A 72089-nucleotide genomic window follows, 5' to 3' on the forward strand; every position below is an offset into this window, starting at 1 on the left:
GTTCGAGAACGATGTAGACATGACCGAGACGCTTCTTCGGTCAATAACCAATAGTGGGACCTGGATGCTCATATTGGTTCCTACATATTCTACGAAGATCTTCATCGGTCGAACCTTTATGAGAACATACGTAATTCCCTTTGTCCGTCGATATGTTACTTGCCTGAGATTTGATCGTCGGTATCTCCATACCTAGTTCAATATCGTCACCTACAAGTCTCTTTTCTCGTTCCGTAATACATCATCTTGCAACTAACTCCTTAGTCACTTTGCTTGCAAGCTTCTTGTGATGTGTGTTACTGAGAGGGCCCAGAGATACCTTTCCGTCATACGGAGTGACAAATCCCAATCTCGATTCATGCCAACTCAACAGACACCTTCGGAGATACCTGTAGAGCATCTTTATGATCATCCAGTTACGTTGTGATGCTTGATAGCACACAAGGTATTCCTCCGGTATCCGGAAGTTGCATGATCTCATGGTCGAAGAAATATGTATTTGACATTAAGAAAGCAGTAGCAATAAACTGAACAATCATATTCTATGATAACGGATGGGTCTTGTCCATCACATCATTCTCCTAATGATGTGATCTCGTTATCAAGTGACAACACATGTCTATGGTTAGGAAACCTTAACCATCTCTTGATCAACAAGCTAGTCTGGTAGAGGCTCACTAGGGACATGGTATTTGTTTATGTATCCACACATGTATTTAAGTTTCCGGTCAATACAATTCTAGCATGAATAATAAACCTTTATCATGATTAAGGAAATATAATAATAACCACTTTATTATTGCTTCTAGGGCATATTTCCAACACTATCATGCTCTTTTTTTACTTAAAATAAAAAAGAAGAGGGGGAAGGCATGTACGATGCATGCATGCAACAATTGAGTGATACGGTGCTGCTTCTACCTCTAGATAGATGTAGACTTCTCTAGCAATTTAACACTCTCTCTCCCTGTCGTGTTGTTATACAACCATAGTCACATGCATTTACATTAATAGTATGCCTACCTCTAGTCGTATGAAAGTTCTGGAGCTTTGGTCAGAGTGTTGGTACACCCCACGAATCCATGAACTTTTGACCATGTGATTGAGATATCCAACGGGATGTGTGGTGCCACGGTTTCTTCAGTTTTGAAAAAACCGATGAGAGCCCTTGGATGGTAGAGAACCAACGGTTCATATGATGTGTTACTCATACACTATATAGTGGTATAGATATAGTGGGCCGGCGCGATTGTTGTTCATGCTTCAGCGAGAGCAAGCTATCATCTCGCTTAAATTGAGAAATAGCTCTCGCGGCCTTCAACGTCGGTTATGTGTTACAGTGCACACGGGGCGCACGGGCATGTGTCGCCCCATGAATCGCCAAGTCCGTCCCTCACTCACATGACCCGCAACTGTGTGTCGTCCGCACAACGGCACAACTTGTCTTTTTTGCTTGTTATGTAGAAATCTATTGCTCCAGGGAGAAAAAGGGGTACAATTTTTCTAGTATTCAAAAATTTGTGAATCAAAAAATGTTCTCGGGTTTGAAAAAGCTCACGAATTAGAAAATGGTTTATGAATTTGCAAAAAGTACATGATTTAGGAAACGTTCATGAATTTATAAAAGTTCAACAATTCGAAAAAATAATTGATTTTGAAAAATGAGTTCAAAGATACTGAAAAGAAGTTGAGAAAAATCGAAAAAGTTCACTGATTTTGAAAAAAAAAATCATCAATTTTTGAAAAAAGTTCAAAGATTTCGTAAAACAGTTCATTGGTTTTAATAAAAAGTTGATCAAATTTGGAGAAAATTAACCTATTTGAAAATTAGTTCATCAAATTTTAAAAAACATACTTCCATTTGAAAGCAAAACATCATATTTCAAGAAAAGTTCATCAATTTTGATAAAAAAATCACAAATTAAAAAATTATCAACTTTGAAAAAGTTTATCTATTTTGAGAAAATTTCAGTTTATTTTGGAAAAATTCGTGATTTTTTTTAAATATAAAAATAGAAGAAAACCAACATTTTCAGGTTCAGGTTCTTTATTTGTTTCAGGTGGTTACCGCAGTTGTACGCAGCATGTGGGCACGGGGTTCGAACGTCCACAACGCTCATTTTTTTGGGGCCAGCCCAGCGCTGATGGGGATGTGTGCGCCCGTTTGCGGGGATCAAAGATACGTGCGCCTACGGTGCCATTTAGGAAATGCCCCTATTTGGCGCCCAATGCGCCGGATATACGTGTTTCCTCACATGTTCGAAACAGTTGTCACGCACGCTGTTTTCATAGTCAGCGAGGCCAATTCCATTTTTTCGGGAAGTGGACACAGATGGTTTTGGGAAGCTTCTAATTGTATTTTTTTTCTTTTCCTTTTTGGTTTTCTGGAAATTTTCATTCCGTTTTTTGCTTTTCTTTTCCTTTTCTTAAATGCGTGAATGTTTTTTAAATTTGAAAACTTACTTCAAATTCATGATTTGTTTCTAAATTTAGCATCCTTTAAATTTCTAGACTTCTTTACATTTTGTGAACCTTTTTCTCTCAAAATAGTGAACTTTTTTCAAGTCCGCTAAACATGTGAAATTTTTGACAATTTCTTGAAGTTTTTGTCACGTGCATGAACTTTTTAAAAAAAATCGGCGGACATTTTTTCAACTCGAAATTTAAAAACCAACGCTACATCACGAGCAGGAGTGCTGGCACGTGTATACTAGCCCCCCAAACCACCCAAAAACTGCCCACATCGAGACGGGCTGATGGGCTAATGTGCCGGTGGACCGGCCTGTTTTCTTGTTGCGCCATGACACGCCACGAAGGGAGCGCGGCACAGGCCGTGCATAGGCTTGCTGTGCCTGGCCCATTTAGGCCAGGCCGTGCTGGCCCAGGTCTGGCACTGAATGACAATACCGGTGCCCAGACGACCGGACAGCTTACCTCTCAAAAAGAGAAAAAGGACGACCGACCGGACAGCCTAGTCTCACTGTGAATAAAACCAGTGACTTCTCGTAAAGTATATGATTTCCTTTTTGAAAAAGCAGGAATTCAAAAAACAGTTCACAAAATCCAAAATATGAAGGTTTCAAAAAAATCATGAACTCGGAAATGTTCACGAGTTCAATTTTTTTATGGGGTTAAAAAAAGTTCATAAATGTGAAAAAGGTTGAGAACTCGAAAAGGTTCACGGGATCCAAAAAAGTTCGCGGTTTTTAAAACAAGTTCATGCAAATGAAACAAAAAAGTTCTTGAAATTGAGAAAATGTTCACAAGTTTAAGGAAAAAACATTCACAAAAACTAAAAAAGTTACGATTTCAGAAAAAAGTTCAGAAACTTTAAGTAAGTTTTCAATTTTTAAAACTTCATGCTTTTAAGAAAAGAAACAGAAAAAATAAAGGAAAGAAAGCAATCCAAAAAAACAAAAAGAAGAGAAAAATAGTGGTTAGAAGCTTCCAAAAATCGACCGAAAACTTCTAGAAGCATCCCTAAACCAGCTAGGTTCACTTACCAAAAAAGAGAAATTGTACGCGTGACAGCCGTTTTGAACTAGAGAGAAAAAAAAACTTGAATGGGTCAAGATGAAACGGGGAGGGCTTATGTGCCGGTTTGTACGAACTATATCCAGCGCAGCGGCCGCCAATTAAAATAAAACTAGGTTTAGCGCAAAGCGCGCTAGGTGACGCGCAACCTATAAAGCTTCTGGAAGCATCCCTAGGCTATGTGTCGCCCGTACTTATTCCGGCTAGCCCGTTTACCTGCATCGATCAATGGCTTCAAGCGCCCTTAGTCCGGTCGTGACATTCGCTGGTTCAGTCTGGCTTTAATTCTTTTTTTAATTTTCATTTCCCATTTTTATTTGGTTTTCTGTGTTTTTGCATTGGTTTTTGTGTGCCTTTTCTACTTTTCCGCTGGTTTTACCTTATTTTACCTTTATTTTTTCGTACATTGTTTTTTCATGGCATTTTTCGTTTTCTTCCTCTTTTTAGTTTGATTTTCTTTGTTTCTTTGTTGCCTTTTTTGGTTTCTTAAATTTTCCTCTTTTTTTTTGCTGTTTTCCTTGACTTTCGTTCTTTAAATATAAAATTTTCGTATCCATGTAAAACCTTTTATAGACATTTAACTTTTTTTAAATACATATTTCACCTTTTTCTGCAAAAAAAAATTTGAATATACTAGCAAAACGGCTAATGCATTATAACAGAAGAAAAAAACCATATTCTTCAATGGCCATGACCACATTTTGCTGCATTACCGAGATACACTATCACTCTAATTTTCCTGAAAAAATCTTGACTAATTTTTGAAAAATGTAAACATTTTTTAAACTCGTGAACATATCTGAAATGATGAACATTTTTTAGTTTTGTGAATAATTTTACAGATATCGAGCATTTTTTCAAATCATGAAAACAAAATTGCATTCCTGAACATTTTATACCATTTGCAAACATTTGTTTTAAATTTGAGAACATTTTTTAAAATACTTTTGTTGAACAGACGAGCATTTCTAGAATCGACAAACATTTTTTTTGGAATTTGGTGGAACAAGATTTATAAATTCACGATCAATTTTTTTATTTACTGAATATTTTTGCAGTGCATGATCATTTTTTGAATTGGCAAATTTTGACGAACATTTTATGAATCAATAAACTATTTTGCAAGTCACGAGCAATTTTGAATTTCTAGGATGTTTATCAATTCATGAACATTTTTTGAATTGGCAAATTTTTTCCAGGTTCATTAACATTTTTGAAAACACGAAGTTTTTAAAAAAAATCATGAACTTTTTTTTATTTCGTGAACATTTATTTCATAATTGCGAATATCTTGTAAAAAATCACGAACATTTTCTGAATCCACCAAAATTTATGAATTATTAAACATTTAATTTCAGAATTCAATTTTTAAAAAAATTCAGAACCTTTTTGATGTCTCAATTATGCAAAATAGAAAGAAACATAAACAAAAAAATATATAACCAAATTAAGAACACAGGTCGCCCCGACATCGGCCGGCCCAAACAGGTGCGTTGTGCCGTCTTCCAGTGTGCAGAGCGCAGTATAGAAGGTTCCGACTGCATGGGCCGGCCCAGGTGGGGATTCTTCTATATGAAACGTATTTTGTCACTAATAGATGGCATTGATGGGTAATATTTTCTAATTTTGGGGACAACTTAGATGACGTACCGCCAGAAACAGTAACCCCATTTTTATTAGGTAGGTATAGATATAGATATAGATATAGACTACCAAATATGCCGGTGCGGGAGATTATGCAAGTGTGGTAGATATAAAAAGTAGTATGAACTAAATTCCAGGATGAGATATGGACTTTTAAAATGTCATTTCACAAACTATGTCTAAATAATGTCACGATGAAATAAGGGACTTCTAAAAAAGTCATTTCAAAAACAAAAAATATGATGGTCTGATCACGCTTTGATTTCCTGAGGCGCCACAACGAAATACTTTTTTGGCGAAGCAAACTGCATTCATAGACCCTGCCTGAGCTAGACTGATGAATGATGTGTCTCGTCTAGACCTAGCGTAGCGGTGTTTACCATAACCAGTACCGTGATACTAGAATAAACATAGTTGTGTATGAAGGCAAAATATACATTTAGACATTTTTATATAGCTTACAAAAACTAACCTATAGGAAGAATGTGTCAATTTTTTAGGGCTCCGCGTTGTAAGAAACACGAAAACTTTTTTTAACCTGATGCGAGGGACTAATTTAAATCATAAAACTACCTCTATAGATCCCGTAATAAAACTTCTATGCAAGCTATGGTTCGTTTTGTTCGTTATTTACAGGCCTGTTTTAATTTTTGGCAACATTTTATAAAATTTCGTGTACATTTTACTATTACCAGAATAAGTTTTGAATACTGGAATATTTTTAAAGAATAATGAACATTTTTAATTTCATGAACATCTATTTGAGATTGTGAAAAAATTCATAATATGCGAACAATTTTTTGAAATCAGAAACATTTTATGATTGTTCAAATATTTTTTTGAATTCACAAACTTTTTTGATTTCTCAATATATTTTAAAGCTCGGAAATTTTTGAAATTTGATTCTTTTAAAATCCTGAATTAACTTAAAGAAGAAAAAAACAAAAATGAAAATGAAAAGGTAAAAAGAAAAATAGAGAACAAGGGGCGCCACCACCCGCACATGGGCCAGCCCATTAGCGCGTGCGGGAGGAGGACGCGCGCTTCCTACCGAGCAAAAAAGGGGTAGGAACCAGGGATCAAACCATGGTCTCCCGTGTGGGAGACCGACGCCTTAGCCATTGGGCTGCCTGACTGCTTGTGTTTCATGAGTGTATCAACATATAAGAACCGAACCCAGTGGCTATTTTTAAATAAAACCGAATCATTTCACTTATGGATGGCATAGTGGGCAATTTATGGCAACTTCGGAGGCAATTTTCATGACGGACGACCAGAAGCAATAGTCTCTTTATTATTAGGGAAAGATATAGATTTTTAAAATATATGTTAAACATTTTTTCAAATACATGTTGAATTTATTTTCAATAATGAAAAATATTTATTTTGAACTATGAGATTATATTTTGTACATTGTTTATATATTTGTCACGAGCACATTTTTTAAACTTGTGATCTTTTAAAATGTGACGTACATTTTATGAGCGTACATGACATTTGGTTTCAATTTCACAAACATTTTTTCTACATTGTACAACTGTTTTTTAAATTTTACGTATATTTTTTGCAAGGTATGAAATTCTTAACATTTTTTATACACATGATTGACATTTCTTCGTACAGATGATAAACTTTTCTATTTTTTCCATTCATGTTATATACTTCTGTATGCATCAGAAACATTTTTCTGTACACGTTTAATATTTTCCAAATGCAAGATTAACATTTTAAAAGTATGTAATTTATTTTAAATATGTATATAATATTAGAATACTTCTAATATAAACAATTAAAAAAACTAGCAATGTGAAGGAAAAACGAAACAAAACACGCACGGCACCAACTTCACATGATTACTTATAACAAGATTTTTCTCATGTCCTCAAGAACAAATGTAACTACTCACAAAACATATTCATATTCAAAATCGGATGAGTATTGAATATCATTAAGAATCTGAACATATGATCTTTCAGCAAATAAAGCAACTAGCATCAACTAGAGGATGTGATCAACAGTACTAGCAACCACAGGTACCAATCTGAGGTTTTGGGACAAAACTTGAGTACATGAGATGAAATAGGGTTTGAGATGAGATGGTGCTAGCGAAGATGTTGATAAAGATTGGTCCTCCCACAATGAGAGGACCGTTGGTGATGTCGATGGCTTCGAGTCCCCCCTCCCAGAGGGAAGTTTCCCCGGTAGAATCGCTTCGCCGGAAAGCAAAAGTGCTCATGCCCAGGTTCCGACGGCGGTGCTCCGTCCCGAAAGTCTTCTTCTGATTTTTTTTTCTAGGGCAAATGGCATGATATAGGAGAAGATGGGCCCCGGAGGCCTGCCAGGGGCACCACAAGCTGGGGGGGGGGGGGGCGCCCCCCAAGCTTGTGGCTTCCTGGTGAGGCCCCTCCTGGTATTTCTTTCACAAATATTTTTTATATATTTCAAAACAATTCTCGGTAAATTTTCAGGTCATTTGGAGTTGTAAAAAATAACTATATCTGTTGTAGCCCTTTCCTGTCCAGAATTCCAGCTGCCGGCAATCCCCCTCTTCATGTGAAACTTGCAAAATAATAGAGAAAAGACATAAGAATTGGATCATAAAGTGAAATAATAGTCCAAAATATAATAAATATAAGTAGGAAAACATGATGCAAAAATGGACGTATCACCTTGGTGCTTGTCCCTTCTTCTCAGGTGTTGAGCAGCAATGGAGGTGTGCTTGGATGTGTTCTCGGTGAATGAAATGAGATGTTGGCGGCTAGGGTTGAAGATGACTTATATGGAGAGCCTCCCTAGTCTCCTCTCTTGATGGGCTTCATCCAAGGCCTCAAGATGAGCCTAATCCTCTCTCAATCTCTTCTTTACAAGTCAAGGATCCCGTGGGATCAAACGGGGACAAAATCAGTGAAGAATCTCATATGTAAGGGCAATTTCGGAGCTATGTGCATGTCAAACGGCCGCTTAAACGACCCCGTGTGGTCATTTGGAACGCCGTCTTTTGTGCTGATTTGTGATGTCCTTCTCCGGTAAAACGGCTGTCATTTCTTCATACGAACTCAGAATTTGATGTTCTTAGCCTTGTTCGATACGTATGAACGACACCGATCCATTTTTGGTCTTAGATCTTGATTTGGAGTGCTTTGGAAATATGACTTTTTCTGACCTTCAAAATGGCTAAGTTTGACCCATGGTTGACTCTGTGTAAATCCCATTCTTGGTCCTTTCATCGTGCTTGGTCCTAGGTTGCCCCAAAACACCTGTGGACACGAGAAAACAAGGAAAACTAACAAAAACTAAATAAAACACTAAAAGTGCAATGCTCATAATGAAAAGGGTAGATACCGGTAATCATGCATAATGGACAACTATTTGGTTCAATGGGACATGATATACGAAGAGAACATGCAACAAATGAGGTCTAAAAATGCGTAAAATATAGAGCCATCACATTCAACCGAATGTTAGCTTCATCTTCTGGAGTGGGAGTCTCAGGATGTGGAATGGTGTATCCGTTCTACACTGATGGCTTGTAGTCTGATTTTCATTCTTCCTTGCCAGTAAACACAATCATTTCCATCGAAGATAGGAAATCTTGCAGAGTACGAGTATCTGCCTGCATACGACATACTAAAAACTCCAAGGTTGTTAGACCTTTAATAAACAAAGATAGGGAGTACCTGCTCTGATACCAATTGTTAGGACCGAGAGTATATCGACCAGAGGGGGCTGAATGGGAGATTCAAAAATTCTTGCGAATATTTGAATCGAGCCCAAACACATCAGCGGAAAAGATTCGTAGATAAGTAACTAAGCAAGGATCCTACTGAGGAACAAATCTTTCAAGATAGAACACAATAATAGTTTGAGCATATTAGAGAATTGGCTTAACTATCACGATGGTAAAACAATACACTACTAGTTGTAGCAACATGAGGGAAAACTAGAGATGAATAGCGAGGGAAAAACTACCATAAGTGAATTATCTGTAACACTAAATGGTAGCTAAACCGAGCAAGATATGATTCAAAGATTGAGTGCAAATGATAAATGATCGAATAAGCTAGCGACACAGAGCACGAAATATAACTGCTGAATAATAATATGAACCAGTGGTGCTCGATGGCGACAAATGAATTTGGAAGATCAGTTCGCCCTTCTTCCAAATGACTACGTCTGGTTGGAGGGAATTGTGATTGAACACAGAAGCAAACCTCTCTCCGTCCTATTCTCCTTCAACTAGAAGTTGATCAGACACCAGTTGATTTCACTCATGGTAGATACTTGTTGGCGATCTCCAAACCTTTGACAGACTTTCTTCGCGAACCATAATTACTCTTGGTTGATGAAGATCTTGCTCAGTGAAGATAGCAACTCTTCAACACTCGAGCCGATTCCTATCCGTCTAGAGAGTGCGCAACTCTCAAGAGTAATAGGTACAAGAACTCTAACTCAGAACTACTGTGGTGCTCAACTACTGTCTAAGTTTTGGCTCTTTGTTTTCTCTTGGTGGATTTTAAACTCAAATCTCTCGGAGAGGGGATGCTCAATCAATCTTCTCAAAAATCTTAAGTGGAGCAGCCAAGACAACGTTGGAGTGGGGTGGCTATTTATAGCCACGGGCTTCCATGAAGGGAAATGACCAAATTGGACATGTGGGACAGCCAATGGCCGGACGACATGAGTCAAATGGTCGGAATTTGAGAACAATGGTAACATTCCTTGCAGAGTAGGAAATGCTAACTCCTCAGTCTGAAAGATATCTCCTGGAGCACCAAAGAACTACGTCTTCTGCTGACGGGTAATGATTCAGAGCATAAAGAGATTTCGCTCAGTCTTGCATTGGTTTGGGCTAAGCATCACAACGGATCTAAGCTTCGAGAACCTATACCCTATTAAAAGTACGGAGGTCCTATGACTCAAGAGAGAGAATAATAACATAAAAATGAATGCTACATGTTCACATCGCCTTTGACCTTCTTAGCTGCAGTCAATTTTCTACAGACGAACATCGAACCAATTGCTTTATGTCGGCAAGGGGTTAACTTCTTCACATCAACCCTCTCGCCTGCATGGCTTCGATAGATATAACTCAATCATCTCGGCATCACAGATGTTCTTCGGTGAAGTTCATCGAACTCGACACCAAGGATAACATTCTCTTTGGTTCTACATGGACTATTTCTCTCTGTGTGCACTAGCAAACAAATCAGTCCATGCATGTTTCTGTTAGCAATCTCCAAAGTACAAGAGGTCAAATATTGCACCAACAGTATTGGTATCCTCTTGAGTCATACACATGTTCACTATACTATTATCCTTGTTACCTGTTTTGTTCTTCTTTCTCGTTGACATGTTCTGGCATCCCCGTGACATTGTCACCTATGTCTGGCCAAATGATGATAGATGCCTTCACAACGAGAGGGCCCTGAGAATACTCTCCATCGTTGAAGGAGCAAATTCCACTCTCGAGCTATCTAGTCCCTTGTCAAAGTTTCCGATGAACCTGTAAGTTGTCATTATGATCACTGTGTTACAGATAATGTTTGAGCAACTCCAAAGTCCACCGTACGATAAGAAGTGACTACGATACTCTCATGGTCTAAGGAACTAGAGCACATGTTAACACTCGGTGTTATAACAATTGATTTCAGACAATATAATCTCAAAGTATAACAAACAAGTTTGGGTCGATTCAATATGATCGTTCTTCTAACATCATACTCTCAATGTTGTTTTAGGACTATGATTACACTTAACGATATCCTAAGATCCGAAAATCATGATCACCAACAACAATTGAACCAGCCTTAGAGGCAAGATTAGGAACCTATTCTTCACTGCTTATCATTCCACCGTGCATATGAGTTTTCGACCGAATCACATATTCCAGGATCATAGCAATTATAGCATAGAATATAAAAATCTTAATTATGAAAATGGAAACATAATAATAAAAAATTATTGCATGTAGGGCATATTTCCAACAGTATCCCACTTGCACTAGAGTCAATAATCTAGTTTACATAGTTTCTTTAATACCTATGGTTATCCGGTGTTGCTCATGCTTTGCTCATGGTAGAGCCTTCGTCATCAGGTCTGACACATTCAAATCCGTGTGAACCTTGAGAACCTTCACAAAATGCTTCTACACATACTGTTGGATAATGTGATACCTGCACTCGATGTGTCCGGTCTTCATGTGGGATATTGGTTCCTTTGCTTGAGCAACAACACCACTATTATCACAATAGAGCGCCATCAGGTTCATTGCACTTGGGACCACACCAACTTCTTCAAGAAACTTCTTGATCCAGACCGCCTGCTTTGAAGCTTTTGAAGCCACAATATACTTTGCTTTTGTCGTAGAATCTGCAACAGTGTTCTGCTTGAAACTCTTCCAAACTATCGCACCACCATTGAGGGTGAAAACATATCCGATTGAGATTTATAGTCATCTATATCGGTCATGAAGCTAGCATCGGTGTAACCACTTTCAATGAGTTCTTCATCTCCTCCATAGACAAGGAGCATGTCCTTTGTTCTTCTGAGGTACTTAAGAATATTTTTAACAGCTGCCTGGTGAGCCACTCCGGGATCGCTTTTGTACCTGCTACTAACAGTTAGCGCATAAGAAACATCTGGTCTAGTATATATCATAACTTACATGATGGATGCATAAGGGACTCCACTCATCTGCACTCACTCATCAACTATCTTGGGACATTAATTTTTTCTACTAAGTGTTGTGCCATGTGACATTGGGAGAAATCATTTCTTTGCATTCTCCATTTTAGACCTCTTTAAAACCTTGTCAATGTATCTTCTCAAGCTTAGCGCAATTAGATGTCTTGATATATCTTGATAGATCTTTATGCCCAATATATATGCAGCTTCGCCCAAATATTTCACTGAACACACACTCTTTAAATAGTTCTTTATCATGCTAAGAAACTTTGTATCATTTCCAACCAATAATATGTCATCCACATATAAAATTATAAATGCTACAGAGCTCCCACTAAACTTCTTGTATACACAAGCTTCTTCATCATTTTTAATGAATCCAAACTCTTTTAGCACTTCATCAAAACATTGATTCTAGCTCCTGGATGCTTGCTTCAAACTGATGGTAGGTGGAACTATGTCGGTATTTCCCCGGAGAGGGAGGGATGATGTAGCACAGCGACGGTAGAGTATTTCCCTCAGTTATGAAACCAAGGTATCGAACCAGTAGGAGAACCAAGCAACACAACGTAAAAAACACCTGCACACAAATAACAACACCTCGCAACCCGATGTGTTAAAGGGGTTGTCAATCCCTTTCGGGTAACGGCGCCAGAAATTGGCAAGCTGACGGGAGAAAGTTGTAATAGATTGAAATAATAGATCGCAAATAAAATAAAGTGAAGCAAAGTATTTTTGTATTTTTGGTTTAATTGATTTGAATAAAAATGCAAGGGAAAAGTAGATCGCAAGGCAAATATATGAGAAAGAAGACCCGGGGGCCGTAGATTTCACTAGTGGCTTCTCCCGAGAAAAATAGCAAACGGTGGGTAAACAAATTACTGTTGGGCAATTGATAGAACTTCAAATAATTATGACGATATCCAGGCAATGATCATTACATAGGCATCACGTCCAAGATTAGTAGACCGACTCCTGCCTGCATCTACTACTATTACTCCACACATCGACCGCTATCCAGCATGCATCTAGTGTATTAAGTTCATGGAAAAACCGAGTAATGCAATAAGAATGCTGACATGATGTAGACAAGATCCGTTTATCTATATGGCGGTAGATATAGATCCCGTCTTTTTATCCTTAGTAGCAACGATACATACGTGTCGTTTCCCCTTCTGTCACTGGGATCGGGCACCGTAAGATCGAACCCACTACCGGGCACCTCTTCCCATTGCAAGATAAATAGATCAAGTTGGCCAAACAAAACCCGAATATCGGAGAAGAAATACGAGGCTATAAGAGATCATGCATATAAGAGATCAAAGAAACTCACATAACTTTCATGGATATAAAAAGATATGACTGATCATAAACTCAAAGTTCACCAGATCCCAACAAACACACCGCAAAAGAGTTACATCATATGGATCTCCAAGAGACCATTGTATTGAGAATTCAGCGAGCGAGAGAGAAAGCCATCTAGCTACTAACTACGGACCCGAAGGTCTACAAAGAACTACTCACGCATCATCGGAGAGGCACCAATGGAAGTGGTGAACCCCTCCGTGATGGTGTCTAGATTGGATCTGGTGGTTCTGGACTCTACGGCGGCTGGATGAATATTTCGACGCTTCTTCTAGGGTTTCTGGAATATTGTGGTATTTATAGAGCAAAGAGGCGGTCCGGGGGCACCCGAGGTGGGCACAACCCACCAGGGCACGCCTGGGCCTCCTGGCGCGCCCTGGTGGGTTGTGCCCCCCTCGGGGCACCCCCAGGTGCAACCAGGGCCCATTGCCTTCCTTCTGGACCATAAAAAATCATCATGAAGTTTCGTGGCATTTGGACTTCGTTTGATATTGATTTCCTGCGATGTAAAAAACATGGAAAAAACAGCAACTGGCACTTGGCACTATGTCAATAGCTTAGTACCAAAAAATGATATAAAATGACTATAAAATGATTATAAAACATCCAAGATTGATAATAAAACAGCATGGAACAATCAAAAGTTATAGATACGTTGGAGATGTATCAGCATCCCCAAGCTTAACTCCTACTCGTCCTCGAGTAGGTAAGTGATAAAAACAGAATTTTTGATGTGGAGTGTTGTTCATCAAGTCATAACATATTCTTTTCTTTATAGCATGGACATTTGGACTTTCATGTGATTCAAAGCAATAGTCTAGTTTTGACATTTAGATACTCAAGCATATCAGCAAGCAACCATGTCTTTCAAAATATCAACGCTAAAATAAGTTATCCCTTGCCCATCATGCTCAAACATTGATCCATTCATGAAACACACTCGAATATTAACTACACCCAATACTTGACCACGATCATATTGCCTCCTAGTTGGTGCTTTTTATGAGATAAGATGGAGACTCAAATTTCAAAATAAAAATTGCATAAAGTAAAAGAAAGGCCCTTCGCAAAGGGAAGTAGGGATTTGTAGAGGTGCCAGAGCTCAAAGCGAAAAATTAGAGATAAAAACATTTTGGGAGGTGTATCCATCCCACCAACGAGAACGACTTAGAGCTACGAACACTTTCCATGCTAGATATGTCATAGGCGGTTCCCAAACAGAAAATAAAGTTTATTCTTTTTTCCACCATTCTTTCACTTTCCATGGCTAGCCGTATCCACGGGTGCCCTCCATACCAACACTTTCCAAGGAATTTATTATTTGACAACATAAAGTAAATTCAATTTTTTTTGCATTTCAGGACTGGGCATCCCTAATACCTTTGCCTTACTCTCGTGCAATGACAAGTGAATAAACACTCATCTTGAGAATAACACATCTAGCATGGAAAATATTAGCCACCCATTACCGTTCCGCGAGCGAAACAAACACACAAAAGAGAAGTTTATTTTGAAAATTAGAGATGGCATATGCAAATTTGCTTAGAACGGCAAAAGAATACCGCATATAGGTAGATATAGTGGACTCATGTGGCAAAACTGGTTTAAAGGATTTTGGATGCACAAGTAGGGGTCATACTTAGTGCAAAATGAAGGCTAGCAAAAGATTGGGAAGCTACCAACCAAGAAACGAATAATCTTATAAGCAAGCATTAAGCATAATTAACACCGAATAATGCACCACAAGTAGGATATAATTTTCATTGCATGATCATTGACTTTCGTGCATGCATAGGGAATCACAAACCTTAACACCAATATTCTTACTAGAGCACAATTACTTATCAACATAACTCACATATCACATCATCATATCTCAAAACTATTACAAAGAATCAAGTTTATTTTGTCCAATGATCTTCATGACACTTTCTTTTACTTCATCCTTCTTGGATATCTATCACTTTGGGACTAATTTCCATGTGTTGCTTTTCATAAGCTCAAACAAATATAAGTGAAGATCATGAGCATAACAAATTTTCTTTCTCTCAAAATAATTTAAGTGAAGCAAGAGAGAATTTCTTCAAAATTTTACTAACTCTCAAATAAATCTAAGTGAAGCAAGAGAGCATTTTTTCAAAAATAACAAAGCACACCGTGCTCAAAAAGATATAAGTGAAGTACTAGAGCAAGTCCTAGCTCATAAAAGATTTAAGTGAAGCATAGAGAGCAATTCTAACAAGTCATGATATTATTTTGGCTCTCTAAAAAAGGTGTGTCCAGCAAGGATTGATGACTTAAAACACAAAATAAAACAAGCAAAGACACATACAAGACGCTCCAAGAAAAACAGATATCATGTGTCGAATAAAAATATAGCCTCGAGTAAAATACCAATAGTTGTTGGAAGAAAGCAGGGATGCAACTCGGGGGCATCCCCAAGCTTAGTTGGTTGCTCATTCTTGAATAATAGCTTGGGATGCCGGGGAATCCCCAAGCTTAGGCTCTTACATCCTTCCTTCATCCATCATAAGATAACCCAAAACTTGAAAACTTCAATCACACAAAACTCAACAAAACCTTCGTGAGATCCGTTAGTGTAAGAAAAATAAACCACTACTATAAGTGTTGTATTAAACCTATTCATATTTTTTTGTTGTATTATATCTACTGTATTCAAACTTTTCTACGACAAAAACTCATCAAAGAAAACCATAGAGCCATCAAAATAAGCACATGTAACACCCCTAGTGTCATGCTACAGTAATCCTCTGTTAATGGTGCCATGTCATCATGTTACTGTTGCTAACCTTCACTTGATCCAAATCACCATTCAAATTCAAATCCAATCTAAAGTCAAAATTCAAAATTGTCAAACTTCAAAATAAAAATGTTTAAGGTGTGGCAAATAATCCCTGGATATTTGTCATGTTGGAAATAACCTCTTTTGGATTCCCAGAGTGCCCCTAGAAATTATTTAGTGGTCCAGCAGCATTTAAAATTGGTCTTTTCAATTTCTATAAATGGTTAGACGTCTCCTTTTCACACCATACTTTTGCTTCCATCTCATTATATTGTGTTAGAGTTATGTGCCAAGTTTTGTTCAAAATAAAACTCATTTGTTACTAAAAGAAAATACAAAGCTGAGGCTAAATTTAATAAACAGAAAAGTTAAAGGCTAGTTATAAAAATTTAAAACAAAGAAAACCCCCTCCCCCGCGTTGGGCCATCCGGCCCAGCTAGCCAACCGGACGGCCCAACCGCCCCCTCTCTGGCCTACAAGGCCACCCCCTTGACCCAAACACTAACGACCAACCCCACTCCGCCCCACGTTTCTCTCGCTCCTCCCCCTCTCCCCCCGATCGGATCTGGATCGGGGCAGTTCCCTCGGCCCCGTCGAACGCTGCCCCTGCCTTCTCCCCGACGCCCCACTCGACTGGACTGGGGACGGGCCCAATCCCGCGCGACCCTGCGCCTCCGACGCCGGCGCCCATCCCCGACGCTGCCTCGTTGTCGCCGTGCTCCGCCACCTTGTCGGCACCGCTCCATCGTCTCTCCCTCGCCAACCCCAACGTCCCCGACGCCGGCGCCCTCGACATCGCCGGACCGCCCCCGCACTCCCCGAGCCCACTGCCGCCCCCTACGCTCCGCTGTGAGCCCCTCCCCGTTCCACCCTCCCCCCTCGTCTTCGTCGTCATAAGTGGCCGCGCGCGCCATTGGCCACCATGGCCGCGCCCTACCTCGCCAGGTCGCGACCGCCTCGGCCGCGCGCGTTGCCCCGTGCCCGGCCCCACCTCCGTCCGCGCCGCCCCAGCACGCCGCAGGCGCAGCCCGCCTGCTGCCGCTGCTGCCCCTCGCCGCCCGCTCCAGCCTCCCACGCGCGCTCGCTGCTCCTTCCCCCGCGTCGCTCCTCCCCTGCCTTCTGCTGTTGCTGCTGCGCTCAGCCACGCCGCTCCGCCAGGACCTTGTCGGCTCTGCCCGCTACCCCCCCCCCCCCCGCGTCGGCCATGGCCGCTCGCCGCGCCGGCGCATCGCCACGACCAGTGCCCGGGCTCACCCCGACGGGCGCCCGTGGTAGTGCCCGTTCGCCCGCCCCGCGTCGCCCAGGACCCGCTTAGGCCATGGGCCACTGACCACGCGGGCCCACGCCCTGAAAAACGAAAACAATACTAATAATTAATTAATTAATTAGACAGTTAATTAACTTAATTAATTTTGCCTAATTAACTAATTAGCGAATTAGTTAGTCAGGGGACTCTATGAAAGTGGGGCCCCATCCCTAGTTAGCTTAATTTAAACCCCCCCTTTTAAAATATGTGACACTGATAGATGGGCCCCATTGACCTTGTTGACTGGTCAACATTGACCCAGTCAACGCTGACTGTACTGCTGACTGGGCACTGACCAGCCCCATACATCAGGGTTGACCATGGTCAACTCAGTTGACTGATGACATCATGATAACGTCATGCTGGTGCAATAACCCTATTTTAGTTTAATAATAAATCTAGGATATTGCTTAAACTTCAGAAATTCATATAAAATAATTTGTAACTCGGATGAAAAAGTTTTATACATGAAAGTTGCTCAGAACGACGTGACGAATCCGGATACACGGTCCGTTTGCCTGTCAGATGCCTCTAACTATCTGAACATGGAACATTCCCCCTCCGGTCATCTGTCTGACACAGGTCCGGAACCGGGAATACCTTCCCGGTTGAATTCCCCCTTCACCTTTGTCAAGTAGCCATACGTTAGGTCACACCCGGCACAACATATTGCCATGTTATGCTTTGTGATGCTATGCTTGCTTTATATTTATTGTTTCTTCCCCCTCTTAACTCCGGTAGACCCTGAGGCCGATGCCGCCCCTGTGATCGACTACGTCACCGACGACCCCTCCTTGCCAGAGCAACCACGCAAGCCCCCCCTTTGATCATCTCGATATCGCCCATTCCATTCTCTCATGCTTGCATTAGATTTTGCTATTGTTATTGTTTTCTCCTATTCTGATGCATAGCCTGCTTTTGTAACCTGCTCATTGTTACCTACCTGCTTATCCTAAACTGCTTAGTATAGGTTGGTTAGTGATCCACCAGTGACCCCCACCTTGTCCTTGTTGCCCCTGCTTCATCGTCGAAGACCCGATCAACGGGATCGAAGACCAGGCCCCGGCACCGCACATCACTTCCCCCCTAGTTGATCAACACTACACGGTTATTATCGAGTGCCGAGGGTGAGACCTCTTCAGCACTTCTGATGTTAACCCTGTAGTGTAGCTATTCGGTCGTGGTCATCGAGGGTGATTTCCTCCTTAACCACTTCCGATACGACTCTGTCGTGCAACCCCTCAAGTGTGAACCTCGAGGGTGGTCCCTCTTACGTTCACCTTGATGATTACATCTAGTGGAATTCACCGGGGGTGATTCCTCGGGTTTTCCCCTTGATGTTTGGACACACGGATACTTGGACTTTACAACTGTTACTTGGAAAGGCGGGTCGACCCAGAGGGGTACCCGCGAGTGATGTGGAGATGGGTTGACCTGGAGGGTGCCCGCGAGATAATAACGAGGCGTGGCCGGGCATTCCTAGCCCTTGCCGTAAGTCTTCGAGACGGGGCAACGGGGTCACATCTTTCGTGAGTCTCTGCTTGTTACCGCGCGTTCCTAATCCACTACGATTTGGATATTTGATCCGAGGGGCCTCTGGCCTGATAGCATTGACCATCACGTGGGCATAGTATGGGCGTTCTGCGTCGTATGCATCAGCCGAGGCTTAATAGACGTCAGCGACTGAGCGGCGCGCGCCGGGTTGGACTGGTAAGCACCTGCCCTTTTTAAGGGGGTAGCTAGGTCTGCTCACCGACCGCCCTTGCAACGTGCAAGAGTTCCCAGGGCGATGGCCCAAGACCCCTAGGGGCATAGGTTTAGTCCAGTGTGCTGACCTCTCTATTAAACCTAGGTCGGGTTGTGGCGTATTGTTTGGCCGAGGCCGGGCATGACCCAGGAAAGTGTGTCTGGCCGGAGTTAATCGAGCGTGGTGGGTAAGTTGGTGCACCCCTGCAGGGAAGAAAACATCTATCGATAGCCTGTCCTACGGTAACGGACACTTGGAGTTGTATCCCGATCGATACAACTAGATCTGAATACTTGAGATGAGACATGGATATGAGAAATGGATAGTATGGCTCTGGGATTGCTTTCTTGCAGGGAGTCGAGAAAGGATCTCTGGCCGAGGTTGATAACACTACTACTACTTTACTTTATGCTACTCTTACCTCTTCTGATGCTGCAAGATGCTTGGAGCTGCTTGAAGATGCTAGTCTTCGATAGGCTAGGCTTTCCCCTTCTCTTCTGGCATTCTGCAGTTCAGTCCACATATACAGCCCATTTCATTGATACCGATGCATATGTAGTGTAGATCCTTGCTTGCGAGTACTTTGGATGAGTACTCACGGTTGCTTTGCTCCCCCTTTTCCCCCTTTCTTCTTCTTTCCGGTTGATGCAACCAGATGTCGGAGCCCAGGATCGAGGCGCCACCTTCGACGACGACTGCTACTACACTGAGGGTGCCTACTACTACGTGGAGGCCGTCGACGACCAGGACTAGTTACGAGGCTCCCAGGCAGGAGGCCTTGCCTTTTTGATCGTTGTTGCTTTTGTGCTAGCCTTCTTAAGGCAAACTTGTCTAACTCATGTATGTACTCAGATATTTATTGCTTCCGCTGACTCTTGTGTTTTCGAGCTTATGTATTCGAGCCCTCGAGGCCCTGGCTTGTAATATAAAGCTTGTATTATTTTAATTTGTGTCTAGAGTTGTGTTGTGATAACTTCCCGTGAGTCCTTGATCTTGATCGTACACATTTGCGTGTATGATTAGTGTACGATTGAATCGAGGGCGTCACAAGTTGGTATCAGAGCCGACTGCCTGTAGGTAGCCCCCTTTCCAACTCCTTGGCCGAAGTCGAGTCTAGTCACTATCAAAACTTTTACTAACATGGCTGTGTGGCTTACGGGCCCACGTTGCCATTGGGTGGTATTAGGATCTTTTATTCCTCGTCTATACTCTGGGACTCTGATCTCTTGTCTATTTAGGTTAAACATTTTACTAACTCTGACATTAGGTTCTCTAACCCACTTCCTCCCAGAGAGCCCCAACATTATCGATGATTGCTTGCTTCTCCAGAAGATTCTGCGGATACTCCTCGATGTCTCTCGAGACCCTGTGCCAACTGCCATGCAGTTCCTGACCACCGATAATCCCCCTAACTAACATCCTTGCCGCTTGTACCTTCATCCCTAGTTGCTCCTGTTATTACAAGATACCACTAGTACTCTCCGTTGTTCCGAGAATCCTTTGTGCCTTCTGCTTTGCAGCTTCTTTTCGAACTGCGGATAATTCACTTAACCGGGTTCGTTCATCCCCAGTTGTTCATTTGCTTTCCAAAATACCTGAAAAAGCTATCTGATCTTTCAAATTCCTCTGCAGCCTATTACTCTTGATTCTCCTTGCCTGCTTGCATTAGGATTAATTCCATATGTCTAGAAATATTCTTTAGAATTCTTTGTGATTGTCATTCTAATCCTATGGATTCAGCGTGTGTGCGAATACTCGCAATCATCAATTAACCTTTGGAAATTTTCCTTCTGGCTCAGACATCCTTCCAGATATGAGCTGGTTCTCGCCCAATCCAGATTTGATCGGGTACACCTCTAAGTCTATTCAACTTACTCATCTTTTGATCAAAGCCTCTGCTTCTGATCCTTCGTCTTGAAATCATAATTCCTTTGTACCCAAGCATCGAATCATTCAGACGTTTCTATAAGCCGATGCCTTTACATCCCCTTCTTCATCTGATTGATCACCGATACTCACATCAATTCTGTCGTGAATCGCCAGATCCATTGCTGGGTTGTTATCCGACAATGTCCTTCACATCCAAAGTCTTGTGAGTTTTTCCCTGATACATAATACCTTCGGTAAATTGTATCATCTACTTTGACTCCGATACTCTACTTTTGAACTCGTATCTTTTGCTTGGTTGATGGTTGTATAGATTCGTAAAAATGTCTGATGGGTTGAACTTATGCCTTCCATAATCCGTGTGAACCCGAGAGTTCTCACGAGTCTTACTCTTCTAGTACTTCGCCAGATAAATCCTCTGCACTACAATTTCTTCGAAAAACGAGGAGTGAATGAAAGGTTATGCATTGAAGAAGTGGGAGTCGACCTTGAACTTTGTGTTCATGCCCATGGACCCGATGTGGCACTTATCATGGAAGCTTCTTGTGATAATAATAATCCCCTTGTTATAAGTTCATCTGGTATCTATGTTTGGTCCTTTGCAACCGTGGTTCTGACCATGATTGTTCCCCTTTGATTCCATTTCTCGGACAAGTTCACACACTTGTCTTCTGTAGATCAATGCAACTCCACAACCTCTATTTTGATCTTCCTTCAAGTATTACCCTCCGGTATCTCGAGAATATCAAAGAACCGTGTTGCTTCCTATGAGTCTTCATCTAGTATTGCTTCTCACCGATTTCAGATTTCCCCCGGGATCTGAGTTATTAATCACTCGAGAACGATTCCACACTCTGATTCTATAACTCTAAGTAATTTTTGTTGCTTACGATTTTAATAATCCTTCAAGTCATTCCTACCCTGATCGGCTATATCATTATCGTGCTAAATTTTAACTGTGCTACCTGGTCCTTCTTCCCGGAGCACATTTTTCGATGATGAGCTAAGCCTACGTCGATCTTCCTCGTCATATCATTTCGCCTTGAACAGCAAGCTTGATTTCGAGTATGTGTCATACCCATGGTTCCAATAAGCTTTCGCTTCATCATTCCTTTGACTTGATGTCATCGCCAATCGATTACATCTTCATCAAATCTCTCGACAAATGTGTCATGATCATCATAAACATTCTGAGCTCTTCCAGGTTATGAATCGAATTCATGATGATAAATACCATCCTTGCCCTCTTGTTGATTTGTGTTAACATCGACAACCTTCTTGCATATCTACTTGCTGTCCTGTCAGCTATATCCTGCTCTACTTGTTCTTCTGAAGGATATACTCCTAATACTTGTGTTTAAACACATTTTCCTTTCCATTAGAGTGTTTAATCCGATAATCACATTTTTTACTTTCCATTGTTTTGTATAATCTTTCTTGTGACCTATATGATATAAGCGGTAATATTTCCCTGCTTATGTAAACACCTCGGTGTACAAACTGTCAGTAAGACCCTGTTACTATTGTGGACAACATTCCGGTAACAACCGATGGATGAGAACTTTGCCTATTGGTCCGCCTCGTTCAATGAGCAGGAGAATGGTTCTCTTCGTCCCTCGCCCTTGGTACCGACGATTGTTGCCGACATAACTGGCAGGCTAACCTCTGACATGCCTTGCTATCATGACCGTGCAAAATGAATAGCGCATTTCCTTCTTTTAACCCACATGGTGGGCCCATAACCCACAGTTCCACAGGAACAAAACCTGACTCTCATGTACAACCTTGATGCCGAAATATTCTTTACACTTGGCTTCATATCATGTCACGAGCCACCTTCCGAGAGATGATCTATTCCCAATGCTCTGAACCCCCTTTCTCACACTCTGTTCAAGTATCAATCGTTGTTCATTCAGTTGAAACTTCCTATTGTACCTTCATACTTTGCTCTCGATGTTTTATTAAGTTTCAACTCGAGAGATACTTCTGCCTCATTCCCTGAATTGTTCACCAGATAATTAACCCTATAAGGGTCAGTTCTCCCGAAGTTACTCTTTTACTTCCCCACTTAAATCTCGGGACGAGATTTCTTGTAGTGGAGGAGATTTGTAACACCCCTAGTGTCATGCTACAGTAATCCTCTGTTAATGGTGTCATGTCATCATGTTACTGTTGCTAACCTTCACTTGATCCAAATCACCATTCAAATTCAAATCCAATCTAAAGTCAAAATTCAAATTTGTCAAACTTCAAAATAAAAATGTTCAAGGTGTGGCAAATAATCCCTGGATATTTGTCATGTTGGAAACAACCTCTTCTGGTTCCCAGAGTGCCCCTGGAAATTATTTAGTGGTCCAACAGCATTTAAAATTGGTCTTTTCAATTTCTATAAATGGTTAGACGTCTCCTTTTCACTCCATACTTTTGTTTCCATCTCATTATATTGTGTTAGAGTTATGTGCCAAGTTTTGTTCAAAATAAAACTCATTTGTTACTAAAAGAAAATACAAAGTTGGGGCTAAATTTAATAAACAGAAAAGTTAAAGGCTAGTTATAAAAATTTAAAACAAAGAAAACCCCCTCCCCCGCGCTGGGCCATCCGGCCCATCTAGCCAACCGGACGGCCCAACCGCCCCCTCTCTGGCCTACAAGGCCACCCCCTTGACCCAAACCCTAACGACCAACCCCACTTCCCCCACGTTTCTCTCGCTCCTCCCCCTCTCCCCCCGATCGGATCTGGATCGAGGCAGTTGCCTCGGCCCCGTCGAACACCGCCCCTGCCTTCTCCCCGGCGCCCCCACTCGACTGGACCGAGGAGGGGCCCGATCCCGCGCGACCCTGCGCCTCCGACGCCGGCGCCCATCCCCGATGCTGCCTCCTTGTCGCCGTGCTCCGACACCTCGTCGGCGCCGCTCCATCGTCTCTCCCACGCCAACCCCAACGTCCCCGACGCCGGCGCCCTCGACATCGCCGGACCGCCCCCGCACTCCCCGAGCCCACTGCCGCCCCCCTACGCTCCGCTGTGAGCCCCTCCCCGTTCCCCCTTCCCCCTCGTCTTCGTCGTCATAGGTGGCGGCGCGCGCCATTGGCCACCATGGCCGCGCCCGACCTCGCCAGGTCGCGACCGCCTCGGCCGCGTGCGTTGCCCCGTGCCCGGCCCCACCTCCATCCGCGCCGCCCCAGCACGCCGCAGGCGCAGCCCGCCTGCTGCCGCTGCTGCCCCTCGCCGCCCGCTCCAGCCGCGCACGCGCGCTCGCTGCCCCTTCCCCCGCGTCGCTCCTCCCCTGCCTTCTGCTGGTGCTGCTGCACTGCTCCGCCGTCGCTGCGGTCAGCCGCGCCGCTCTGCTAGGACCTCGCCGGCTCTGCCTGCTATGCCCCGCCCCCCCCGCGTGCCGGCCATGGCCGCTCGCCGCGCCGGCGCATCGCCACGGCCAGCGCTCGGGCTCACCCCGACGGACGCCCGTGGTAGCGCCCGTTCACCCACCCCGCGTAGCCCAGGACCCGCTTAGGCCATGAGCCACTGACTACGCGGGCCCACGCCCTGGAAAACAAAAGCAATACAAATAATTAATTAATTAATTAGACAGTTAATTAACTTAATTAATTTTGCCTAATTAACTAATTAGCTAATTAGTTAGTCAGAGGACTCTATGACAGGGGGCCCCACCCCTTGTTAGCTTAATTTAAAACCCCCCTTTTAAAATATGTGACACTGACAGATGGGCCCCATTGACCCTGTTGACTGGTCAACATTGACCCCGTCAACGCTGACTGTACTGCTGACTGGGCACTGACCGGCCCCACACGTCAGGGTTGACCATGGTCAACTCAGCTGACTGATGACGTCATGCTGGTGCAATAACCCTATTTTAGTTTAATAATAAATCTAGGATATTTCTTAAACTTCAGAAATTCATATAAAATAATCTGTAACTCGGATGAAAAAGTTTTATACATGAAAGTTGCTCAGAACGACGAGACGAATCCGGAATCGTGGTCCGTTTGCCTGTCAGATGCCTCTGACTATCTGAACATGGAACATTCCCCCTATGGTCATCTGTCTGACACAGGTGCAGAACCGGAAATACCTTCCCGATTGAATTCCCCCTTCACCTTTATCATGTAGCCATACGTTAGGTCACACATGGCATAGCATATTGCCATGTTATGCTTTGTGATGCTATGCTTGCTGTATATTTATTGTTTCTTCCCCCTCTTCTCTCCGGTAGACCCCAAGACCGATGCCGCCCTTGTGATCGACTACGTCACCGACGACCCCTCCTTGCCAGAGCAACCAGGCAAGCCCCCCTTGACCATCTCGATATCGCCCATTCCATTCTCTCATGCTTGCATTAGATTTTGCTATTGTTATTGTTTGCTCCTATTCTGATGCATAGCCTGCTTTTGTAACCTGCTCATTGTTACCTACCTGCTTATCCTAAACTGCTTAGTATAGGTTGTTAGTGATCCACCAGTGACCCCCACCGTGTCCTTGTTGCCCCTGCTTCATCGTCGAAGACCCGATCAACAGGATCGAAGACCAGGCCCCGGCAGCGCACATTACATTCCCCTTTGTTGCTCGACACTACACGGTTATTATCGAGTGCCGAGGGTGAGACCTCTTCAGCACTTCTGATGTTAACCCTGTAGTGTAGCTATTCGGTTGTAGTCATCGAGGGTGATTTCCTCCTTAACCACTTCCGATACGACTCTGTCGTGCAACCCCTCAAGTGTGAACCTCGAGGGTGGTCCCTCTTACGTTCACCTTGATGATTACATCGAGTGGACTTCACCGGGGGTGATTCCTCGGGTTTTCCCCTTGATGTTTGAACACACGGATACTTGGACTTTACAACTGTTACTTGGAAAGGCGGGTCAATCCTGAGGGGTACCCGCGAGTGCTGTGGAGACGGGTTGACCTAGAGGGTGCCCGCGAGATAATTACGAGGCGTGGCCGGGCATTCCTAGCCCTTGCCGCAAGTCTTCGAGACGGGCAACGAGGTCATATCTTTCGTGAGTCTCTGCTTGTTACCGCGCGTTCCTAATCCACTATGATTTGGATATTTGATCCGAGGGGCCTCTGGCCTGATAGCACTAACCATCACGTGGGCATAGTATGGGCGTTCTGCGTCGTATGCATCAGCCGAAGCTTAATAGACGTCAGCGACTGAGCGGCGCGCGCCGGGTTGGACTGGTAAGCACCTGCCCTTTTTAAGGAGGTAGCTAGGTCGGCTCACCGGCCGCCCTCGCAACGTGCAGGAGTTCCCGGGGCGATGGCCCAAGACCCCTAGGGGCATAGGTTTAGTCCGGTGTGCTAACCTCTCTATTAAACCTAGGTCGGGTTGCGGCGTATTGTTTCGCCGAGGCCGGGCATGACCCAGGAAAGTGTGTCCGGCCGGAGTTAATCGAGCGTGGTGGGTAAGTTGGTGCACCTCTGCAGGGAAGAAAACATCTATCGATAGACTGTCCTACGGTAACGGACACTTGGAGTTGTATCCCGATTGATACAACTAGAACTGGATACTTGAGATGAGACATGGATATGAGAAATGGATAGTATGGCTCTGGGATTGCTTTCTTGTAGGGAGTCGAGAAAGGATCTCTGGCCGAGGTTGATAACACTACTACTACTTTACTTTATGCTACTCTTACCTCTTCTGATGCTGCAAGATGCTTGGAGCTGCTTGAAGATGCTAGTCTTCGATAGGCTAGGCTTTCCCCTTCTCTTCTGGCATTCTGCAGTTCAGTCCACATATACAGCCCATTTCATTGATACCGATGCATATGTAGTGTAGATCCTTGCTTGCGAGTACTTTGGATGAGTACTCACGGTTGCTTTGCTCCCCCTTTTCCCCCTTTCTTCTTCTTTCCGGTTGATGCAACCAGATGTCGGAGCCCAGGATCCAGACGCCACCTTCGACGACGACTGCTACTACACTGAGGGTGCCTACTACTACGTGGAGGCCGTCGACGACCAGGAGTAGTTACGAGGCTCCCAGGCAGGAGGCCTTGCCTTTTTGATAGTTGTTGCTTTTGTGCTAGCCTTCTTAAGGCAAACTTGTCTAACTCATGTATGTACTCATTGGGTTGCCTCCCAACAAGCGGTATAGTTTTACGCCCTTAGCTAGGCATAAAGCAAGGATCTAAGTTTTGTCATCCTTGTCCAACTCTTCAATCAAACACTTAGAATCCCTCAAAGATTTAGCATAAAGATTTTCAATAACAACACTCCTAGGAATAAATTCAAAGATTTCATTTTTGCAAAAAGGATCTCTTATATCTTCAACAAAATCAGGGTGGATACTAATCATCTTAAGATCTTCTTTATTGCCACTACTAGATGTTGCACCCTTGTTCTTGGTAACCTTGCCAATTTTTATAGGAGTTTTTTCGGTGGTTTTAGCGGAAGCAAAAGCCGTGCTTAGATTACTAAAGATTTCCTCTAGTTTATCAATCCATGACGGGCTTTCTTCTATTCTTTCATGGATTAAGGTACCCTTTTCTTTTAGCACTTTAAAAATTTCTCCCGCTTTTGACCCAATCTTAGTGGCAAAATTATGCATCTTTTTATCTAAAATTTCCATATGATCTTCATTAATCATAAGAGGTGGTGAGCCCACTAAATTTCCCAAAGCATTAAAGGCATCAAGAGAGGGACACGTCAAGAAATTTCCAACGGTAATCGTATCAAGGACGAATCTATACCAAGTGGTGATGCCAACATAAAGCAACGAAGAAGAACAATGGTAGATTGCTTGTGAATAGATCTATTATGAGCGTTGCAAATTCTATACCAGGCATCTTTTAGATTTTCTCCTCCCCTTTGTTTAAAGTTGAGAACCTCGTTCTCGGGAGTGCAAGCAATGGAGGAAGAACTATCCATAATGATAGTAACGGCAAACAAGATTGCACACAAAGACAGATCCGGCAAGAAAGCGGCGAACGGAAAAAGAGAGGCGAATAAAACGGCAAATTTTTGTGAAGTGGGGGAGAGGAAAACGAGAGGCAAATGGCGAATAATGTAAATTGCGAGGAGATGAGATTTGTGATTAGGAACCTGGTTATGTTGAAGATCCTCCCCGGCAACGGCGCCAGAAATTCTCCTTGATGGTAGCTGGAACTACGTCGGTATTTCCCTGTAGAGGGAGGGATGATGTAGCATAGTGACGGTAGAGTATTTCCCTCAGTTATGAAACCAAGGTATCGAACCAGTAGGAGAACCAAGCAATACAACGTAAACAGCACCTGCAGACAAATAACAACACCTCGCAACCCGACGTGTTAAAGGGGTTGTCAATCCCTTTCGGGTAACGGCGCCATAAATTGGCAAGCTGGCGGGAGAAAGTTGTAATAGATTGAAATAATAGATCGCAAATAAAATAAAGTGCAGCAAAGTATTTTTGTATTTTTTGGTTTAATAGATCTGAATAAAAATGCAAAGGAAAAGTAGATCGCAAGGCAAATATATGAGAAAGAAGACCCGGGGGCGTAAGTTTCACTAGTGGCTTTTCTCGAGAAAAATAGCAAACGGTGGGTAAACAAATTACTGTTGGGCAATTGATAGAACTTCAAATAATTATGACGATATCCAGGCAATGATCATTACATAGGCATCACGTCCAAGATTAGTAGACCGACTCCTGTCTGCATCTACTACTATCACTCCACACATCGACTGCTATCCAGCATGCATCTAGTGTATTAAGTTCATGGAAAAACGGAGTAATGCAATAAGAACGATGACATGATGTAGACAAGATACGTTTATCTATATGGCGGTAGATATAGATCTCGTCTTTTTATCCTTAGTAGAAACGATACGTACATGTCGTTTCCCCTTCTATCACTGGGATCGAGCACCGTAAGATCGAACCCACTACCGGGCACCTCTTCCCATTGCAAGATAAATAGATCAAGTTGGCCAAACAAAACCCAAATATCGGAGAAGAAATATGAGGCTATAAGAGATCATGCATATAAGAGATTAAAGAAACTCAAATAACTTTCATGGATATAAAAAGATATGACTGATCATAAACTCAAAGTTCATCAGATCCCAACAAACACACCGCAAAAGAGTTACATCATATGGATCTCCAAGAGACCATTGAATTGAGAATTCAGCGAGAGAGAGAGAGAGAGAGAAAGCCATCTAGCTACTAACTACGGACCCGAAGGTCTACAAAGAACTACTCACGCATCATCGGAGAGGCACCAATGGAAGTGGTGAACCCCTCCGTGATGGTGTCTAGATTGGATCTGGTGGTTCTGGACTCTACGGCGGCTAGATGAATATTTCGACGCTTCTTCTAGGGTTTCTGGAATATTGTTGTATTTATAGAGCAAAGAGGCGGTCCGGGGGGGGGGCACCCGAGGTGGGCACAACCCACCAGGGCGCGCCTGGGCCTCCTAGCGCGCCCTAGTGGGTTGTGCCCCCCTCGGGGCACCCCCAGGTGCAACCAGGGCCCATTGCCTTCCTTCTGGCCCATAAAAAATCATCGTAAAGTTTTGTGGCATTTGGACTTCGTTTGATATTGATTTCCTGCGATGTAAAAAACATGGAAAAACAGCACTTGGCACTATGTCAATAGGTTAGTACCAAAAATGATATAAAATGATTATAAAACATCCAAGATTTATAATAAAACAGCATGGAACAATCAAAAATTATAGATTCGTTGGAGAAGTATCACAAACCATAGATAGACCTTTGAAGCTTGCACACCTTCCTGGCAACTTTATTATTGACAAAACTTTCTGTTGTATTATATATACATCCTCTTTCAGATATCCATCTGCCATATTTCATAATCGATACATGTAGTTATAGCCCTCATAATCCGCACAGACTTTAGCATAAGTACTGGTGAGGAAGTCTGGTCATATCAACTCCCTCAACCTGCGAAAACGCTTTCGCAACTAGCCTTGCTTTATTGATGGTAGGATTACCATCAACATCTGTTTTTCTTTTGAAGATCCTCTTACATTGTATGGGTTTCACACCCTCTGGAGGATTGACCAAGTTCCAAACTTGATTCTCATACATGGACTCCATTTTGTATTGCATGGCTTTGAGCCATTTCTTTGAGATGGGTGCCACCATCTCTTCTCCGTAGTGTGCAGGTTCATCTTCCTCTAAGATGAATATTTCATTGTGAAACCATTCAGGAGGTTTGATAACTCTTCCTGACCTACGGAAGTTCGGTTACAGTCTTAACTAGAGTTTCTACAACTGGTGTAGTAACTTCTGGTTTAGTTGTGCGGACAACTTCCGGAACAGATTTCGTTTCATTAGTCATGTTCAATTATGAAGATTAGATAATCTTGTCAAGCTGTATTGTCCTCCCACTTACTTCCTTAGCGAGAATCTCTTTCTTGAGAAAGTGGCCATTGTTTGCAACAAACACTTTGTCGCCGGACTTTTGGTAGAAGGAATACCCAATTGTTTCTTTGGGACAACCTACAAAGTAGCATTTGTCTGCTTTGGGCTCGAACTTATTTGGCTGTAAACATTTTACATAAGTTTCACAACCCCAAATCTTGAGATGCGACAAATTGAGTTTCTTCCCATTCCATAACTCATATGGAGTCGTCTTAACAGACTTAGATGTTGCTTTGTTTAGTGTACATGTTGTTGTTTCCCCAAAATGATAAAGACAGATCGGTAAAAATCGAGGTGTATATGCTATGTGGAACATCCACATATTAGCATGCTGTGGCTACCTCGCCTAGGCCCGGTCTCGGGGCGTGACATGTCCAGTTTGCTCTACACGCTCGGGCTAGTGCGCGACGCCGCCCAACGATAGTGGACCTGGGTGCGCCCAACGGTCCACCGGTCATGGATTCTCCAGTCGGGTCTCTTGGGCGTGAGCCGTCCATGCAGATCGGACGGCTCGCGTCACCCCCGAGAGGCTCCCACGGCAAGCTAGCCAGAATCAGATGACCAGGATGCACTATCACCCGCGATGAGCCCAGGAAGGTGGGTACTCCAGCATTCTATATGAGTAAGTAGACCATTAAGGCGCACGTTGCCGTGCCCGTCCCTTCCTAGTTAGATTGATCAGAACTTCTGGAAATGTATAGTGGCTTGATACGTGGAAGTTACGATGAACTCTCCTGATATACAATGGAGTGCTCATGGATAATTTGGAGGATAATATGGCAACAAATACAATTTTAAATATTAGTTACCTAACTCTTTGACGGAATTGCGTTCTAATCTTATGAACTTTAATTGCATGGCAACCAACTTTGTAATGTTACAAGACATCCATGGGTGATGCACAATCAAATTTAAACGATAGCCCCTAGTGCCAAAAGCATAAACACACACGTTGTGCACTTATAAGAATTGCCCTTTGTTAGTTCTTATGGTAGCTCAACTTTTTGTGGCAGATCTAATTGGCAGTTTATCAGATGGTTTTATAATTCTATATTTCAAGCTGGTGATATGTCAAGAGATAATACTCAAAGAGAATGATAGTGAGCTCATGCTACATATAGTATGCGAGAAATGCGAGTATTGAAACTGGCATTCTTTGGTTGAAAAAAGGTCTTGATCATGGTACAACATTAGAAGATGACATAAATATTTGAGGAAGTCTAGATTGTGCATATAATGAGCAGTGCATAACTGATAATATAGAGCACAACTTAAGTTACTCAATCCAAGATGTGATGCAAAAAAAGGTCTGAGCCCTAGCTTGTATTGGGCGGAACAAACCAAACTTCAGAAACTATTTAATCCGAAGAAAGACATTTACAGAACACATCTAATTGTTTGGTGTGAAATAGAACACGAGATAAAACAAAAATTGGTATATGTCATAGTTGAACTTCCTGAAGTCACGACACCACGCTCCAAGAGCCACCTCTAACCAGTCGTGTTGTCATCCTTCAGTCGTCTGCATAGTACTACTGCGAGCATCATCGCCACTTCTCAATCTTGCATCAACGCCAATTGGATCAACAACTACCACAAGACATGTCTACCTTCATCTATGTTGTTAACTCAGCAGGTAGCTCACAGACATGTCAATACCTTTGTTATTCAAGAGTTAAAAAAATATTGTTTCTTTGGTTAATCAGACATTCAGATTAGAAATCTGCATGGGTATTGGTTGGTAAAATTTCCTTACAAATTGGTACACAGTATGAGATATTGATGTAGAAATAATATCTTAATGTGAGTGAAATCCTTTAATGGAAATGCACATCATCTCTGAAAGGTAAAACACCAATCTTACAACACAGTAAGTAGGATCAGATTCCAACTCAATCATATTAACTAATTAAGTTTCCCACTAATGACCTCAACATCTTAAAGTATGTGTCAAGGTAAGCACATAAATAGTATTTCAACGAGTACTATGGAGTGATGCCACATAAATCAGCGAGAACATTTGGAAAAGTAGTATAACCATATTGCATCAATCCTAAGTTTTTCAGCACCAAAACACACCTAGTCAATCTACGGAAATAACACTGTTAGGTGCAGCAAGAAGTTGCAAATTGCAAAAAGAGAATAATTATGCAAAACCTTCCAGTTTGCTAACTTAAAAGAACAAACACCAATCCTTATTTGTTAGATTGCCAAAAAAATCAACCAAAGCATGCCACGGGTAATATGCAATCCCTAAAGTTTAGTAAGGTACCATGACTAATCTAGATTGCCATTGGGACAAACAAACCAAAATGATCCACATCGTTACCATTTTTTATTTGAGCAACAGGACAACTCGGGAACTGAAACATAATACTCTCAGGCAACAAATCATTAAACTTGAAATCAGTGCCTCACCTTCCAAATGGCAATTGCCTAAAGCTTAGGATCCAGCAGAATCAGCCAACCCAGAAGAACCGAGTTCAAATCCATCAAGATAGACATTAACTTCATTGTCCTCCTTCTGGATTTCATCATTAGTGCGTCCAACTTCTGCTTTAATTACACCAACCAACTTATTTGGAGGAGCAACCCGTTCGTAAGTACAAAAAACAGTATCAATTAAAAAACTAATATTAGATGAAGAATTGGGGAAGAAGGAAGGTATGAAGGATGCAGGGCTGGAAGAATGGGGAAGACAAACTAGTGACTACCTAACCCATGGCTGCCAAAGAAGGTTTCCTGGAGTGGGAGGAGTGGACAAGGAGCGGCGGCACAGTGGAGATTATATGGATGCGCGAGGATTAAAGAAAAAGCATGAATCGACATTGGTAACTGACGATGACATGTACCTAGGGTAGGATCATAGGCCTCACCTAGACACTCTACCCAAGGACACTGCCCTAGACTCAAAAATATTCAAGGCACAAGAAGAGAAACCGACTGAGCCCATCAAGGAGTGTGATCCACTCGACATTAACCTCACTCGGATACCCCAATTCCATTCGACCAATATGAAGTCACTCGACGATACAAGAAACCACTCGAAGTAGAGAAGGCCTAATGTCACTCAGGATGGCAACGGTCAGGCGTTCACTCTGTAGTCTTAAAGATCATTTATACCTCTTTATTACTGGCATTACCAGTAACGCCCTGTCTTAATGTACATTGAACCCCTTGTAACGTGGGCTGGTTGGGGTCCTGGCACACTCTATATAAGCCACCCCCTCCACTGGCACAAGGGTTCGCACCCCCTGTAACTTCACGCATAATCCAGTCGACCAAGCCTCCGGGCACACGTAAGGTTGTTACTTCCTCCGAGAAGGGCCTGAACTCGTAAATCTTGCGTGCACAATATCACCGTAGCTAGGATCTTGCCTCCTCCTACGTACCCCCTATTCTACTGTCAAACTTACTCCCACGACAGTTGGCGCCCACCGTGGGGCAGGTGTCTTAGCGACTTCTGGTGAGGTTGCAATTTTCTTGATCTCCAATCATCATGGTTTCCGGCGGCGGTTTGGCTGAGGGCCCCGAGATCCGTCTCGGCACGCTCGTTTTCATCGCCGACGACTCCGCCTGGCTCCAGGAGGCCTCCCTCGATGTCAAGACGCTCCCCGTCCGCGGGGCGACGCACTTCCACGCGTGCATCCGCGGTGTCCTTCTGCGGCAGCCGTCGACTCAGTATCGGTCAGCTCCTGCAACGTCCTCACTCCCCGCCGCTCGTCGTCGTAAGAGATCTGGTCGATCGCGGCTTCAGCGGTGGGTAAAGCATGCGGTGGCACGTCAGTCGGCCACCCCTCAAGTCGCGGCAATCGAGCCCGACGAATCTCTTTACGGCCTGTTCGACTGGCTCCGTCGAGACCCTATCCGAGTGTGACAGCAGTGACCCTGCGGCAGAAGTCCTGATGGTCGACACGCCGCGTGGCCCGCCTGGTTTTCGTCGCAGCGACGACGCCGATGGTGGCGGCGGTCCATTGCATATTCACGAGGAATATCATCCTCAAGCCCTCACTTCGTAGCAGAGGGATGAGCTGCACCATCGCAACGTGGAGGCCCTCCACACTCCCATTGTTGGAGAGACCTCCAAGGCTTGAGCCTTGGAGGCTGCGCACCGGGCCACTTTGGCTGAGCGCGCACGTCTGGAGAACCTTCAGCATTCACTCGACGAGCGCGCTCGACGACAGATCCCTGAATCCAGTCGACGACAGCGACAATTGTTCCCACCTGAACCTCAGGTATACCGCACTCCGATTCAAAACCTTACTGCTGCAGCCCATATAGCAGAGTCGATCCAGCCATCCCAATCAGAGGCTGGAAGAGGTTTGATGCAGATCCGAGCGCTGCTCCAGGCAACAGGAGAGCACAACACAGCAGTTTCTCAGTCTCGCAACAGGATCCACAGTAGATCCGCGGTGGCAGACACAGTCCAGTCGGCTCACAGCCCAAGATTGCCTCTGCGGCATGAGGGTCGTGGGCACCACCAAGAGTAGTACCTGGGTCGGAACCACGAGCAGTATGATCATCGACTCAGCCGCGATGACCGCCGTCGAGTGCCTACGCCTCCCCCGAGGGACGGATCGTACGCGCCCGACAGTATGATGACAGGCGCCCGTATAGCGATGAGCGGAGGGTCCCAGTTGACCCAAGAGAGCCCAGGTTTGATGCGAGGTCGATCCTTGTACAAGGTATGGTCAACAGGAACCGAGCACACAGAGAAGGTATGGACAGAGATCGTCCGACTGGTGGTAGGGTTCATGTCTCCGGACCTGAATGCTTCAATAGAGCCATCAGAGCTGCTGAGATCCCTCCCAACTTCAGGTTGGCAACGGGAGTGAGCAAGTTCACTGGCGAGTCCAAGCCTGACACTTGGCTGGAAGATTACCGAGTGGATGTGCAGATTGATGGTGGTAATGACGATGTAGCCATGAAACATCTTCCCCTGATGTTGGAGGGTTCGGCCAGAGCTTGGTTGAATCAGTTGGCTCCTGGCAGTATATTCAGTTGGGAAGAGTTGGCCCGAGTGTTTGTCAGGACATTTGAGGGCACTTGCAAGCAGCCTGCAGGGCTGACGGAATTACAACATTGTGTTCAGAAACCGAATGAAACTTTGAGGGATTATATCCAGAGATGGACCACTTTGCATCATATAGTGGAAAATGTGTCGCAACACCAGGCGGTTTGCGCCTTCAAGGAGGGCGTTCGGTATAGAGAGCTTAACCTGAAATTCGGTCGGACAGGAGATATGACCCTGGCCCGGATGATGGAAATAGCCACTCGGTACGCTAACGGCGAGGAAGAAGACCGACTCCGCAGTGGCAAGAACAAACCAGTCGCCCAGGACACCGGAGGAGGGAATTCCAGTCGGAAGCAAAAGCGCAAAGCCGAGCCCGCAGGTCTTGGTGAAGCCGCAGTTGTAACCCAAGGAAAGTTCAAGGGAAAGCCTAAGGGGCCATGGATCCCCAAGAAAGTGAAAGATCAAGCAATGATGTGCTAGATTTGCCATGTCATATACACACCAAGAAAGACGAAGAGGAAAACCTGATTTATTCCAAGCATACCACTCGACAGTGTCGATTCCTAATTCAGAAATTCCGAGAGGGTCAGCCCAGTGAAAAGGAAAAGGAGTCTGATAAGGATGAGGACAGAGAGGAGGATGATGGTTACCCCAATGTCAATGCCACTTTAGTGTTTTTGCTGACACTGAAAGCAAAAGCAGACTGGAAGTTATAAATAGAGAAGTGAACATGGTTGCTCTGGCAACTACGACGTATCTGAAGTGGTCAAAGACTCCCATTACATTCGACCAGTCCGATCACCCAGCGCACGTTGCTACCCCTGGGCGGCAAGCGCTCGTGGTCGACCCAGTCGTTGGGGGCACTCGACTAACCAAGGTCTTGATGGACGGTGGCAGTGGCTTGAACATTTTGTACGACGAGACCCTCAGAGGGATGGGCATCCTGATGTCCAAGCTCAGTGAGAGCAACATGCATTTCCATGGAGTCATTTTGGGGAAGAAGCCCGATCACTCAGCCAGATCGCCCTTGATGTGGTTTTCGGTGATTCCAAGAATTACCGCAAGGAAAAGTTGACATTTGAAGTCGTGGACTTTCACAGTGCCTATCACGCCATTTTAGGCAGACCTGCATATGCCCGTTTCATGGCTCGACCGTGTTACGTGTACCTCAAGTTGAAGATGCCTAATCCTAGTGGTGTGATCACAGTCACTGGGAATCGGCAGAGAGCAGAAGAGTGTCTTCAGCAGAGCTCAAAGATTGCCGATGAACAGATGGCAGCAGTGGAGATGCAAGAGTACCAGAAAAATGCAGATCCGAGTGATTTGTTGCGCGCGAAGAAGCCTGCTTCAGAGTCCACATTTTAGTCGTCTGGGGAAACAAAGCAAGTTCACATTCACCCGTCCGACCCCAATGCTGCTCCAACTCATATCTCAACAACACTCGGCAGCAAATAGGAAGAAGCGCTCATCCAGTTCCTCCGTGAGAACTGGGACCTCTTTGCATGGAAACCATCAGACATGCCAGGTGTGCCCAGAGAATTGGATGAGCACCGTTTGCGAGTCGACCCGAAAGTAAAACCCGTCAAAGAGTATCTCTGCCGGTCCGCCGTGGAGAAGAGAAAAGCAATTGGCGAAGAGGTGGCTCAGCTTCTGGCAGCTGAGTTCATCCGCGAGAATTACCACTCCGAGTGGCTCGCCAATGTTGTCATAATCCCCATGAAAGATTATTCACTTCATATGTGCATCGACTTCAAGCATATCAATCGGGCCTGCCCGAAAGATCACTTTCCTCTACCCCGCATCGATCAAATCATCGACTCGACCGCGGGATGTGAGCATTTGTCATTTTTGGATGCTTATTCCGGGTACCATCAGATCCGACTGTATGGTCCCGACGAAATAAAAACAACTTTCATCACCCCATTCGGGTGTTTTTGCTATGTTACCATGCCTTTTGGTCTCAAGAATGCTGGCGCTACATTCATGCACATGATTTAGAAGTGCTTGCTCCCTCAGATCAGTCGGAACGTGAAAGCATACATGGATGACATCGTGGTCAAGTCTCCCAAAGGTTCCGACCTGCTGACTGACCTCGCTGAAACCTTTGCCAACCTAAGAAGATATGATATCAAGCTTAATCCGTCGAAGTGGACATTCGGAGTCCCAGATGGAAAGTTACTCGGTTTCCTCATTTCTGAACAAGGGATCGACGCAAACCCAAAGAAGGTTGGTGCAATCCTCCGAATGAAATGCCCTGTGTGTGTGCACGATGTTCAGAAGCTTACTCGTTGTTTGGCCGCTTTGAGTCGATTCATTTCTCGTCTCGGTGAAAAGGCATTGCCTCTTTACCGACTGATGAAAAAGTCTGACAAGTTCGAGTGGACTCCTAAAGCTGAAGCAGCGTTTGTAGAGCTCAAAGCCCTGCTTTCCACTCAGCCGGTGCTTGCTGCCCCAGTCAGCAAAGAGCCTCTACTACTGTATATAGCAGCCACTGGACAAGTTGTCAGCACAGTGCTCACGGTCGATCAGGAAGAAGAAGGCAAAGCCTACTAAGTTCAACGCCGAGTGTACTATATTTCTGAAGTCTTGACTCCATCCAAGCAGAGATATCCGCATTATCAGAAGCTTGTTTATGGAATTTATTTGACCACGAAGAAAGTTGCACACTATTTCTCTGACCACTCGGTTTCAATTGTCAGCGATGCTCCATTATCGGAAATTCTGAACAATAGAGATGCAACTAGTTGAGTGGCAAAGTGGGCGATTGAACTCCTTCTGTTGGATATCAAGTTTGAGGCAAAGAAAGCAATCAAGTCCCAAGCAATAGCAGATTTCCTCGCCGAGTGGATTGAGCAGCAGCAACCGACTCAGATTCACTCGGAGCATTGGACTATGTTCTTTGATGGGTCCAAGATGCTAAATGGTTCTGGTGCTGGGGTAGTCCTGGTATCCCCACGAGGCGACAAACTCAATTATGTTCTCCAGATTCACTTTGATTCCTCCAACAATGAAGCTGAATATGAGGCACTTCTGTATGGGTTACGTATGGCCATTTCACTCGGCATCCGTCGCCTAATGGTTTAGGCGACTCAGATTTAGTGGTCAATCAAGTGATGAAGGAGTGGGACATCAGGAGCCCAGTTATGACTGGCTATTTCAATGTAGTGAGAAAGTTGGAAAAGAAGTTTGAAGGGTTAGAGCTCCACCACATACCCCGAGCCAAGAATCAAGCAGCTGATGACCTGGGGAAGATAGGTTCAAAGCGGGAGCCTATTCCCAGCAATGTGTTCTTGGAGCATCTGCACACCCCGCCAGTTCAAGAAGATCCTTTCACACAAGAGCCCCGTAACCGAAAAGTTCTACCGATCCGACTGAGATCAAAGTCCCAGCCATGGTCGACCTGATCATGGAGGTTTTGGTCATCACCCCCGATTGGACGGTGCCATATATTGCGTATCTGCTCAGGAAGGAGCTTCTGGAGGATGAGGATGAGGCCCGTCAGATTGGCCGTCGATCCAGAGCCTTTACCGTCATAGGTGGACAGCTCTATAGAGAGTGTGTTACTGGAGTTGCTCAGCAATGCATTACACCAGAAGAAGGTCGAATGATTCTCAATGATATCCACTCGGGGACCTGTGGTCACCATGCATCCTCTTGGACCATCATAGCCAAAGCATACCGAGCGGGATTCTACTGGCCACGAGCAAATGAGATGGCAAAAGATATAGTCGACAAGTGTGTGCTACCTCTTGAGCACTACGTTGGTTTTCCCTTGAAGAGGAAATGGTGATGTAGCAAAGTAGCGTAAGTATTTCCCTCAGCTTTTGAGAACCAAGGTATCAATCCAGTAGGAGGCCACGCACGAGTCCCTCGCACCTACACAAACAAATAAATCCTCGCAACCAACGCAATAAAGGGGTTGTCAATCCCTTCACGGTCACTTACGAGAGTGAGATCTGATAGATATGATAATATAATATTTTTGGTATTTTTATGATAAAGATGCAAAGTAAAGAAAGCAAAATAAAGACGACGCTAGAAATAACTTGTTGACGGGAGATTAATATGATGGAAAATAGACCCGGGGGCCATAGGTTTCACTAGTGGCTTCTCTCAAGAGCATAAGTATTACGGTGGGTGAACAAATTACTGTTGAGCAATTGACAGAATTGAGCATAGTTATGAGAATATCTAGGTATGATCATGTATATAGGCATCACGTCCGAGACAAGTAGACCGACTCCTGCCTGCATCTACTACTATTACTCCACACATCGACCGCTATCCAGCATGCATCTAGAGTATTAAGTTCATAAGAACAGAGTAACGCTTTAAGTAAGATGACATGATGTAGAGGGATAAACTCATGCAATATGATATAAACCCCATCTTGTTATCCTCGATGGCAACAATACAATACGTGCCTTGCTGCCCCTACTGTCACTGGGAAAGGACACCGCAAGATTGAACCCAAAGCTAAGCACTTCTCCCATTGCAAGAAAGATCAATCTAGTAGGCCAAACCAAACTGATAATTCGAAGAGACTTGCAAAGATAACCAATCATACATAAAAGAATTCAGAGAAGATTCAAATATTGTTCATAGATAAACTTGATCATAAACCCACAATTCATCGGTCTCAACAAACACATCGCAAAAGAAGATTACATCGAATAGATCTCCACAAGAGAGGGGGAGAACATTGTATGGAGATACAAAAAGAGAGAAGAAGCCATCTAGCTAATAACTATGGACCCGAAGGTCTGAGGTAAACTACTCACACATCATCGGAGAGGCTATGGTGTTGATGTAGAAGCCCTCCGTGATCGATGCCCCCTCCGGCGGAAGCTCCGGAAAAGGCCCCAAGATGGGATCTCATGGGTACAAAAGGTTGCGGCGGCGGAATTAGGTTTTTGGCTCCGTATCTGGTAGTTTGGGGGTACGTAGGTATATATAGGAGGAAGAAGTACGTCGGTGGAGCAACGTGGGGCCCACGAGGGTGGAGGGCGCGCCCAGGGGGTAGGCGCGCCCCCTACCTCGTGCCCTCCTGGTTGATGTCTTGACGTAGGGTCCAAGTCCTCTGGATCACGTTCGTTCCGAAAATCACGTTCCCGAAGGTTTCATTCCGTTTGGACTCCGTTTGATATTCTTTTTCTGCGAAACTCTGAAATAGGCAAAAAACAGCAATTCTGGGCTGGGCCTCCGGTTAATAGGTTAGTCCCAAAAATAATATAAAGTGTATAATAAAGCCCATTAATGTCCAAAACAGAATATAATATAGCATGGAACAATAAAAAATTATAGATACGTTGGAGACGTATCAAGCATCCCCAAGCTTAATTCCTGCTCGTCCTCGAGTAGGTAAATGATAAAAACAGAATTTTTGATGTGGAATGCTACTTGGCATAATTTCAATGTAATTCTCCTAATTGTGGTATGAATATTCAGATCCGAAAGATTCAAGATAAAGGTTTAATATTGACATAAAAGTAATAATACTTCAAGCATACTAACTAAGCAATTATGTCCTCTCAAAATAACATGGCCAAAGAAAGTTCATCCCTACAAAATCATATAGTTTAGTCATGCTCCATTTTCGTCACACAAGAATGCTCTCATCATGCACAACCCCGATGACAAGCCAAGCAATTGTTTCATACTTTAGTAATCTCAAACTTTTTTCAACCTTCACGCAATACATGAGCGTGAGCCATGGATATAGCACTATGGGTGGAATAGAATATAATGATGGGGGTTATGTGGAGAAGACAAAAAAGGAGAAAGTCTCACATCAACGCGGCTAATCAATGAGCTATGGAGATGCCCATCGATTGATGTTAATGCAAGGAGTAGGGATTGCCATGCAACGGATGCACTAGAGCTATAAATGCATGAAAGCTCAACAAAAGAAACTAAGTGGGTGTGCATCCAACTTGCTTGCTCACGAAGACCTAGGGCATTTGAGGAAGCCCATTGTTGGAATATACAAGCCAAGTTCTATAATGAAAAATTCCCACTAGTATATGAAAGTGACAAAACAAGAGACTCTCTATCATGAAGATCATGGTGCTACTTTGAAGCACAAGTGTGGAAAAAAGGATAGTAGCATTGTCCCTTTTTATTTTCTTTTTTTGGCCTTTCTTTTTTATTGGGACAATGCTCTATGAATGATGATCATCACACTTCTATTTATTTACAACTCAATGATTACAACTCGATACTAGAACAAAGTATGACTCTATATGAATGCCTCCGGCGGTATACCGGGATAGCAATGAATCAAGAGTGACATGTATGAAAAATTATGAACGGTGGCTTTGCCACAAATACGATGTCAACTACATGATCATGCAAAGCAATATGACAATGATGAGCGTGTCATAATAAACGGAACGGTGGAAAGTTGCATGGCAATATATCTCGGAATGGCTATGGAAATGCCATAATAGGTAGGTATGGTGGCTGTTTTGAGGAAGATATAAGGAGGTTTATGTGTGAAAGAGCGTATCATATCACGGGGTTTGGATGCACCGGCGAAGTTTGCACCAACTCTCAATGTGAGAAAGGGCAATGCACGGTACCGAAGAGGCTAGCAATGATGGAAGGGTAAGAGTGCGTATAATCCATGGACTCAACATTAGTCATAAAGAACTCACATACTTATTGCAAAAATCTACAAGTCATCAAAAACCAAGCACTACGCGCATGCTCCTAGGGGGATAGATTGGTAGGAAAAGACCATCGCTCGTCCCCGACCGCCACTCATAAGGAGGACAATCAAAGAACACCTCATGTTTCAAATTTGTTACATAACGTTTACCATACGTGCATGCTACGGGACTTGCAAACTTCAACACAAGAATTTATCAAATTCACAACTACTCAACTAGCACAACTTTAATATCACTACCTCCATATCTCAAAACAATCATCAAGCATCAAACTTCTCTTAGCATTCAGCACACTCATAAGAAAGTTTTTTACTAGTCTTGAATACCTAACATATTAGGATTAATTTCCCAATTTAAGAAAATTAGCATGCTGTTTAAGACTATCAAAATAATATAAGTGAAGCATGAGAGAATAATAGTTTCTATAAAACAAAACCACCGCCGTGCTCTAAAAGATATAAGTGAAGCGCTAGAGCAAAAACTATATAGCTCAAAAGATATAAGTGAAGCGCATAGAGTATTCTAATAAATTTCGAATCATGTGTCTCTCTCAAAAGGTGTGTACAGAAAAGATGATTGTGGTAAACTAAAAAGCAAAGACTCAAATCATACAAGACACTCCAAGCAAAACACATATCATGTGATGAATAAAAATATAGCTCCAAGTAAAGTTACCGATGGAAGTAGATGAAAGAGGGGATGCCTTCCGGGGCATCCCCAAGCTTTGGCTTTTTGGTGTCCTTAGATTATCTTGGGGTGCCATGGGCATCCCCAAGCTTAGGCTCTTGCCACTCCTTGTTCCATAATCCATCAATTTTTTTACCCAAAACTTGAAAACTTCACAACACAAAACTTAACAGAAAATCTCGTGAGCTCCGTTAGCGAAAGAAAACAAAACACCACTTCAAGGTACTGTAATGAACTCATTATTTATTTATATTGGTGTTAAACCTACTGTATTCCAACTTCTCTATGGTTTATAAACTATTTTACTAGCCATAGATTCATCAAAATAAGCAAACAACACACGAAAAACAGAATCTGTCAAAAACAGAACAATCTGTAGTAATCTGTAACTAACGCAAACTTCTGGAACTCCAAAAATTCAGAAAAAATAGGAATACCTAGACAATTTGTTTATTTATAAGAAGCAATTGCAATCAATATTTTATCACGTTCTGATGATTTTTAACAATTATTTTCGTGAACAGAAAGTTTCTGAAATTTTCAGCAAGATCAAATAACTATCATCCAAGAAGATCCTATAGGTTAAACTTGGCACAAACACTAATTAAAACATAAAAACAAATCTAACCAGAGGCTAGGTCAAATATTTATTCCTAAACAGAAGCAAAAGGCAAAAAAACTAAAATAAAATTGGGTTGCCTCCCAACAAGCGCTATCGTTTAACGCCCCTAGCTAGGCATAATAGCAAGGATAGATCTAGGTGTTGCCATCTTTGGTAGGCAATCCATAAGTGGCTATCATGATAGATTCGTATGGTAATTTTATTTTCTTTCTAGGAAAGTGTTCCATGCCTTTCCTTAACGGAAATTGGAATCTAATATTTCCTTCCTTCATATCAATAATTGCACCGATCGTTCTAAGGAAAGGTCTACTAAGAATAATAGGACATGAAGGATTGCAATCTATATCAAGAACAATAAAATCTACGGGCACATAATTCCTATTTGCAATAATAAGAACATCATTAATTCTTCCCATAGGTTTCTTAATGGTGGAATCCGCAAGGTGCAAGTTTAAAGAGCAATCATCAAAATCACGGAAACCTAGCAAATCGCACAAAGTTTTTGGGATCGTGGAAACACTAGCACCCAAATCACATAAAGCATAGCACTCATGATCTTTAATTTTAATTTTAATAGTAGGTTCCCACTCATCATAAAGTTTTCTAGGGATAGAAACTTCCAACTCAAGTTTTTCTTCATAAGATTGCATCAAAGCATCAACGATATGTTTAGTAAAAGCTTTATGTTGGCTATAAGCATGTGGAGAATTTAGCACGGATTGCAACAAGGAAATACAATCTATCAAAGAGCAATTATCATAATTAAATTCCTTGAAATCCAAAATAGTGGGTTCATTAATATCTAGAGTTTTGATCTCTTCAATCCCACTTTTACCAATTTTTGCATCAAGATCTAAAGACTCCGAATTTTTGGAACGCCTTCTAGGTAAAGGTGGATCATATTCAGTCCCATCATTATCAAGATTCATATTGCAAAACAAAGATTTAATAGGGGACACATCAATAACTTTTAGATCTTCATCTTTATTTTCATAGAAATTAGAAGAACACGCTTTCACAAAGCAATCTTTCTTAGCACGCATCCTAGCGGTTCTTTCTTTGCACTCATCAATGGAAATTCTCATGGCTTTGAGAGACTCATTGATATCATGCTTAGGTGGAATAGATCTAAGTTTCAAAGAATCAACATCAAGAGAAATTCTATCAACGTTCCTAGCCAATTCATCAACTTTAAGCAATTTTTCTTCAAGCAAAGCATTGAAATTCTTTTGTGAATTCATAAATTCTTTAACACTAGTCTCAAATTCAGAAGGCATCTTATTAAAATTTCCATAAGAATTGTTGTAGGAATTACCATAATTATTGGAGGAGTTACTAGGGTATGGCCTAGGATTAAAGTTTCCTCTATACGCGTTGTTACCAAAATTATTCCTACCAACAAAATTCACATCCATAGATTCATTATTATTCTCAATCAAAGTAGACAAAGGCATGTCATTAGGATCAGAAGAAACATTTTTACTAGCAAATAATTTCATAAGTTCATCCATCTTTCCACTCAAAACATTAATTTCTTCTATCGCATGCACTTTTTTATTAGTAGATCTTTCAGTGTGCCATTGAGAATAATTAACCATAATATTATCTAGGAGTTTAGTAGCTTCTCCTAAAGTGATTTCCATAAAAGTGCCTCCCGCGGCCGAATCTAAAAGATTTCTAGAAGCAAAATTCAATCCGGCATAAAAATTTGTATGATCATCCACAAATTCAAACCATGTGTAGGACAATTACGTATCATTAATTTCATCCTCTCCCAAGCTTGTGCAACATGTTCATGATCAAGTTGCTTAAAATTCATAATATCGTTTCTAAGAGAGATGATCTTAGCGGGAGGAAAATACTTAGAGATAAAAGCATCTTTGCACTTATTCCAAGAATCAATACTATTTTTAGGCAAAGATGAAAACCAAGCTTTAGCACGATCTCTAAGCGAAAAAGGAAATAGCTTCAATTTAACAATATCATTATCCACATCTTTCTTCTTTTGCATATCACACAAATCAACGAAGCTATTTAGATGGGTAGCGGCTTCTTCACTAGGAAGGCCGGCGAATTGATATTTCATGACAAGATTTAACAAAGCAGCATTGATTTCACAAAATTCAGTATCGGTAAAAGGAGCAATCGGAGTGCTAAGAAAATCATTATTGTTGGTATTGGTAAAGTCACACAACTTAGTAATATCTTGAGCCATCGTGACAAGCAAGCAATCCAACACACGAGCAAACAAGAAGCAAGCGAAGAAAAAAACGAACGGAAAAGAGAGGGCGAATAAAACAGCAAGGGTGAAGTGGGGGAGAGGAAAACGAGAGGCAAATGGCAAATAATGTAATGCGGGAGATAAGGGTTTGTGATGGGTACTTGGTATGTTGACTTTTGCGTAGACTCCCCGGCAACGGAGCCAGAAATGGCTCGTTGACGGGAAATCAAATCTTGACTTGACTTTGTGTAAGCCTCCCCGGCAACGGTGCCAGAAATCCTTCTTGCTACCTCTTGAGCACTGCGTTGGTTTTCCCTTGAAGAGGAAAGGGTGATGCAGCAAAGTAGCGTAAGTATTTCCTCCAGTTTTTGAGAACCAAGGTATCAATCCAGTAGGAGGCCAGGCACGAGTCCCTCGCACCTACACAAACAAATAAATCCTCGCAACCAACGCAATAAAGGGGTTGTCAATCCCTTCACGGTCACTTACGAGAGTGAGATCTGATAGATATGATAAGATAATATTTTTGGTATTTTTATGATAAAGATGCAAAGTAAAGAAAGCAAAATAAAGACGATGCTAGAAATAACTTGTTGATGGGAGATTAATATGATGGAAAATAGACCCGGGGGGCATAGGTTTCACTAATGGCTTCTCTCAAGAGCATAAGTATTACGGTGGGTGAACAAATTACTGTTGAGCAATTGACAGAATTGAGCATAGTTATGAGAATATCTAGGTATGATCATGTATATAGGCATCACGTCCGAGACAAGTAGACCGACTCCTGCCTGCATCTACTACTATTACTCCACACATCGACCGCTATCCAGCATGCATCTGGAGTATTAAGTTCATAAGAACAGAGTAACGCTTTAAGTAAGATGGCATGATGTAGAGGGATAAACTCATGCAATATGATATAAACCCCATCTTGTTATCCTCGATGGCAACAATACAATACGTGCCTTGCTGCCCCTACTGTCACTGGGAAAGGACACCGCAAGATTGAACCCAAAGCTAAGCACTTCTCCCATTGCAAGAAAGATCAATCTAGTAGGCCAAACCAAACTGATAATTCGAAGAGACTTGCAAAGATAACCAATCATACATAAAAGAATTCAGAGAAGATTCAAATATTGTTCATAGATAAACTTGATCATAAACCCACAATTCATCGGTCTCAACAAACACACCGCAAAAGAAGATTACATCGAATAGATCTCCACAAGAGAGGGGGAGAACATTGTATTGAGATCCAAAAAGAGAGAAGAAGCCATCTAGCTAATAACTATGGACCCGAAGGTCTGAGGTAAACTACTCACACATCATCGGAGAGGCTATGGTGTTGATGTAGAAGCCCTCCGTGATCGATGCCCCCTCCGGCGGAGCTCCGGAAAAGGCCCCAAGATGGGATCTCACGGGTACAGAAGGTTGCGGCGGTGGAATTAGGTTTTTGGCTCCGTATCTGGTAGTTTGGGGGTACGTAGGTATATATAGGAGGAAGAAGTACGTCGGTGGAGCAACATGGGGCCCACGAGGGTGGAGGGCGCGCCCAGGGGGTAGGCGCGCCCCCTACCTCGTGCCCTCCTGGTTGATGTCTTGACGTAGGGTCCAAGTCCTCTGGATCACGTTCGTTCCGAAAATCACGTTCCCGAAGGTTTCATTCCGTTTGGACTCCGTTTGATATTCTTTTTCTGCGAAACTCTGAAATAGGCAAAAAACAGCAATTCTGGGCTGGGCCTCCGGTTAATAGGTTAGTCCCAAAAATAATATAAAAGTGTATAATAAAGCCCATTAATGTCCAAAACAGAATATAATATAGCATGGAACAATAAAAAGTTATAGATACGTTGGAGACGCATCAGTGCGAAGGCTGTCAGTTCTACTCAAACATGTCCCACAAAGCTTGCATCTGCCTTGAAGACTATTCTACTCATCTGGCCGTTTGCCGTTGGGGGTTGGATATGGTTGGACCCTTCAAGACTGGCAGAAGTGGTTTCACTCATTTGCTTGTAGTAGTCGACAAGTTCACTAAATGGATCGAAGCCAAGCCTATCAAGAATCTTGATTCAAGCACTACCATCAGTTTCATCAAAGAGCTGATTTTCAGATATGGACTTCCTCACAGTATCATCACAGATAATGGCTCCAACTTTGATTCTGATGAGTTCAGAGTGTTTTGTGCTTCCCAAGGCACCCGGGTCGACTACGCATCTGTTGCACATCCGCGGTCTAATGGGCAGGCAGAAAGGGCGAATGGTTTGATACTTCAAGGACTGAAACCCCGACTAATGCGCGATCTCAACCATGCTGTTGGAGCTTGGGTGACTGAATTGCCGTCTGTCTTATGGGGACTGAGAATGACTCCGAACCGGTCGACTGACTAAACCCCTTTCTTCATGGTGTATGGCGCTGAAGTTGTGCTTCCGAGCGACTTATTGCACAACGCTCCCCGAGTGGAACTGTTCTCAGAAGCTGAAGCTGAACAGGCACGCCAAGATGTAGTAGATCTCTTGGAGGAAGAACATGAGATGGCTCTGATCAGGTCGACCATCTACCAGCAAGACTTGCGTTGATTCCATGCCCGTAATGTCAGAGGTCGAGCGTTCCAAGAAGGAGATCTTGTGCTCCGAGTGCATCAAAAATGGCCTCACAAGCTTGCTCCCGCCTGGGAAGGTCCCTTCATCATCACCAAGGTGCTCCACAACGGAGCTTATCACCTTTACAATAGAGCTTATCACCTTTACAACGTAGCCAAGAAATTAGACGAGCCACGCTCGTGGAATGCGAATCTGCTCCACCGTTTTTATACCTAAACACTCGAGTCGACGAGTTGTAATAAGAATCATTCAGTTTGCTCATCAAAGACAAGATTTTTGCAGTATCTTAATGATTGTTATCCCGTCAATACATGTGTTCAAATCCCCCAGTGGGTGGCTTAGCCGCGAATCCGATTCGCCCAAGTTTCAAAAATCCTAACGAGTGAAGAGCAATCCTCTCACTCGGGGGCCTAAGTTTCAAAAATCCTACCGAGTGGAGAGCAATCCTCTCACTCGGGGGCCTAGCTGCGAACCCGATTCGCCTAACTTTCAAAAATCCTACCGAATGAAGAGCAATCCTCTCACTCGGGGGCTTAGCTGCGACCCCGTACTCGCCTAAGTTAAAAGATCCTCCGAGTGGAGAGCAATCCTCCCACTCAGGGGCTTAGCTGCGACCCCGTACTCGCCTAAGTTTTAAAAACACTCCGAGTGGAGAGCAATCCTCCCACTCGGGGGCTTAGCTGCGACCTCGTACTCGCCTAAGTTTTAAAAACACTCCGAGTGGAGAGCAATCCTCCCACTCGGGGGCTTAGCTGCGACCCCGTACTCGCCTAAGTTAAAAACCACTCCGAGTGGAGAGCAATCCTCCCACTCGGGGCTTAGCTGCGACCCCGTACTCGCCTAAGTTAAAAACCACTCCGAGTGGAGAGCAATCCTCCCACTCGGGGGCTTAGCTGCGACCCCGTACTCGCCTAAGTTAAAAAACACTCCGAGTGGAGAGCAATCCTCCCACTCGGGGGCTTAGCTGCGACCCCGTACTCGCCTAAGTTAAAAAATCCTCCGAGTGGAGAGCAGTCCTCCCACTCGGGGGCTTAGCTGCGACCCCGTACTCGCCTAAGTTGAAAAGCACTCCGAGTGGAGAGCAATCCTCCCACTCGGGGGCTTAGCTGCGACCCCGTACTCGCATAAGTTAAAAAATCCTCCGAGTGGAGAGCAATCATCCCACTCAGGGGCTTAGCTGCGACCCCGTACTCGCCTAAGTTTAAAAAATCCTCCGAGTGGAGAGCAATCCTCCCACTCGGGGGCTTAGCTGCGACCCCGTATTCGCCTAAGTTAAAAAACACTCCGAGTGGTCGAGTCACAAGAACAACGTACGCTCCATCTCTATCCGCAAGGATGACGAGGTGCAGGTCGTGTGCAGCACCTGGTGCTCTTGCCCATGACCCTCTCGACGGAGCTGCGTCACAAGTATAATGTATGCTCCAACCTGATCCGCGAGGACGACGAGGTGCAGGTCGTGTGCAGCACCTAGTGATCATGCCCACAACCCTCTCGTCAGAGCTGCGTCACAAATACAATGTCAATTCCGAGTGAAGAGTCAAGTTTCACTCGAAGCCAGAGGATTCAAAAGCGGTAAAAGACAAAGCAACTTTCCTCAAAGAAAAACCAAGTTCGGATAAGTCTCGCAAAGTTCAAAACAACAGATAAAACTACTTGGGCATCAGGCCCGAAGTAGTTTAACGGTTACAAAATCACTCGACATTCCGAGGCAAATTTAATCAAGGCATAAAGTTTGCTCACTCGGCAGGAGGAGGGCTAGCTGGCTCGACGAACTCGTCCAGATCGATTCCATCAGCAATACGAACTCGTCTTCCCGCTGGCTGCCCCGACCCACGCGCCGCTCCCGCCGACGCCCCTTCGGGCGATCACGTCACGGCCCGTGGTCCACGCCTTCGCCTCGAGATCCTTCCGCCGGCTACCCAGTAGCCGCCGCCGCCTTTGCGTCGCCCCTTAGGGCTATCGCGTCGCGGCATGCGGTCCACGCCTCCTCCCGTCGGGCCGTCGCCCCGGGCTAGTGGTTCTCTCCGTGGCTGCCCCGACCCGCTACACCGCTGCTACACAGCCTCCTCGAGCTGTAGCGCCGCGGAACGCGGTCACCGCCGCCACCCGAGGTCGTCCCCACGGCATCACCGACCCGCGCTGCGCCGCCCTAAGGTCTTCCCGCCGTCGCCCTGATCTGCCCGCCGCCACTGCGTCGCCCCTTCGGGTCGTAGCGCCGCGGCCCGCAGTCCACTCCGCCTCACCGCGCGTCGACTTCCCTTGGTATGCGCCGCGCCGCCTCCCTTGGGACAGGAACGCCACTGTCCGCGCTGGTGTTCGTCACGCTGTCAGGTTCCTCGCCTGCTTCGAGCATCGCCTCCGCGCTCCTAACCAAGCCGTCGGCCGTCAGGCCGCAGCCACCTCTCTTCTTCGACCGCCGCTGCTGCTACCCCTGTAGCCACTGCTGCCCATTCACCCTCCTTTGTCTTCGTCCAGCACCAGCCCGACACCAGCGTCGCCGTCATCGACCCCAACCACTTCATCTATTCTGACCACCATTGGCGACACCGGCCTTACGCCGATTGGCGCCACAACCGTCGTCGAGTATCCTTCTCTGCTGGCCCCTCCGACTTCTCGACATGGCGTACAGCTCGTGCAGGTCCCTCGTCTACGCATGTCCGGTGCTGGCATCACCGATGCATGCGTTCGTCCACGACGTGTCCCCGGGTCTGGCAAGCCTGGTGCGGCGTTTTGTCAACTTTGTCCCGTCTACGCATGCCTGGTGCTGGCAACACCGGTGCCAGCCCTCATCCATGATGTGTCCCCGGGCATGGCAAACTCGACGCGACGCGTCGTCGACAACGTCTTCTTCCCGGCGCACCACTACTTCGACACCACTGCGCCCATGACTAACTCGACGCCTCCTTGCGTCCGCGGCTCCACGACAACTTCCTCGACACCGGCTACCCCGACTCAACATCAACCATGGCGTTCTTTGCACGGCTACCTCGACCATGGCTACACCACCCTACGCTCTCGACTACCTTGATGACGACACAAAGGGCTACCGCCTTGCTTGAGCAACCTCATCGGGTACCACTCGAGCCACGACTTCCGCGATGCATCGACTGTGGGTGGGTGTCCGTCGGCTTGCCTCCGGATTCTTCTACAGTTTCACCGTGTGCGTCGCTGCCGTTGTGACTGCGGGGGGATGTTCGGTATCGTGATTGTATTGGAAACATAGTATAGACTAGGAAGTATTCTGGTTTGTCTTATATACTCCAAGTAGATCATGTACTCCTAGATTGTGTGGGTTGTAAGAGATGTGAATATGCCTGCCCGACAGATTTTTTAAATGTCCACGTTTATTTAGGGCCTGAAACAACACGTAGCATGGCTCTATCTTATTGATACGTTACAAAAAACTTCACTCGAATCGTCAGATTCCTCTTTACCGAAGAAGCATGTGCTCGAAATAATCAAGCACGGGCTTTTCTGGTCAAAACGTATCTTGTCTTTATCACTTTATCATGAGTTATTTTCCTTGGTTAACAATACTTGTTGTTTTGCCGATATTTGCAGGTTCATTAATTTTTCTTACCTCATAAGGGAAACAAAGTCGTTAGGTGGTACGGAAAGATAATGAGATGGCTCCCTGTGCTCTGATTGATTTTTTGTATTATGATCTATCTAGGAGCAATACCAAGCCCAAAATGATAATCCTAGAATTCCAAGTGTCTTCTGGATTTGGAGAAGTGCCGATTTTCAAGAACGTGAATCTTATGATATTCCACTCTCATTTGAGAGTGCGAATACAAGGAGGTATTTTGTGTTTGGGAAAGTCCGAAGAAAAAATTGGCTACAATTGAGGAGGTCTTATCAATGAAATTTCCATTTACACAGGATCTAGGCATAATTCCCAACCCATTCTATATATTGGTCGATCCCATCTTTTACGGAATCAATTCCTTTTTTGAATGTACAAATTTTTTGGGAGTTCTGCATGTCTGGAAGCACGGGAGAACGTTCTTTTGCTGATATTATTACCAGTATTCGATACTGGGTTATTCATAGCCCTTTTTACCGGTTGGATAATCATTCGATTAAGTCTTAAATGAGCCCCTCTAAAGTTTGAGGCAAATGAACGCATTTTTGTTCGTCGTCTCCGGGCTATATCCTCGCGGAATTCCATTTTTTTACTACACTACATATGTTGGTAAAGCATTTACCTAAGTTATGGAAAATTCATAATTCCAACGGATACCCAATATTCGGGGACCCCTTTCCCAAGCCCATACGTGTTTCCGTGGGTCTTAGTGTAACCGGTTTGTCGGGAAATAGTAAATCTTATTAATAAGAGCATAAAGACTTTCATTCTAGAAATTTTTAAACAATCCAAAAAGCCTTTTCTATTTATCCATTTTAATTTCATCATTAAATAAAATTGGAGGAACTAGCCGTAATAACGAACTTGCAAAATGGATCTGTTTATCATAAAGAGATTCATTATTCCTGACCCTGCTTCACCTTAATATGCCCACGAGGCTCAAGCAATAAACATTGATTCCGCAAATCCCTCTCTATCCCTTTTAACACTCACGACAGCCACAAATGTTACTACCTCTGTCTTGGTTTATTGGCCCCCTTCGTAGTTAATGTCAAATTTTGACCGTAGATTTAACTAACAAAATGATAATGCATGTCACCAAAAATTATACCACTGGAAACCATGTTTAATTACGAATCCAATGATATAATTTCTGGTGACTTGTATTTCACCAGCTAGGCATGTGAAATTCATTGGTTGGTACACAAACTAACGGAAGACGTAACGGACAACGCCGAATTGTTGAACCTGGTGCAATCTATAGATATGGAGCGATCGAGGTACACGTATGCAAATCATGAAACAATTCTGACTCATGAAAGAAACATCAGTCTAGCTAAAGTTACCACGTATGCCAATGTAGCGAGTCACACCCTTGCTTGTATGATGCGCTCGCAAGAGCGTACTGCACGTTGGCTTCGAAACTCCCCAATCGAAATAGCTAGCATCGTCGTTTCTGAATGTAATCACCGTGGTTGATGAATAAAAAGTTCCTTTCCCGCAAAAAAAAAAAGAATACGTAGCCAGAGCTTGGGGTTGCATCCCGCTTACTCTGAAAAACACCAAAAGGAAGCGATCGGGGGACTGCCAGAGCAGATAAATATTCGTTTCTTTCAGCGGTTTGCACCGACATTCGAAAATAGGCCCCCAAATGTAGTGCGAGATCACAACTCCCAGGCTCCAGCTCAGAACCTCGTGGCCCACTGAATTTCGAGTGGAATACACACACGGCCTAGCAAAGAGGACCATGATTTCGAGTGGAACCTCGTGTGCACATGTTTATGACTCGACACTAGTGGACCAGTGACCGTTGTCCCCCACACAGGTCCATGCACATGGTAGTTTTAGCGGGATCGACCAGGCGCTGTACAGAAGTATCTGCATTATTCTTCCTGAATTCAAGGTAAAATAAATAAAAGTTGTACCGGTAAAATACGGTAGTTGGGGCATTCGTCACATGGAGTGGTACCACCCATGTGTGTCTGCCAGAGAAAGAGGCAAACTAAAGGCGCACGGATCATAAAAAAAGAGGGCATCAAAAGGTTCAAAACTTGACAGAAATCGGCTGGATCTTTGTCCGAAAGAGAAAGCTTGGTGGCGTTGTGCATAGACAGTTATGTCAAAAATATGGTTTATTTAGCTTTCAGGTTACGTAGTTACACTGGCCTTAATTAGTGAGTAGATTATGTTTGTGACCAGTCTACTCAAGCGGACGTGCTGACTCTTCCACGTCTCTGTCCCGTCGTCGCCATGCACGCAAATTGCAAAAGCGATCAAAAGGTTCATCCGCGTGCATCCGACGCCAACAGTGACCGATCGTACGAAAATGGATGGGCAGCCAGAAATACAGTCAGCCTGCAAGGATTCCACCGTAGATAGACTAGTGATTACACCGACCGTTTCCAAAAGAGCTTTTGGGAAAAGCCGCAGATAATGCACCTGTGTGACCCGGAAAAGAACCTGCCTCATCGATCCTATACGTTAGCTTTTGTTTCTGTAACCTATCGGACCAGGGGAATCCGGCACCAATCACGACGTTGATCGGCACGTCAAGCGTGCAACATGTCAAACCTCTTGGGTTTTGCGTTGCTGTTCTGGTTCGGTAGCACGTCACATGTGTGGGAGCTTGCCCGCCTGGGTCGTCGTCACTTTCGGCACCCGGGCGACCACGACGACGGCGAGCGACGGATGGTCGACGGTCGCGTCCATTTGAGCGTGTCGTCTCGGCTCATCATGCCTTATCTTCAACTTCAAGGCTCCTCTAGAACACAGGGAGCTGACCTAGCATCAATTATTCGTGTTATTCGTTCCATAGTGGTCGACGTGTCGTTGTGAAGCAGATCGAAGCAGGGAGGAAGACTGGCGTTGCGGGTGGCATGTAGACATGCAAATTTGCAACCCTTTAGGTATCTTCAACCCTTCTTAGTTCAGCTAAATGAACTTCAATTTTAAAACCAATCATGAGAAGGTACATAAACGATTTAGGTTTCAAATTTGCATCCCCGGTGGCGCGTATGGGGTGCGGCCTACGCTTCTGTACCTCAAAAACATTGTCCAAGATAGTTGTGTTGCATATACCGGTCTTAAGGTGAATTTACTCAAAGTCCATATTGATATCTATCAGCACTTCTGAGGATAAAATGATTGAGCTATCTAGCCTCCTTAGTTGCAAAATTGATGTTCTTTCTCACACACATCTTGATTTGCCCCTATGCATTACCAAGCCCAGAGTTGGAGATTGTGTGCCTATGTTAAAGATAATTGAAAACATATTACTGGGATGTTCCACTCTATTATCATGTGGAGACAAACTCATCCTTATTAAAATCAGTATTCTCAAGCATGTCCATATTTTTCATGTGCACACTGATGATGCCCAAGATTGTGGTCAAGCAAATCAACATTTACCTCAATAACTGCTTCTGGAGAAAATATGGCTCACAAGAAAGGGGTGCTGCTCCCATATCATGGGATAAAGTATGTGTTGAGGATATAGACCCTGGAGTCACCCGCCAGGGGGGGCGGGTTACTCTAAGGGTCATTGCCAGAAGCCCGGAGTTAAGTTCTAAGATGATGGGCCAGAGATGGGCTGAGACCCGGATATGGCTTAAAGCCCGTAGTTACTATCATTGTTATAGTAGACTTGTAGTGTAAGGCAAGTATTGTTTAGAGTCCGAGCCGGACGCTCTTATGAGCCGGCCGGGTCTCTAAGGGCTGCTGGGCGTCAGCCTCCCTATATAAAGGGAGGACCCGGCAGCGGTTTGAGGAGGACAACAATCTCATCGAAAGCCGGGCATAGCTGTTTAGCTCCCTGGCGATCGTAACCTTAATCAATAACACCTCAAACTGGACGTAGGCTTTTACCTTCACCGTAAGGGGCCGAACCAGTATAAATCCTCGTGTTCCTTGTCCCGCATAACCCCTTCAAGCTTCCTAGTGGCGATGGCTCCACGACTAAGTCCTAGCTCGAGGACATCTGCCGTGACAATTCCACGACAGTATGCAAGCCCAAAACCCATGGTGGATTTGGTGCTCTTCAATAAGGATGACATTCCTTGGGTTAACATTATCTGGGAAGCACACTACCAAGATAATCTACGAGGGGACAAAATGGTTGGTTCGTGCTGGTGGAAAGCTATCCTTAAGCTCCTTCCAAATTTTAAGCAACATGCTTTGTGCAAGGCTAGTAGAGGGGATACTTCTCTGTTCTGGTCTGATATATGGCTAGATCAACCACTCCACACCAAGTACCTAGAGCTACACTCATTTGTGATCAACAAAGAAATCACTCTATCAAAGTTGCTTGAACACACAGAGAATAGTTAGTTATTCCATAGACCTCTATCACAACAAACATTCATCCAATTTAGTGCCCTTCAAGAAATCATTAACAATAGAGACACAACAGATGCTCAAGATTAATGGACCTAATACTTGGACTTCTCCTCGATACTCATCCGTGAAGATGTACAAGGCCATCATTGGGACTAGTACACCTCATAACATCTTCAATCATCTATGGAGCATTGCATGCAGCCTCAAACACAGAAATCTTCTTCTGGCTACTTCTGCATGATAGAGTGAGCCTAATGAATTTATTGCATCATAGAAGCATGTACTTGGAGGACTATAACTGTGCACTATGTTCTGATGCTACATAAGGAACACTGATACATCTCTTTTGGAACTGCCCATTTTCACTCATGTGTTGGCACAATCTCATTCATTCCAAGCAGAGGGGCATTTCTGCATATGATGAGATCCATTTTACAATGAACAAACTTCCAGTTGCAATTGCAATAGAGATCATCATTATGGGACGCTGGAGTATTTGGATGGTCAGGAATGATAAGATTTTTAGAATGGCAGCACCACCTCCGGACACTTGAAAGCACTATCTAAGAGAGGGTCTTCAGACAACCAAACTACGAGCTAAGCAAGTCAAGGCAGAGGAGATCAGCACTTGGATAGAAGAGAACCTGTAATTTAAGTCTTTTATGATTCCTATAGCTGGTATTGGGTGAATTTTATTGATACTTTCTTTGCTTTACATATTTTTAATGATAATGATAATGTCCTAGAACAATTGTTCTACTGTTTCTACTCAAAAAATAGTTGTGTTGCCCTTTTGCAGCTAGTTGGTGCTGAAGGCATCAACATGTAGAACGCAATTGCTGCTTGCCTAAGAATTGGAGGTGCCATGATTTCTCTGAAAGAGGACACAACGAACAAAGTGAAATAGAAAAAATAGAGCATCACCTTTTGTATATAGTGTTTGTTTGGCCAAACCAGTTCAGTTTACTGGGTTGGAACTGATGATTGTTGTCTGTGTGTGAAAGTATGTGCTCTTCAACCACGTATATTCTTTTGATGGATTCCGTACTATGATCACCCATAAAAATCTTGAAAAATAGTGGCACTAAAAAGCCCACAAACAAACAAATAATTAATGGATAAACCTTTCAAAGAAATGATGTGACATAGCATGAGTCTGCTTTTAGTTTTGCGGCGAGTTTCTGTGGCTTGCAGCAGCAAACATTAATAATTCATAGCTTGAGAGTTGTATATTTAGTTGATCGGATGCACCCTTTTCCATTGAGCTGTTATTTGATTGTTGTCAATTACCAAGCGATCTTCTTGGTATGGGTGTGTATCTCCAAAGGGTTTTGATTACCTGTTTGTAATTTTGGTTACCAATCGGTAACCGCGTTTCTCGTCCCCAGCGGTATGCACTCTTTGCTTTTTTTAGTTTAACTAATTAACATGTTTAATTAAATAACATAGCATGTTTGTTTAACGATATATCATTGTGATCAAGGTCTAAAGACTAAGGGGGGAGGGGGTGAATAATCCTACTAAAAATTCTACTCCAATTTTTAGTGTTGGCGGTTTTAGCTTAAGGTGGCAAGGACTAGACAACCTGGTAACCAACTTAGCATCCAAAATTTCGAAGGTACCGAGCAACAGAAAAGTATCAATCTTCCAAGTAAGGAGGAGGAAGAGTTTAGAGGATACAAACACTCATGACACGATGATTTTTCCCCATGTTAACTCGGAAGTGCCGATGAAATGTGATGCTTGGAAGAAACTCTACCGACACTTCCAAGCATCACATTCCATCGACACTTCTAAGTAAACCGAGATAGCTCATAGCTGCCAATGAAATGTGATGCTTGGAAGTGGCGAACAAATAGAAGGTTTTGCAAAGTGAAATATTTGGGTTGGCAGTTCCCGAACAAAAACAACGGTGATCCCGAACAACTGAATTTGTGTTTAATCTGTGAGCATGAATAACCCTAAGTGGCTTGTTAGTACCAGAATAAAATCTCCGGAGGTGCCGAGACTTGGAGGAATTCGTACAAAAATGGCTAGGGAGTGGAAGACAAAAACAGAATGGAAAGATCGCACCAATGCGGTGCTAATGCGACGCGACACCATACTAAGCTCCCTAGAAATGGAGGTTTCTAGTGCATCGAGGTACTTTTTGCATTCATGGTCCTACATGCCAGCGAGTGGGTTCATGGTACCCCTCACTCAACCCATTCGAGGTATCTTGCTTCATGTGTTTGTGAGGGGTTCGCCGGTTGGCGCCAACTTGTTGGTTCTGGGTTGAGTGATCGGGTCCCCACTTTCTTTGTCTTCTCTGTCAAACTCATTGGAAGGTGTATTCGCTTTGAAAGACCCTCTCTACCTAGGGGAGAGGTAGAACAAAAAAACAGGTGTTGGAGCTTGATGCCAATACTAGCACATGCCGAAAAGCTATTGTAGTTAGGCCTTGTGGTAGTGGATCTAATATCAAGGTTAGGAAGCGACTAGGTCGAGAGATTATAGTCCTTTTAGAGGGATGAAAACCAGCACAAGGAGAGTAATTTTAGTTGCGGCAGAGGCACGAGTGAATTGGGTGGGCGCCGGGGGGGGGGTGCATCGTACATGGGTATAGGGTCATGCCTACACTTGCTAGCAAAGTAGAAAAGATAGAGAAAAAAGAGGTCCATTTTGATTTATATGGTCTAATGGTCGAGTCGGTTTATGTAGGATAAAATTGACGATTCACCTGAACTCAAACAATTAACGATCAAAACATCGAACCGAACACCATGTAACATGATGAAACCATCAAACCAAATATCATGTAATCTCTACTCCTAATGGAGGAGTTGGTAGCCTGGTACGGTTTATTTTCGTCCGTTTTTTATTCGTCACCTCCCACCACCACCACCAACTGTTTTTTTTCATTAAAAACCCAAATCTTATTAAAGGAGATATCTTGTTTCGTGCTTACTTTGGCAGGTTCTGATTCATTCCAATCACGTAAATAAATAGGTAATTAAGAATTCAGAACTCGCACCATATATTTGAGATTACCTTCCTAAAATATAGACGTAATATTTTTCTCGATAACCTTCCAAAACAAAATGAGATATTCCTCAATAACAAATCATTTATCCTGCACACTATGTCATTATTATTATCTCCACTATTAGTTGACTATCACAAATTCCCTAAACAACAAAAGAACATATCTTTTACTTGTGGGCGTACGCATCTGCGCGCCCCTACGGAGGACGCCGTGCGCGACACCATGGAGGATGTGGCGGCCGGGCCTAACACTTGCGTGATACTCGAGAATGCCAAGGCGTGCATCACGACGTCAAGGACGGCCATGACGGAAGGCGTGTCGTCATACCACCACGTACATGTGTTCATGGACACGGTCATATTATATTTCTTGTCATTAGTACATAGAGACACACATATTACATTCTCAAATCAAGTGTGTCCATTCAAATGTCAAGAAATTTGTTAAGGAAATGTGTCAATTTAAATAGAAATTATTATTTTGCACCCAATCAATTTTGAAACCAAGTCATTAATGTAATTAATGATTTAGGTAGACACTTAATTATGCCTATAGGTAATTAGAAGTAGTGATTTTTTCCAATTAGATGGGTAGTTAGTCGATTTGGTTGGCAGTTCATTAGGCGTGCGAAGAATTAGGTAGGTTGTTAGTTATTTGTGTAATTAATTAATTAAGTAAGCACTTCATCACGTTGAATCATTTTAAAAGCGCTCGTCGGCAAGGACAATCAATAGGCTCTCAGCGACATGGTCGAGCACCACTTGCCAACATGGACAACGGACACCATGCGCCCGCGACATGGACAACCTAGCGTTCACCAAGATGGATGACGCCCATGCTCTGCAGGATGTCCACATGTTGACGGTTTCCGAAACGTTCGCGGATGAGTACAACACGACACTAGATTGGTGAGGTGGTTCATGCTATAGTTGAAAGGGAGAGTGCTCCATGAATAAGAAGGAAAAAAGGAACTAAAGCGACCAAGTAGTCCATAGTGTTGGAGATGGAAAGAGTGTTCCAAAAATATAAAGCAAAAAAAAAAGAAAAAATATTAAAAAAATAAGTAGGAATGAGAATTAAAACTGGCGAGGAAGGAGGAAGAAGAAGAAGATGAGGCGTCGCTGACAAACGCGTTGATGTTGGCGTCAACGAAACGGGTTGGCGAAGAGACTAGGAGTAGAAGATGTGGGGAAGGACGAGGAAGAGAAGAACATCAATTATCCCTTCTAGCAATGAATGGTATCTGGGCTGGAGGTGGAGCTTATTGGTGACTAGGAGTACTGGTTGCCACTTACCTCCCATGTGAGTGTGCATTTGCGAAGTTGAATTGATCTTTGAGACTGATCTCTAAAGTTATTTGTTATTTTATGTCAATAGTATGTGTTAGATTAATCCACTTTATTATACAGTAAATATGAAAAATTTCATCTTTGTTGCAACGCATGACGAAGGTGAGGTGGGTGTCCTTTGATTTGATTTTAAAGGAGGCTTCAGCGAGAAATGTCCAACTAAGGCCGGAAACCGAGTGAGAAAGGAGGGCCCGAGAGAAAAAGGGGGCGAAATGTTGTGGGTTGGGGTTTTTGTGTTGGACTCATGTGTTGGAGATAACATGGGGATAGTTCGAACAATCACATTTCTTCCCCGTATATGGTCTAAATTTGGGGGAGTCCAGTTGTCCATACAGTTGAATTTTGAAGAGCCTACTAAGCGTTCGTTTGATGTCCGAACACGCCCGGACCTTTGAGAACAAATGAGCCTTGACCTTACGGACAACCTTAAATATTTATTTGATTAATTTATATATGCAATAGCCCGTAGCAACACACGGGCGTTCTGCTAGTAAACCTAATAAACCAGGAATATCAACCAACCTAGTTTTCCGATTTTCGGTGTAAAAATGACCACATCAATTCATAATAGTAGTACAAAGAGGTAATAGCACCCCAGATCCACAAACTTGCACAGAATGTGATGTTTTAGTCCAAAACTTGCAAAATGTTACTAAGGACTCCTACAACTTAACACCCTATGTGATGTTTTGGTCCACAACCACTCACAGCGTGACAAGTGGCAGTCCAGAGGGTGGACCGGTCAGCTCTGGCAATTTTGCACAAAGGCCCCTGCCGTTTACTTGATTCAACCCGCACTGCTTACCGTTCTTGTTCCCGTTCCCCCACCCCACCTACCGTTGTTGTTCCCGTTCCCCCACCCCATACCTACCGTTGTTGTCCCCCTTTCTCCTTCCTATTCCCCATTCTCCATCCTCTCGCTCTCCCCTGTCGCCGGCAGCAAGTTCTCTCCCCCATCCCCTGCTTTGAACCCTTGAACATTTGCGCAGCTCGTGGCCATGGTTTCCTGGAGCGATTCTGGTAGTTCGTCCGACGCTGAGTCAGTCAGCAGCGAAGTGCAGGTTAGATCTCTTTCTCTGGTAGGGTTAGGGTTTCTTTGGTTGTGCTTTGGTAGTTAGCAAATGAAGCTGATTTACCTATGTTTTAGCTACCTGCCTCCATCTTGTGCTCGGAATGGAGCGGCCTGGCCACAGATCTGAGTTCTAGATGTGAGCATGAATGTGTGTGTGAGAAGCTGGTGGCATTTGATTCAGTGGATAGTGGGAGGAGATTCCTAGCTTGTGCACAGAAGGTTAGTGGCTTATTTGTTCAGTTTGATTCAGTGTCCTGTTAAGTTTCTCAGTTCTGACAGTGAAATGCATATACTACTGTGGTGTTGACAGTTAGATTCAGTGTTAATGTTGCTGTTTTTGCTTCTGACAGTTAACTGAATGTAGTGAATACTGTTAGATTCAGTGTTTATGTTGCTGTTTTTGCTTCTGTCAGTTAACTGACAGTTAGGTTAAATGAACTTTGACAGTTAACTGACAGTTAGATTCAGTTGTTGTTTTTGATTCAGTGTTTGTTATTTGTAGTTCTTTAAATTTAGTGAATACTGTGGAGATCTACCAGTGTATACTGAATCTTGTTGTTTCTAAATCTGAATTTGTGGAGATCTGTCAGTTAACAAATTTTGCTCAAGTTAACTTTCTTTTGTTCATGTAAACTGAACATTTGTAGTGTAGTTGAGCCAGTATTTAACTATTATTTTCATTGTACTGAATATTTTTCTTTTGTTGGAAATTTGTAGAAGATACCTAAAATGCAGCTATCTGGAGTGGGTTGACCCTGAGTGGCCTTCCCCTCTGAAGATGAGCCTAGCTAGGATCTGGGGCATGTATGAAGATGAGAACAAGCTTAGGCTCTAGGACAATGTAGTTAATGCTTCAGAAATTCTTAGGGTTGTGAGAGAGAAGGAGAAGATGGAAAAAGACTTGAGGTTTTTTAAGGTTGATTTTGCTCAAATGATGGCTGAGAAGGAGCAAGCTCTGGCCCAACTAGGCAACACACAACTTGCTATGGCTGACATGAAGGAAGATCTTGATAAGAAGAAGATGTCTGACAAATCATTCACAAACATTCATCAAGTTGTGAGGGCCAAGGCAGAGAAAGAGAGGGACCTGATGAAGCAGGAGAGGGACAGTATCATGGAAGAGAGGGACAGTCTGGTGCAAGAGAGGGACAACCTAGTGCTGGAGAGGGACAGTATCATGGAAGAGAGGGACAGTCTGGTGCAAGAGAGGGACAACCTGGTGCTGAAGAGGAATGTGCTAAAGCAAGAGAAGAAGAAGTTAGAGTACATGATTGGTGACCTTTTCAAACATAAGGAAGACACCAAGGGCAAGATAAGGAAGCTGAAAGAGATGCTTGAAGAATTTGAATGATGCAATGGTGGTCTAATGTAATCATTAGTAGCAGGTCCAGTATGACCTTGCACTGCACTTGTAGTTCCAGACTTATTTGTATTCAGTAATTTGACTAATTTGTGTACTGAAGTATGTACTTCAATTTAAGTACTTTGAATTAATTGAAGTGTCTTATTATTGATTTAGTGATTTCACTGATTTGTTGACAGCTAACTTCTACAGTTAACTGAAATTTTCATAGTTAACTGAATTTTGTCATAATTAACTGTACTTTGACAGTTAAATGATTTGTTAAAAGTAAACTGAATTTGGTCATAGTTAAATGATTTTTGCAAAGTAAACTGAATTTGTTCAGAATGCACTAAATTTCTCAGAAGAAAACTAAATTTGTCATCTCATTGCACTAAATTTCTTATAACTCACAATACTGCTCCTATCTTGTTCAGAGTTAACTGAATTTTTACAGTTAACTGAAATTTTCATAGTTAACTGAACTTTGACAGTTAACTGAAATTTTCATAGTTAACTGAACTTTGACAGTTAAATGATTTTTTCAGAGTTAACTGAATTTGTTCAGAGTTAACTCAATTTGTTCAGAGTTAACTGAATTTGTTCAGAGTTTAGTGAATTTTTTAGAGTTATCTAAATTTTCCAGAGTTAACTAAATGTTTAACTGAATATGTGCACCATATGAAACCCTAGTACATGCCTGTAACACCCCGGATGTAACTTTCCATATTTGTAACTCCAACTCTTGCCATTTTCAGCTATGTGTTATGATATTCCCTCTGTGGTTGGGTTTCGTTTTCATTTTGCATTTTTGTTCATGTCATGCATCTCATATCATGTCATCATGTGCATCTCATTTGCATACGTGTTCGTCTCATGCATCCGAGCATTTCCCCCGTTGTCCGTTTTGCAATCCGACACTCCCACATGCACCGGCGCACCCCTTTTCGTTTTTTTCGTGAGCGGGTGTTGAACGTTCTCGGAATGGACCGAGTCGTGCCACGTGGCCTTGGTATACCACCGGTAGACCACCTGTCAAGTTTCGTTCCATTTGGAGGTCGTTTGATGCTCCAACGGTTAACCGGGTAACCGCAAAAGCCTTTTGTGTGTTGCAGCAAAACCCCCTCCAAACAGCCAAAACCCATCTAAGTCACCTCCATGTTCTCGGTCGTTCGATCACGATTGTGGGGGCGAAAACTACACTCCATTTGGAGTCTCCTAGCTCCCTCTACCTATAAAAACACCTCCCCCTCCGAAATTCGCGGTGCAACCCTAGTCCCCTTCCCCTTGCCGCCACCGGACACGTCCACCGCCGCCGCCACCCGCAGCCTACCAGAGGGCGCCACGTGGCGGGCCCGTACGCCGCGCCGCCACCGGCCCGGGCGAGGCCCCCGCGAGCCCGTCCCCGCGTCCCCGAGTGCCGCCGCCTCCTCTTCGCCCGCCGAGCTTCGAGCTCCTCCGCCGTTCGCCGCCGTTCCTACCTTGCCGTGCCGCCTTCCCCGCCGGCCCGTGCCCGCGCCGCCCTCTTCCTCGTCGCCGGCCACCGCCTCCGCCGCCCGCGTCCGCCGTCTCTCCCGACTCCGGCGCCTCCCCGCGCCCTCTCCGGCCGGCCCCGTCTCCCCCGAGCTCCGGCCGCCGCGTCCCCTCCATCTCCGGCGAGCTGCTGCCTCAACTCCGGCGAGCCCGATCCAGATCCACGCCACGGTTGACTTCCTCTTCTCCCCCCCCCCCGAAATTCTCCAAGTCCCGTGGATTTTTACATTATATGCTCCTGTTCATCGCATCATAACTCTCTGCATGCTGCTCCGTTTTGTGTGCATGATATATAGAAATGTTTGCCTCGAGATGCTCTTCATTTTGTTCCATTATGACATGTTCATTTGAGTCCATCTTGATGCCCAAATCTCTGATGCAAGAGTGATATATGCTGTTAACTGCTGTTACTTATCAGAACTTGGTGATTTGTTATTTTTGCTACATTTGATGTGTGCATCTTATGAGTATGAGCTCTACATGTGTTTTGATGTATGCCATGCCATATTTACATAGGTTTATGCCATGTATTTTTGTGATCTATGTGGTGACTAGCACAAGCATGCAAACTAGGCTTCGTGATGTTTCTGATTTCAGGGACTTAGTAATTTCACTAAGTCTATTACTGCTGTTATTTTGTTGCTATGTATCCATGTGTCTACAGAGAGATCCATGCTCCTTTTGATGATGTTCAGTAAGGATGTTTTGTAGATATAGTTGTGTTCTATCCATTCGTGCCCCTGTTTGCAATTATGGAGTGCTATAGCATGTCTCAGTCTTGCTCTACTTTTGCTATAAAATATTTCTGGCAGAATGTTAACATGATATTCAATTTTGCCAAGGTTGTTGTAGTTGATCCATACATGCTATGTACTTTCTCTTGCCATGGTTAGCTTCATAAACATGCCATATTGCTGTAGGTATTGTTTTGTCACGCATTGCTTTGTGGTGAGTGAATCAAGCTCACCAAGATGCCTTCATAATACTGTTTCTGCCATGCTCTGTTTTCTGCTAAGTCCGGAACCTGTTAACGAAACTTGCTATGTTTACATGGTTGCCATCATATCTTCTGGTCCTTTTTGGCTCATGGGCATTAAGGGACTTTTGTTCTATGCATTTAGTAGATTCATGCGATGCCTTGTTTTGCTATGTTAAGTTCCTGTAGCATATGTTTTGCTTGCTCTGAACATTGCTACCTGATACTGTTTATGCCATGTCCAGTAATTTCACCAAGTCTGGGAACCTGATATCTTTTGCACTTTTGCCATGCTTGTTTGAACCTGTTATGTTGTGATCTAGCCGTAGCTCAGTGTTCAGCTTTTGTCAAGCATCTCCTTCACATTACTGCCACATACTTTGTTGCTATGTTGGAGTGCTGTAGCATAGTTTGTTGATGTATTCTAAGTGCTATCCTGCTGTTAATCGCAGATTTATGTCATTCTTGTTTTGCTTGCCATTTGCAAACCGTACATCCGTTTCTGGTGATCTTTATATCGATTTCGACCGAAATCATCTCATCTTTCCAGTGGCATGCTGGGTTTACCAAGTTACTGTCTTGTTCATCATTTTTCTTCCGGAGCACGCATATGCATCGCATACCACATCTCGCATATCATACATGTTTTGCATCATGTTACTTGTGCATTTCCCGTGATTGATTGTGGTTCCATTGCTTGTGTTCTTGCTGTGGGTAGAGCCGGGAGACGAGTTCGTGAACGAGGAACCTATTAAGTACGCTTACGAGGATCAAGCTTTCGTCAACTCTGAGAACCTTGCAGGCAAGATGACCATACCCTCGAAATCACTTCTATCTTTGCTTTGCTAGTTGTTCGTTCTATTGCCATGCTGCGCTACCTACCACTTGCTATATCATGCCTCCCATATTTGCCATGTCAAGCCTCTAACCATCCTTTCCTAGCAAACCGTTGTTTGGCTAAGTTACCGCTTTTGCTCAGCCCTTCTTATAGCGTTGCTAGTTGCAGGTGAAGTTGAAGTTGGTTCCACGTTGGAACATGGATATTTTGGATTACCACAATATCTCTTATTTAATTAATGCATCTATATATTTGGTAAAGGGTGGAAGGCTCGGCCTTATGCGTGGTGTTTTGTTCCACTCTTGCCGCCCTAGTTTCCGTCATACCGGTATTATGTTCCTTGAGTTTGCGTTCCTTACGCGGTTGGGTGATTTATGGGACCCCCTTGACAGTTCGCCTTGAATAAAACTCCTCCAGCAAGGCCCAACCTTGGTTTTACCATTTGCCACCTAAGCCTTTTCCCTTGGGTTTTCGCGAGCCCGAGGGTCATCTTTATTTAACCCCCCCGGGCCAGTGCTCCTTCGAGTGTTGTTCCGAACCGAGCAGCCTGCGGGGCCACCTCGGGGAAACTCGAGGCCTGATTTTACTCGTAGCTTGACTTATCCGGTGTGCCCTGAGAACGAGATATGTGCAGCTCCTATCGGGATTTGTCGGCACATCGGGCGGCTTTGCTGGTCTTGTTTTACCATTGTCGAAATGTCTTGTAAACCGGGATTCCGAGACTGATCGGGGCTTCCCGGGAGAAGGTTTATCCTTCGTTGACCATGAGAGCTTATAATGGGCTAAGTTGGGACACCCCTGCAGGGTATTATCTTTCGAAAGCCGTGCCCACGGTTATGAGGCAGATGGGAATTTGTTAATGTCCGGTTGTAGAGAACTTGACACTTGACTTAATTAAAATACATCAACTGTGTGTGTAGCCGTGATGGTCTCTTCTCGGCGGAGTCCTTGAAGTGAACACGGTTTGAGTTATGCTTGAACGTAAGTAGTTTCAGGATCACTTCTTGATTATTTCTAGCTTCGCGACCGTTGCGTTGCTTCTCTTCTCGCTCTCATTTGCGTATGTTCGCCACCATATGCTTAGTGCTTGCTACAGCTCCACCTCATTACACCATCCTTTCCTTAAGCTTAAATAGTCTTGATCTCGCGGGTGTGAGATTGCTGAGTCCTCGTGACTCACAGATTCTACCAAAACAGTTGCAGGTGCCGACGATGCCAGTGCAGATGACGCAACCGAGCTCAATTGGGAGTTCGACGAGGAACGTGGTCGTTACTATGTTTCTTTTCCTGATGATCAGTAGTGGAGCCCAGTTGGGACGATCGGGGATCTAGCATTTGGGGTTATCTTATTATCATTTGGATTTGACCGTAGTCGGTCTATGTGTGGATTTCGGATGATGTATGAATTATATTTATGTATTGTGTGAAGTGGCGATTGTAAGCCAACTCTCGTTATCCCATTCTTGTTCATTACATGGGATTGTGTGAAGATGACCCTTCTTGCGACAAAACCATAATGCGGTTATGCCTCTAAGTCGTGCCTCGACACGTGGGAGATATAGCCGCATCGTGGGCGTTACAATGCCCATAGGTCCCATCTATTTTGGGAAAGAGTTGGTTACCCATAGGTACACATGCAGACATTCAAACTGTTAACTGACCACAACATTCATAACTAACTAACTACAGCATTGGATACTTCAACACCTAAACAGCAACATTCATACCTTAGTTTAGCATCACTGGCCATACCATCATAGTTCAACATCTTAGTTCAACATCATGCCTAACAACACCATAGCATCATAAAATAACTTATATGCTCTAGATATAAGAGCACACCTAAACAACATTGCCAAAATACTTAACTTATATGCTGCTCTACTATATCAGCATACCTAATGCCTTCTTCTTGAGCTGCATCACTTCTCCTTCAAGGCTTCTGCTTCACTTGTCCTTCAACATCTTCAGCCTCTCTGAGCGGCGCACCACCCCATCTGCAGGCCTCTTGTTGCTTGCATTCTTCTTCCCCTTCCTGCCGTCCACTTCTTCCTGCGCAGGCACCTTGTCCGCCTCGTCCGCCTCCTCTTGTTTGACGACGACGACGACGTCAGGCACATCCAGCAGCGCGTCCACGTCGATGGGGATGGTCATAGCCCATGGTGCCATCTGCACCTCATCCGGCTCGTCGTCCGAGAGGATGATGACGTCCACCTCCCACTCTTGAGACGACTCGGTCTCCGGGTCGTAGCCAGAGTCCGCGTCGGAGGTGAGGTGGTCGTACTCGGAGTCGGACGACGAATCCGCGTCGGAGACGTTGTCGGGAAGGAGGAGGTCAGGCTGAAACCTGTCCCTGTACGCCATGTTGATTGGCGCGGGGACGGCAAGGACGACTTCGCGCACGCGCTCCGCCCTGGAGGCGACACGGTTGAGATCCGGCTGCTGCGGCGGCGCCTTGGCGGACCGATACATCCACCAGCGCGCGCGCGCTGGTCCGGATCGTCCGATCGCGTCTCCCCCATGGTGAACTGCAGGATCTTCGCAGGATGGACCCCGACGACGTCGTACGGGCCGCTGGGCATGGCGCGACGCTTCTCGTCGTTCGTCATTACCTTGATGAGGCCGCGCGAGTGGTTCCTCATCATCTGGATGCTCGGGAACCAGCACACGATCTCATGCAGCTCCGCCCGCGCCGCCTGGTCGTCGCCGGCCAGATCTTCGACGGCCCTCTTCCATCCCAGGCTGCCGTCCATGGCGTCGGCGGCGGCTTCGACCTCCGGCGAGGGTTTCTTTGGTGGCGATGAGATGGAGGTGGGTAGCGCAAGCAACGAGGAGACGAGGGAAGTGGAGAGTGGGTAGTGGGCGACGAGAGCGGTGGGTTGCCTTATTTAAGACCGGTGTGAAATCTGAATCGTCGGCCGGTCGAAAAATCACGGTGGGTTGCCTTATTAGTACAACAGTGGTAGCAAATACACCAAACCACGACAACTACTCTACTGGCATTGCTTCTAGCTTACCAAACCCACGGTCCTGGGTTCGAGACCCAGGCCGAACATTTTTTCTTTTTTGCTTACACAAAATTCAGTTGAATGTAGGCAAAATAATTGCATTCATTAATTTTTTTGAAAGCTTTTTTAACTTCATTAAACATTTCAACACAATTGAACTGAACTTTGCTAACTGACACTACTTAACTAAACTTTGCTAACTGATAGTACATAACTGAACTTTGCTAACTGACACTACTTAACTGAATTTTGAACAACATTAAACAGAATTAAACTGAATTTTGGAAAGCATTAAAACCCAGCTAATGCCACATGTTTGCCATCACGGTTTTTAGTTACAAAAAGGGCACTTAATGCCACTGTTAGCCATCAAATAATGAGGCACTGGATGCTCCTTTCTGCATCCAAAAAAGGCCACTCAATGTTTCACAGTTTTACATTGCTTCAGGCCTTAACAAAAAAAGTGACAGTCTGAACTGCCACCAAATCAAGCATCAGGGGGAGCATTTAGATCAGGAATTAGGCTGTTGCTCATATCTTCTCCAAACATCAGCCACCATGCCCTCTCACCTGGGATTGCTCCCCTTCCTGTACCTGCATCTGCATTTCTTCCTCCCCTGCCTCTACCTGCACCTGAATTTCCTCCCCTGCCTCTCCAAGCATGCACATTTCTGCCTCCTCTTGCTGGAACTGCATCAGCATTTGCTCCTCTGCCAAGCACTGGATTTGCTCCTCTGCCAAGCATTGCATTTGCATTTGCTCCTCTTCCAAGCACTGGATTTGCTCCTCTGCCAAACACTGGATTTGATCCTCTTCCAAGCACTGCATTTGTTCCTCTGCCAAGCACTGGATTTGCATTTGCCCCTCTTCCAAGGATAGCATTTGCTCCTCTTCCTCTCCTTGCTGCTGGATTTCCTTCTCCCCTTCCTCTCCTTTTCCTTCCTCTTCCTCTGCCAGTAGCTTTAGTTCCTTCTCCTCTGTCAGCTATTGTTCTTGCCCTGGTCTGTCTAGCAATGTTCATCTCTGTAGTGACCCTTGGCTGTGGAATTGCAGCACCAGCAGCAGCAACAATAGACTGCTGTGGCAATGGGCCATGAACTCTTTGTTGAGCTCTTCTAGCTCTATCTCTGGTAGCCATGTTGAAGACCATGCTGGTGGGTGACTCACTAGGATCTAACCTAGGATCTGGCCTGGTAGGGTATATGTTCTGCAAAGAAGAAGCTCATATTATTCAGTTGAAACTGAAACATTCATCAGTTACAAGTGAAACTTTATTAGTTACAAGTGAAACATACTTGCAGAAAAGTTGGATCATCATAATTTTCATCCACCAGCTCTACCCCTTCTTCAACAAGTGCTTCCTGCCATCTGTAGTGGCCCTTTCTGTTGTGGTCAGCTCTGCCACATATGGAGCAATGCATTATAACACCTTTCTTGTTCAAATATCTCACACCATGTTTGATTTTCTCTTCAGGTGTTTTTTCCTGTTTTTCTTTAGCCTGCCCAGCTGTTTAGTGAACACTGGTGGAAAAACCTTGTATCCTGGCTGCACCTCCCAGTATTTAGGGTCTCTTAGAGGGACCAGTGTGTAGCCATATGCTTTCATATAGTTCTCCACAGTGTAGCAGTCATGCACCATTAACTCTGGGTCAATTCTTTCTTCCCTACAACATGCTATGGAATGGCCACAAGGCACACCAGATAACTGCCATCTCCTGCAATCACAGGTATGCAAACACAAGTCCACTGAGTAGCTAGAATTTCCAGACTGAACTCTGAATTTTTGTTGGCCAGCTTCTGAAACATGACAATTTGCAGCAAATTCAGTGTTCTTGTCTAACTTCTTCTTGATCTTTGGGAATATTCTCTGCCCTGCCCACTTTTCTATTGCCTCTCTTTGTTTGCTCACAAGCCTTTGCATGATTTTGTAGAATATATATTCAAGCATTGACAACACTGCCATCTCTCTGCCTTCAAGGATATAGCTGTTAAACACTTCAGAATTATTGTTCAGTAGAATGTCACATTTGGGAAATTCACTGAAAAATGCTTTACACCAAGTCTTTGGGTCAAGTCTTTCTGTCCAATGAAATGCAGCTGAACTATCTGTATCCATTTTCTCACAGTTCTGCCTCCACTTCACTTTGTTTGGTGATCATGCAATGGCCCACAGGTCTTGCTTCAGCAACTCTCCCTTGTGCTTCTCATTGAAATTCTGATAGATATGCCTCACACAAAACCTATGCTCTGCATCTGGCCACACTTTCTGCACAGCATTTATCAATCCCTTTTGCTTGTCACTCATAATTGTGAAAGGAGCAGTGTTAGTGATGTTTAGATCATCTCTCAAAGTTGTCAGAAACCATTCCTAGGATCCTGTGCATTCTACTTCAACCCAACCCATTGCAATGGGGAAAATGCAGTCATTTGGATAAATTCCAACAGCACTAAGCAAAACTCCTTTGAACCTTGTTTTCATGTGACATCCATCAATGAAAATGATAGGCCTGCACCCCTTTAACCACCCTCTTTTACATGCATCATAAGACCAGTACAGTGTCTTCAGACACTTCCTGCCCATTGGAAATTTTGGGTCTTTCTTCAGCTCAGTTGATAACAGAAATGTAGAGCCAGGGTTTGTAGTCCTTAATTCATGACCATAGTCCCATAGCCTACTGAACGGATGTTCTTCATCACCATGGATCTCTTTCAGGGCTGCAGTTCTAGCCCTTGCTAGCTTCCATCTGTTAGGGGTCACATTGAATGCCTTGGTGATTTTTCTTGCAAATGTACCAAGTGACATTCTCTGGTCATCCCTGAACTCATCTATGAAATACTGGCATAGAAACTTAGCT

Source organism: Triticum aestivum, chromosome 4D (assembly GCF_018294505.1).
Source record: "Triticum aestivum cultivar Chinese Spring chromosome 4D, IWGSC CS RefSeq v2.1, whole genome shotgun sequence".
Classification (NCBI taxonomy): Eukaryota; Viridiplantae; Streptophyta; class Magnoliopsida; order Poales; family Poaceae; genus Triticum; species Triticum aestivum.